Source organism: Lygodium microphyllum, chromosome 4 (genome assembly GCF_053477565.2).
Source record: "Lygodium microphyllum isolate KBCC chromosome 4, Lygodium_microphyllum_v1.1.10, whole genome shotgun sequence".
In the NCBI taxonomy this organism is placed as follows: Eukaryota; Viridiplantae; Streptophyta; class Polypodiopsida; order Schizaeales; family Lygodiaceae; genus Lygodium; species Lygodium microphyllum.
Window position 1 is genome coordinate 41,474,564 of NC_141138.1, and position 72,089 is coordinate 41,546,652.

General features: G+C 42.0%; 1 protein-coding gene across 1 annotated transcript; it reads left to right on the forward strand.

The window, feature by feature from the left end:
- The first annotated feature begins 2,117 nt into the window (after positions 1-2,117).
- LOC148036969 (uncharacterized) lies at positions 2,118-57,229 on the forward strand. The gene is made up of 14 exons (XM_087675923.1): positions 2,118-2,840; positions 3,195-3,273; positions 3,585-3,688; positions 39,206-39,332; positions 39,452-39,546; positions 39,670-39,793; positions 40,298-40,378; positions 40,487-40,585; positions 40,714-40,899; positions 41,412-41,475; positions 42,491-42,573; positions 42,646-42,756; positions 42,966-43,139; positions 56,771-57,229. The coding sequence occupies exons 1-14, from the start codon at positions 2,803-2,805 to the stop codon at positions 56,954-56,956; spliced, it is 1,551 nt and encodes a 516-aa protein (XP_087532049.1). The 5' UTR covers positions 2,118-2,802; the 3' UTR covers positions 56,957-57,229.
- The last annotated feature ends 14,860 nt before the right edge of the window (positions 57,230-72,089 follow it).

The following is a 72,089-nucleotide window of genomic DNA, read 5'->3' on the forward strand; positions in this document are numbered from 1 at the left end:
CATAGATTGTTTAAAGATGGAACACTGCAACTAATGACCTTGATACGGTAACTTTTAGGAGTTCATGTATCTCCCTTTTATGCTCTATTCATCAAGGTTTTTATGTACATCTTTTTGGAAGAACAATATCTTCTAGAGTTGAGGGGCAAATAAAGTTGCACCCCTTGATAATGTTGCAATAGTTTATTGTTGAGTGCCTTCTTGGTTAATGAGTTGCAAGATTTTGGCTAGCCCATGATAATTGAATGCTTGCATTAACATTGACCCTCGTGCGGTCTTTCTTGAACAAACCCATATGTGTCACTATGTGTTTGTTCAGTGACCCACAAAAATCAATTAATCACTTTGCAAGCACGATTTGTCACTGAGAAGTGCCTCATGGTAAAATTTATTGCCTATGACATGAAATTAAAGATACAAGTTGTGTGCTACATGGCGTTGGCTCCTTCTATCCTCTTTGTTGAGATGAGTTGCAACTATAGGAATACAACATTTGAGCCAAAACTAGAAAGGGGAAAAGGAAGATCACATACATAATTTGAATAGGACTATTGCATTTCATATAAAGAACACTTTTTGCTCCCCAAAACAAGTGTTGGATTTGCATGTTGATTCTGTTGGGATGCTTTGTATTTCTACATGTTAATATGTGCGTTTATATGCTTGTACGAAATGCTATTATATCAAATTAGATGAAAGGTGTTTTAGAAAAATTTCTATCATTTGGAAAATCAAGCAACTTGTCAAAATTATGCCTTACTTGGTCACTAAGGGGTTGAGGGGTAGCATTAGGGTAGTGTCCTTCTTATAGTCTTGGCTAGACTTTCAAAGTATATGTAATCATAATTTTAAACATGTCACATCATGCTCACTTTACTACTAGGATTTCCACAATGTTAAGGGCCTCGTTGCACATGGGGCTAGTGGGGGTTGCACTCTTGGTCTAGGGAGAGAGGGTTATCTTAAAACCCACCTACCCCTACTTGTACCCCTTGAAAAGGGGGTGTTGCGAGGGGGGTGAGGGGTGCTAATGCACTATAGTGGTGTTAAGTAACTCATTGGCTTCTTGTTGGTGTCGGCAAGATGGACATGCTTCAAGTTTGACATGAAAATGATGTCCATCAATCTCTCTATGCTAATGACAATGCATCTCATGACCGCCCCCTACTAGTGCTTGGAGTGTGATTGTGCTTTTTTTGAAAGGAGGCTTACAACAATTTCACATGGGCATAAATATATGGGACTAGCTCTAGTGAGGGCTATTGCAAATGTTTAGGCCTGTAATTGAATTTCTGCTTTATATGTTATTGATAAGGCATGTTTCTCGTAGTCTAAAAGTCCTTTACAAATTATGGAGTAGTTGTTGTTGGTTTTATAACATCGAATGGAGATATTAAACGGGTGGTGTGGAAGGAATTTCTATGTAAGATGCATTTGATTTTGCAAGGAATTTCTATGGAAGAAATATTTTGAAACACCCACCTTGCAAACCTCATGTGAAGCTGGTCTTATCCCTAGAGACAATCATGTAGGTGTCAAAGCCCTCGGGCTTAATGAGGCCCTTAGGGTTTAGTCACACCCAGGACTAGTGGGAGTAAGTAAATGCTGCTCCCCCAACTAGCCATGGGGTCGCACTCTTTTCTTGTGGGGGGGTGAGGGGGGGAGCAGGGTTAATATTACCCCCATTTACCCTTGCTAGCACCCTCAAAAAAGGGGTGGTAGCGGAGTGCTTACAAGGTTAAGTGACTTTGGTGCCTCCCATTGGCTACTTGCACTTCAATTGTGACAAGACGATGAGCTCCAAGCAATCAATGCAGGCCTCTTAAACATCTACCCTTGCTAACGCTCCCTATGCGACCATGATATTTATGGGGGGAGCCTCATCCTTGTTAATGGCCCCTTTAGCCCCGTAGCCCTTGGAGGCTGGCACGATGGGGGCTCTAAGAGGTGGCGCGGCGCCATCCGGGACTCCGGAGGCCAAGAGCGGAGAGGCGTTGGGTTGGGGGTTCACGTGAGTGGGCACGTGGGCGGTGGGCCAAGACGAGGAACCGGCGGCCGGATTGTCTACGGCCCGGATACAAAACATGAGGTCCGGGACGCAGCGCGCGCGCTTTTAACGGAAGAAAGAAAGCAGAGGGGAGACCGCACACGCGCACGCAGCAGCATCAGCAGCAAGAGCAACGCCAGCAGGAAGGAATACACACGCGCAGGAAAACAAACAATAAAAACAAAAACACCGAGAGAACAGAATTTAAAGGAAAAGGAAGCAAAGCAGGGAGGAGAGGAGGAGGAGAAGGAGAAGGAGATCCCCCAAAAAAGGAAAGGAAACGCTTAAATTCACAACAATAAATAGGTATTTAAAAAACGGCTCAACCTGGAGAAGCAGCAGCTGGAGAGAGAGAGAGAGAGAGAGAGAGACAGATTTCAGACACAGAGAGAGAGAGAGAGAGAGAGAGAGAGAGAGAGAGAGAGAGCACTTCCCAATACAGTTTCTTCCCTCCTCACATGCTTCCTTCTTACCTTCTCACGCCTCCCCAAGCACCCCTCCACCACCTCCATCATCATCACCATCATCACTACCACCATCATCGCTGCCATCATTTTGCTTCCTTGCTGCTCCCTCTCTCCTGCTCTCTTCCCATGCCCTCTCCTCTCCTCCTCCTCCCCCTCCCCTGTTTCGCTGCCACCCCCTGGCGCTTGGATCCGGCCTCCCCTTGAGCCTCCCCTGCCGCCATCACCACTGCCTCCTCCACCCGTACCTCCGCTGCCGCTGCCTGCCCCTTCCCTTGGTTCCGCCTCACCATGGAGCCTTTCGTCAACTTCGTAATTCGGCCTCCTCGGTGAGCTCTGTTCTGGCTTGTACGCAAAAATTTGTAGTATCTTCGGTGAGCTCTGTTCTGCTTGTGCACAGAAAGTTTGTAGTATATGCGAATTTCTGTTCAAGTTCGGCTTCTCGAGCTCCCATTTAACACTATATGCTCATGGCATCTACCGGATTGCAACACATGAACCCTTTATTCTATTTAATAGAAGAGACAGGGTTCACTTCTAATCTGCAAAATTAAGCTGTCTGCCAATCTTAATCTGCAAAATTAGACCGTCTGGCTGGCTGGCTTTTTCTGCAATGAAGCAAAGTATACTTCCCTGCAGATCTTTTTGGAAGCTTACCAAAGGGCGTTGATTCTAATTTACAGAGCGGACTACAGTATCGAGGATCTTTTGGAGCCTGAGTTTACTGTCAAGGGCCGCAAATACAGGAGGAAAGACGTTGAGGCAAGTATTAATATCTTTTGTGTATGCATGCTAATGGGGTTGCACAGAAGACGAATGCTCTGTACCTGAATTTGTCCATGGGGCACACCTGCATGTATGGGCTGCTTCAGCCAAACACACACGTTTGTTATCCAGGTCACTTATCCGACGCTTAAGTAAGGTTTGCATGCTTGCATGCATCCCCTGTTTGGTGTTTAGACATAGCATTTGATAAGAAGCTCTAGAAGGACAAGCATAGAGATGCATTATTTGCTTTGCTCTTTTCTGCAAATGTGCCTGATTTTCACAGTTGTATGTCTATAACTATGCAGCTCAGAAATACCAGAGGCCATATCTTGCAGTGCAGTCATTACATTCCCCAATCTTTGCCTGAAGACACACAACTTCCTTGTGTTATTTATTGCCATGGAAATAGGTAAGTGTAATTAATACTCATTCTGTTAAACCTGACATATCCACATGATTAGTAAAGTGGGCTACATATATTACAATAACAATGAGTGGTTATGCCATTTTGATTGAAAATACAAACAAGGGCTGAAAATCAAGACGTGGAGTACCTGCAATACATGGTAATTCTACTGGACAGGTGCATGGATTTGATGATGATAGCCTACTTTTTCTATAAGACAATTTGATTTGTTGGGAACTAAGGTTTCTAGGGCAGCTCAACATGTGAGTTTGGAAGGGCTAAGGGATGCCCTAGGCGTGTGTTGGGCATAGGTTCTTTTAACCTTGGATAACTCTTTGTGTGTTTACCATACAAGTGCCTTTTGCCTAGCATAGATGACTCTGTACCTTTTTAAAAAGAAGTTTTAGAATGTTAAGGTTTGGATATCTAGCCCAAATGAAGTAGCTTCTTGCAACACTCTTTAGCTGCTTCATCTTGTTGTACGTTGGGTTGACCTTAGTTACCATTGAGTTTGAGGCTTTAATTTTTGTCTTATTCTCTCTCGCTCTCTCACACATGCGTATATGTGTGTATGTATACACTCTCTATACATGTCAAGTTGGGGGGAGGGTACTCTCCAAGAGGATGCAAGGATCATTGGGCACAATGATGGGCACAATTGAAGTCCTAATTGTAGACTCATGAAGATAGCAAAGATCCACCAAAACATGTGTCCTAATTTTGAAAAATTTGAACATGGAACACAACAAAATACATTCTCTAAGAGGAAAACCTTCTTCTCTAAGAGAAATGGCATAATAGGAGAGAAGGCTACTTAGATGAGAAACACATACTTGCCTAAGTGGTCCATAAGTAGTATATGCCATGGGTCCTTGAGGCAAGAAAGAAAGGGGAGGGGGACCAAGAGTGCCAGTTACCATGATGGTGTGTGGCTTATTAGGCTTTGAAATGTCTATATGGAATTGTAATGGATCACTATGGCTAGATGCATGGTATTTTGAAGACACATTTAAAGGGAGGGAGTTGGGACTGTTAGATATGATCAATGCCCCACTCTCATTAGGTGCTACCAATGATCCATGGTGCTCAAAGTTGTAAGGCCCCCATTATGAGGAGAAGCCAAGTGTGAGCCCGGACATTGGTGGAGTCCTGACTTGTATATCAGATGAGATCTATGTGACCGGATGGCAAAAAGGTGACCATTGTGGGTCTAATCTTTGGGTTAGACGGAGTGGTTAAGCTGGTAGCAACTCGAGGCGCATTGCATTAAGTTGCGGTGTAAGGGAGTTAAAAGGGGCCCCTATTGTGGGGTACAGGGGCCGCGGAAGCGGCCCCCCTGGCGGGGGTCTAGGGGCAGCGCCCCCGGCCCGATGGTAAAGGGAATATTCCTTGGCCGACTAGTGGAGGCTCATATGGTAGGTCGGTCAGCAGGCCGACCTAACGACCTTCGCGGGCTATAAAAGCTAAACCCCTTCGCAGCCATCACTCACTCATCTTTCACCAGTCAGAGTTGTTGTTCCAGCTAGCCTTAAGCTCTTCACCTATCTTTTGTCTAGATCGCCATCTAAGCTTCACACAGTGGAAGTGCACGGGTGGATAGAGCCATCTTTGTATCAGTTGTTTGGAGTTAAAGAATTTACTGATTCTCCTCTTATCTGTTGTGTACTCTCTATCTCTTTCTCAGATTCTGTTCGCTGCGCCGTGTAATATTTTACATGGTATCAGAGCCCAGGGGGCTCTAGAGATCGGAGAGCGTGCAAGAGGCAAAGGCTTCAACAGCAAAGAGAAACTATGTCGACTCCGGGAAGCGGTTCTGGCGCATTAGGAAGCGGTGCAGGAGGTGGTGCTGTTGTACCGGCTATTCAAACACTGAGGATTCGTCCACCAACCTTTAGCGAAGGCAAGTTAGATGGTACAAACTACACCTTGTGGAAGTTCAAAATTACAACTATCCTTGATTCTTATGAGCTTTTGGAGACAGTGCTGGGGATTGACGCAGAACCACAGCCTACCCCCGACCCATCAAATCCTAGTGTGATGATTCCTTCGAATGCAGATTTTGTACGAGCTTGGAAACGAAGGAATGCAGATGCATTGTGTGCCTTAGTTACAAGCTGTTCTGATAGTGTTTTGACTTTGATTCAGTATACAACCAAAGCGTCAGAGGCTTGGAATGTACTAAGGAGTCAGTATGAAACACGAAACCAAACAAGGATTCAAAACTTGGAGAATCAACTAGCAGCGGAGAAGTTTGCTGAAGGAGAGACGGTTGAAGCATTCATCACTCGGATTAAGAATCTGCGCGACCAGATGGTTGGTGCTAGGATACAAAAGACTAACAAAGAGCTAGCTCGGAGGTGTCTTCGGATTTGTCCACAAAAGTTTGATGGACTAGTAATTGCCCTTAATACTCAGGTGAGACCTCAAGCTTTGACTTTTGAGGAGTTTTGTGCATTATTAATGGAGGAGTTGAGGCTGAAAGCCCGAGAAGGAAGCAACAATGGAGATGTTGCATTCTCTGCCAATGCAAAAGGCAAAGGTGTTTCCTCCACCAAAAATGATAGTGACAAAAAGAAGAAGGGCGGCAAGAAGAAGTTTCAAGGAGAGTGCTTCTACTGTAAGAAGAAATGACATGCAATTGCAGATTGTCGTGTCAAGAAGGCAGATGAAAAGAATGGTACCCTTAAAAGTAAAGGGAAAGAGACAGCCAATACGGCTGAAGCAGAGTTGGAATTATTCATGGCGACCATTGAGGAAGTGTGCTTCTCGGCGCAAGAAGAATCTACCACTGACTCTTGGGTGTTGGATAGTGGGGCCTCCCGTCACATGACCAACAAGAAAGGTCTATACAGTTCTATACAGCCTCTACAAGAATCCATCACTGTGACGGTTGGAAATGATGCTAAATGCCCTGCTGCGGGCACATGTACTATTTCTTTTGTTGCTGCAAATGGTGAAGTCAAAAAGCTTTCAAATGTGTTGTATGTTCCCGAAATCAGGAGAAATCTCTTATCAATTGTGCTGCCATAACTGATCTTGGTCATGAAGTGAGGTTCAAGAAGACAGGTGCAGAAATTATTGATAGTGCTGACACAATTGTTGGCAAAGGAGAAAGAAGGAACAACCTGTATGAGCTAAGTGCTCTTACAGCCACCGCTGGAGTGGGCACAAGTAAGCTTTGGCATGAAAGGTTTGGACACATTGGATTTGCAGTATTGAAGGAGATGCAAAAGCAAGGTATGGTTGCTCACCTACCTACAAGAACTGAATTGAAGGAACCATGTGAAGCTTGTATGATGGGCAAGCAACAAAGAAAGGCATTTCCACAAGAAAGCAAGAATAGAGCACAGGCTCCTCTAGAGTTGGTGCATGCTGACTTGTGTGGTAAGATGCCTATACAGGCCTTGGGGAGATCTTCTTATTTTATGTTGATTGTCGACGACTACAGTAGGAAGATGTGGGTGTACTTCCTTCGTGATAAGGCTCAAGCTTTTGGTAAGTTTAAAGAATGGCTAATACTTGTTGAGAATGAAACAGGAAAAAGTGTGAAGAAATTTAGAACAGATGGTGGTGGTGAGTTCAACTCAAAGGAGTTTGAAGGCTTTTGCAACAGTCAAGGGATCAAGCGTCAATTGACGACGCCTCACACACCTCAGCAGAACGGTGTTGTGGAACGCAGGAATCTCACCATTGTGGAGATGGCAAGATGCATGCTAAAGGGCAAGGGATTGCCTAACCATTTTTGGGCTGAAGCTGTTAATACTGCAGTCTACATTCTAAATCGGAGCTATACAAAGGCTCTCAAGGGAAAAACACCTCATGAGGCTTACACTGGTAAGAAACCATCTGTCTCACATTTCAGAATTTTTGGATGTGAATGTTATGGACATGTTCCAGATGAGAAGAGAAACAAATTACAACCAAAAAGCAGAAAATGTATCTTCTTGGGTTATAGTGATGAGCAGAAGGCTTACAAGTTATATGACCAAGAGGCAAAGAAGATCATCGCGAGCCGTGATGTGGTGTTCAAGGAGGAGCCGCATACAGTGGAGGAGGAGAAGGCAAGTTCTTCCACTTTATCATCAAGCGAAGAAGTAGTCCACTATGAACCTGTCTCGAGAGCTATCCCTATCCTTAAGGATGAGGAAGCATCATCTTCAGATGATGAGGAAAAAGTTCACCAACCTGACATCACCCCACCGGAAAAGCCATTGCCAGGCTGGGTGAAGCAGCTCTATGACCACAATAATCCTATGCCTGTATCTATTGAGGAGAAGGCAGACGGACCAAGGAGGTCTCAGAGAATAGAGGAGCAAAGGAGGGCTTCTGCTCACATAGTCAATATGGCCTTGATGGTTGAGATTATGAGAGAAGTAAAGGAGCCAACTAACTTAGAAGAAGCACTTGCAGATCCATCATGGAAGGCTGCTATGCAGGTGGAGTATGACAGCATAATGAAGAATGACACTTGGAAGCTAGTGGATCGACCAGCAAAGCGGAAGGTTATTGGCACCAAGTGGATCTGGAAGGTAAAGTACAAGGCTGATGGTACCTTAGAAAAGTACAAAGCTAGACTGGTTGCCCAAGGATTTTCACAAGTTGAAGGGTTTGATTTTTAAGAGTCATTTGCCCCAACTGCCAGAATGACCACTATTCGCACGGTACTTGCAGTGGCTGTCCATGAGAAGTGGCCAGTGTACCAAATGGATGTTAAGTCAGCGTTCTTAAATGGTGACCTCAAGAAGGAGGTGTACGTGGCTCAGCCACCAGGGTTTGAGGCTCCCCATTTTGAGAACAAAGTGTGTAAACTGAAGAAGGCATTGTATGGGCTGAAACAAGCCCCCAAAGCATGGTACCAGCGGATAGATAGGTTCTTTTTAAACCTAAACTTCAAAATATGTGCCTCAGATGCTAACTTGTATGTTTACAGGGATGGTAAAAAGTCTGTAGTGATTGTCCTATATGTGGACGACCTTCTTATTACAGGTGACTATGAAGATATGATCAACCAAACTCGAAAGGCTTTGAGTTCTGAGTTTGAAATGACAGACTTGGGCTTGCTGCACTATTGTTTGGGGATTGAAGTCTGGCAAGAGCCAGGAAAGATCTTCATCTCTCAGAAGAAGTATGCATGGGAGATCTTGAAGGCATTTGGCATGACCGAGTGCAAGGAGATAGCTATACCTATGGAAGTGAATGCAAAGTTATCCGTCGAGGATACATCAGCACTAGCAGACATTGGGAGGTATAGGAGGTTGGTCGGCAGTCTGATCTACTTGTGTAACACCAGATCAGATATCAGTTTTGCTGTTGGTGTTTTGAGCAGGTTCTCAAACAAACCTCATGAGAGTCATTGGAAGGCTGGGATGCGGGTGCTCAGATACTTGAAGAAAACTCTTGACTATGGTATCACATACAGTTTCGGAACTTCTCTTGTGGGGAACTGTGACTCAGATTGGGTAGGAGACATTGATTCCAGGAAGTCAGTTTCTGGTTATTGTTTCTTTTTAGGTTCAGGAATTTTCTCTTGGATTAGTAAGAAGCAACCAACAGTGGCATTGTTTTCTACCAAAGCAGAGTACAAGGTAGCTTGTTTTGTTGCATGTGAGGCCGTATGGTTGAGAAGGATTCTATGGCATATGGGAGTGCAGGATGAAGAACCAACTGTGCTGAGCCGTGACAATCAGAGTTGCATCGCCATTGCCAAAAATCTAGTGTTTCATGCACGCACCAAACATATAGAGATCCAGTATCACTATATGCGTGATTTGATGGAGGATGGGATAGTGGAATTGGTCTACTGTCCAACAGAGGAGAATGGAGCAGATATCTTCACCAAAGCACTTACGAAGGATCTGCTTCAAGTTCATCTTTAGAGACTCGGCATTGGGCCGAGGAGATAGTTCACCTATGGGTGGACATTGAGGGGGGGTGTTAGATATGATCAATGCCCCACCCTCATTAGGTGCTATCAATGATCCATGGTGCTCAAAGTTGTAAGGCCCCCATTATGAGGAGAAGCCAAGTGTGAGCCCGGACATTGGTGGAGTCCTGACTTGTATATCAGATGAGTTCTATGTGACCGGATGGCAAAAAGGTGACCATTGTGGGTCTAATCTTTGGGTTAGACGGAGTGGTTAAGCTGGTAGCAACTCGAGGCGCATTGCATCGAGTTGCGGTGTAAGGGAGTTAAAAGGGGCCCCTATTGTGGGGTCCGGGGGCTCATATGGCCGACTAGTGGAGGCTCATATGGTAGGTCGGTCAGCAGGCCGACCTAACGACCTTCGCGGGCTATAAAAGCTAAACCCCTTCGCAGCCATCACTCACTCATCTTTCACCCAGTCAGAGTTGTTGTTCCAGCTAGCCTTAAGCTCTTCACCTATCTTCTGTCTAGATCGCCATCTAAGCTTCACACAGTGGAAGCGCATGGGTGGACAGAGCCATCTTTGTATCAGTTGTTTGGAGTTAAAGAATTTACTGATTCTCCTCTTATCTGTTGTGTACTCTCTATCTCTTTCTCAGATTCTGTTCGCTGCGCCGTGTTATATTTTATAGAGACACTGTTTTGCATATAGAGACATACCAATGTATAGGGACTTGATTACCCTAGTGTAGGGCTATAGATGGGAGTTAGTGTGTTACAATGAATTGCATATAGTTGGTGGTTATAAGAAATTAGAGACATGATAGTTGATGGTTACAGGGAATTAGGGACGTGAAAATCTTTTTGTCATGAAGACTTGAAATTTTATTGCTTTACTTGGCATTTGATTAAAAGTTGATTAAATGTGTTAATGCGACTTACACATGTGAGGTACAAGTTAATTATTTCACAATGTGGACCCTAGGATCCCAAGATTAGTTGATGCCAAAGGCAAAAGTTGTAATAAGTTATTCTGATAGGTAATAGGTGGTATTTGATGTTAGATTTTAGCCTGGACTAATTTATTGGCCACTAATATGAATGGTGACATAAGAGACTAGGCATTAATTAATTAATTAATGTTGGTTGAAGGGCTATTATCTTAGGGGTACTTTGAAGATAAATTGGCCTAGCCAATTTAATTATTGGCTAGTAAAATTAAAATTTTGAGCACTACAATAATTAAATTCATTTTTAAAATTAATAATTCAAAAATTAGTTTTATAAGCTAGTTAATGCTGAAAAATGGGACTAGAAGGTTGCCACCTAGTAAATCTTGTCTATGCAAGTGGAAAAAATGTTTTTAGGGGTTGGTGGAAGTCTATTCCAACCACATTGTGAGAGAGAAAGAGGTTGTTAGAGAGTAAGAAGAGGTTGTTGATGTGATTTCAGCCACCACTAGGGATCAATCCTACAACATGTGACAGCAATTTGGAGTCTTCTAGGAGCAGGTGACAGTAGCCCAAGGTACTTCTAGTGCAGATGATAGCATAGAGGATAGGGCAGCGGTCTTTTTGGTGGTCCTAAGCTGTAGGTGACAGTTACCATGGCTGTTTGAGCGGGGTAGCAGTAGCTTTTTAGCGTTCCTCACTATGAAACTCTAAAGTTTCTCTCTCATTTCCCAACCATCTCTCAAGTTATCATAGCATTTTTTAGCAGTCTGAGCAATCAGAGGAAGAGATTTTAGTCAATTTCTATTGTAAACCCTTATTTATAATAGAAATTAGGGTTTGATAATCACTTGGGGATGCATGCTTAGAATTGAGGGCTCTAGGACTTGAAATTTCAACAGTTGAAATTGAGGAATTGCAGGGAGATTCAAGAGGCTAGTCAGCCAATATCAGATTTGGGGCTGAATTTGTCTTCCAAGGAGCAGGGTGAAGGCCAATCCCTTAGCAAACCAAGGGGTAAATTTGTTTGGAGGCTTGTTGGTTAGTTTTGATAGTAAGAGACACTTGGATTAGTGGAGGAGATTAGAGGATCTTAGTTGTACTCCTTCCATTTGTAATATAAGATAAAGAAATACCGTAAGGGACGCCAGTTTTGGGGCCAATAGGATGTCTAATGTCCAAGATTAAAGTGGTAAAGTGTGCATTTTTAATTTACGTGAATTTTTGCTTGCTATAATTAGTGCTTAATCAGGTTATTCACCACCCTATCCAAGGAGGAAGGTTGGGTTCATCTATATGGAGAGAACCTTTAAGATATAGTCTAGTGGTATATAATAATGCAAATGCAAGACATATGTGGGTTAGAATGAGCACTCGTAAGCCTCAAGATATGTATGGTGTAATATGCTTTTTCTTGCTCCGCATACTTTAGGTATGCCTCCCAAGGTGCCTCGTCTTGTATGAGGATATCTTAATAAGGGGCAATATAATGTACTAGCAGCCCTCAGTACTCCGGTTGAATTCTAAACAATGTGTCACCTGATTTCCAGGTTTAGAGGCTTGTTTGTGACAGGAGAGTAGAAGAATTGCCCTCTTAAGCATTAGGTAATACTCTAGATCTCACCTTTGATGCACTTGATTGAGCCCTTTTATTGGTCGGCTCTAACCTAAAGATTTTGAGGTAAAATTACAAAACCTCATATCAATGTGTCACCTTTTTCCATCCACTTTGCATCCATTGGGAAATAAGACTTGCACTTCAGGAGATAGCAATGGAAAGCTTTACTTGGATCTTTCTTTCCTTATGTGCCAAGATGTGCTTGAAATTTTGAGAGCATATTGTTCTCCCACCTTTACTTGTTGCTTATTTGAAATAGTTTCAAGCAACTCACATTTCTAAGGCTATGGAACGCACACAGGAAAAGCATTGTGAATCCTCCAATGACTTCCTAGCTTTAACTTATAAGCTACATCATTAATCTTTTTTAGAATTTGTAAAAGATCCATAATATCTCAAGTTGAGCCTAGGGTACAAGGGCTTTTTTCCCTCATCTTCTTAAGGCATGCCTTCTCAAATCTCAAAAGAATTGAATCCCCAAGTTCAAAAGCAAATGCATGCTTGTGATGATCTACAAACTCATTTCTCCTTTTTCTAAGTCCATTCAGGAGTATACTTCACTTTTTGATAAGCTTCATCCCAATTTTCCACAAGCGTGTCCAATCCCAAAATTATTGTCATCGGTATAAAATAATGGGTGGTATCTTCTTCCCCCTTCCACAACCTCGAAAGGTGCCTTACCAATTGAGGTGTAAACAATGGAATATATTGTTTTCATTTTTGTTTATGATATAAAACATAGCACTTAAAAAGGTTCAATATGGCTGAATTGGCAATCTCCGGTTGCCCATTTGTATGTGGATGAAAATTACATGAGAACTTTAGGGCAATATTCATATTCTTGAACAAAGCTCTCTAAAACAGATTGTATCTTGGAATCTCAATTTACTCATAGTAAATGAAGGCATTCCATGATATTTGAAGATGTTTGATATGAACAAGCTTAGTGTATGCTTTCTGATGATCTTCTTTTCAACAAGAATGAAACGAGCCTGCTTACCAAGTCTATGAAATGGGCTTGCTTATGGAATCTATTAATAATTTGATCATTTCTCATAGGAATCCTTGAAAGATCAAAGATAAAGTCCATGGCAAGGCGCTCTAATGGTTGATTAGGATTTGATGATGGTTGAAATAGCCGTTTGCAATTCTTTCACCTTGAAATAGGTGATCCACTCTTGAACAAAAGTCTTAGCATCTAGCCGTAAAATGGGCCAATAAAAACCTTTACAATAGCTTCATATTTGTTATGTCCTACATACGGTAATGTGACATTAAAGTGACATTTAATGTGACATTAAGGTCACAGACATTAAATGCCTGTGATCTTAATGTCACATTAAATGTCTGTGACATTAAAGTGACTTTAATGTCACAAGTAGAGATGACTTTTTGTGATAACTTTTTACCTCAAGGGCTTGGTAACATAGAGTTTTCCATGCATCATGAGAAAGTCATCTTTAAGTACATAATTGGAATGTCAATGATCATTAGAAACCTAATCAAAGGTTTTTTCGAAATCCTCAGCTTAAGCATATCGATCTTTCATCTCATCAAGTTCACAATCAAAGATGATAGACATGGTTGGATCCGGTGGTTTTGTGACATTGTATTAGCAACTATATTTTTTTGCCATCCACATGAACAATTTGGAAGTAAAACATGGACAAGAAATTAGCCATCTCATGTGTTTCTCAAAGAATTGAGTCTTAAGAAAATATATGAGAGTCTATGCATTGTCTAAGTCATCACTGAGAAGATAGTGTTTCCAAGTGGGTAGCGCATGAATCATTGCCAATGATTCTTTTTCATAGAGTTGATAGTTCTTTTCAGCTCCATGTAGGATTTAACTTTCGTTCAATCCAAGAGAAGAAATCGAGTAGAGTAACCAAGTAATTGTGAAAGTCATTCAAAATATAGTGGGTATTGGTGGATTAGAAAATGAAGAAAGGAAGAGCAATGTGAAAGACATTGTCCAAAAGAAAATGTTGATTGCAGAACTTTTGCAAGTGTACCAAGACTGCTTGAAGAAGTATGTCATTCACAATTTTGTATTTAGGTGGCGCGCACAATTCATTTCTTTGTTTATAGATGAGGTAGTAGTCTTTGTTATAGGCTTTTTAGAGAACTACTAGTTCAAGGAGCAAAATAAGATCTAGTCAATGTATTGGTACATTAAGCAGGTTATTATCCTTGTCATGATTACTCATTTTGCATCGCATTGGGTGTAATAAAGAAGACCGTGCACTATACACAGTGAATGATGTAGAACTCTCAGATGAAAAGAGCTCTGAGAGAATGAAAATGAACGAACAAACACACTATGCTAATGTGAATACAATGAACCTCACGCTGTGTTTTGGCTGGGCCAGGGCAGAGATGTGTCCTCCAAGAGTGTGTCGTATCTCGATTGGATTCTGAAATGCACTAGGCAGCCATTGAGAGTAATCAGCTGCTGTAAATGCAGATTGTGATGTCCGAACTGGCTGATATGGGCAGTAGGCAGCAGGGCAGCCTGCAAATAGATGAAAAAACAGTGGTGCTGATAAAAAATGCTGGTCTGCTAAAAAATGCAGCTGTCCTAGGCAGGGGACAGCTCTTGGATGACATTGATGGGCTGGGCGGCAGCTATAGGCTGCAAACACAGCAGTATACTGTCATGGTAGCTGGCTGTACACTCCAGATAGGCTGGTGGTGACTGCACATGCCATGAGGTCATGTATTTTTGAAACCTCACTTAACATGTGGATTAATTTTTAATCATATGGTTAAATAAATGTTGTACATGTGAGGTGTAATTGGGGTTGGAGAAAATTTACGAGCTTGGGAGCCAAGGAAATCATGGGATGGCAAAGCAAAAGTCGTTATAAGTTATGGTGCACAGGTACTTGGTAGTATCTGGTGCTAGTTGTTGGCTTAGGTCATTCATTTGGCCAAGTGTCAGTTGGGTGACACTAGAGAATTGGCGTTTAATGGTACCTAACATCAATCTGATGGTCAAAGATTTTTAATCACATGGTTAAGTAAATGTTGTACATGTGAGGTGTAATTGGGGTTAGAGCAAATTTACGAGCTTGAGACCCAAGGAAATCATGGGATGGCAAAGCAAAAGTTGTTTTAAGTTATGGTGCACAGGTATTTGGTAGTTTCTGGTGCTAGTTGTTGGCTTAGGTCATTCATTTGGCCATAAGTGTTGGTTGGGTGACACTAGAGAAGTGGCGTTTAATGGTACCTAACACTAATCTGATGGTCAAAGATGTCATAGAGACACTCAGGAATGGAAGTTGCCTAGCCAATTTAATCATTGGCGAGTTAGATTATTTTTCTGGACATTGAAGTAATTATTACATTAATTTTCAGTATTTAAAGATTGAAAATTAATATTTAATTATGGATAATGCTGGAAAAACCATTTGGAAAGGTTGTCACTTGTCAAAAATGCCTATGCAAGACTCAAAAACGTCTTTAAAGGCTACAGAGGCATTTTAGTGCATTCCGCTTGCAAGAGAGAGGGAAGGGGATGTTGTAGGTTTGATTTGCAGCCATTTGGAGGACCTTTTGAGGCAGCCAGGGACAGGAGAAGACCAATCTGCAGCAGTTGACAGTATCTACAAGCTGTTGAGATAGAGCAGTAGCCGTAAATGACTAATTTTCTTTAGTTCTTCATGAAGAAAGTCTGAATTTTCTCTCTCCTCAGCATTCTCTCTTATCTCCCAGCCTTTCTACAACCTCGTTCCTAAGATTACAGCATTGAGATCACTGGAGATAGAGAAATCTAAAAGAGAAATTTTAGATTTCTCTGGTGTAAACTCTAATTTGGAGCTGAAATTAGGGTTTAGTAGCAGCCTTGAAAAGTGTGTTAGAAATTGGAAGTTCCAAGACTTGGATTCAATAGGGCTGAAGCTGTTTTCAGTCAAACTCAATTGAAGGGACTAGCAAATCAATGAATTTGGGGCATTTTCCATCTCCATCAAAGTGGGTGAAGGCCAATTGACTATACAAATCAAGGGGCAAATCAGATTGAAGACTTCCTGGTCATTTTGAATAGCAAGGGGAGTTGGAATACCGAAAGGGATTGGGAAAATCCCTTTGTACATCAACTTTTTCTTTAATTAAGTTGAAGAAATACCAAAAAGGGTGCTAGTTTTGGGGCTAACAGGTTGTCCATTGTCCAAGATTGTGAGTTAATTTACTTTTCTCAGTTTTATAATAAATGTTGCTGTTGTAACTAAGTTGTAATCAGGGAACTACCACCCATCCAAGAAGGAAAGGCTAGTTATATGGTTCCATTGCTGGGATACCATCAAATCCTTTGAATTGGTAGGCCCGTGGCACTTGATTGTAGCTTGGGACTATTGCATTAGTTCTGAAATTGCTCTCAGCAGTGAATTACAATAAGCTTGCCTTCACCTGGTGATATGGGATCAAGTGGAGAGGATGCATCACTCCTTGTTCAGGCATGTGGCGATGGGGGAAATGCAATGACCGATGCAGCAGTGAGTTACAATAAGCTTACCTTCACATGGTGATATGGGATCAAGTGGAGAGGATGCATCATTCCTTGTTCAGGCACGTGGTGATGGGGGATATGCAATGATCGTTGTGGGGCATGGTTCTCAGTATGGACAGCAAGCTGAAAATGTGGAAAATGACCCAAATGTTGGCACTTCAATGCATAAAAAGGTTGATGACCAGCAAGGGGCTTAAGATTTCAATGATGGCTTCAAGGATTTAATGCATATAGCAGCAAATCTTTTTGTTGAATTGGCAAGGATCCTAGTTTTCTCGATTCATGAATGCCCCAAGGAAGGATAGCAAAGGCAAAGAGAAGAGGACACCTTCTACAGCTTTGGGACAACCACAAGAACCGAAGGAAAATCCTAAGCTTTCTTTGGAAGAGCCAAAAATGCTTGATGAGCACAAATAGTTGGTACCCGTGGAACAAGTGCAAACGCCTGGCTAACTTGGTAGTGCCAATCCATGGGAACATGGGTAGCAAGGTAATTATGCACATGCAAGCATGGGACATCAAGGGTACTTTGGTGGTGGTACCATTTTTCATGCTATGATTGATAGGCACTGCATACGAGAATGTATGGCTCAAATCCCTATGGTATGTAGTAGCCAATGCATGGCTCACAACACCCAATGTATCTGGGTAATGCAAGTGGAATGCCTAATCCCATGTATGGTAGCATAGGCATGATGCGTGGGGCACAAAGTGGGCCATATGGATATGTATTTGCACCCCTAGGGACAACAGAAGATAAAAGGAATGTTGTTGATGCATTGTCTAGAAAACCACAAGTTTCAACCATAGTAATAGGAGATGCCCATTTTCTAGCTTTTCGTTCCCGTACTATCCCATCACCATAATGTCTCACTCCCGTCCCCATGTTAGAGCCCCCTCTTATAGTGGTAAGGGATGACAATTCCTGTCCCCGCCCTAGTCCACTTTCTCATCCTTGTTCCAAAAGCTCGTCTCTTGTTACTATGGTTTCAACAACGTCCATTGTCTATCATCATGAGTTGGATGAGATAAGGACATACAAGGTAGAGAATGAGGACTTTATTAGAGTGTATGACCAGTTGTTTGATGGTTAGCGTAATGAGCACCCTCATCCATGTTCTCGTCCCTGTTTCCAAAGCTCGTCCCTTGTTACTATGGTTTCAATAGGGTCCATTGTCTATCATCATGAGTTGGATGAGATAAGGACACACAACGTAGAGAATGAGGATTTTATTAGAGTGTATGATCAGTTGTTTGATGGCTAGCGTCATGAGCATTGCGGTAACATAGATAGTTTTGTTGATGATGCATGGATGCTTACGTATCACAAACTAGCCTAGGGTTAAAGTTTTGATTTGAGAGCCATGCTCCACCACATGCAAGGCATAGGGCATTGATGCTAATGTTAAGGCAATTGGGCATTTCTTTTATTGACTAGCTTTGATATATATATATATATATATGACTGATTTTATTACTAAAAAAACAGATTACAACAAAGTGCTCATGCTCAACAGACTAGCTGGAGCTGATGCAAAGTCACCAATACATCATGTATACAAGCCTCTCAAGACGGTCTAGGGGGGATGGGGGCAAGAAGCCATGGCGGGGGGGTATATCGCCAATTGGGGCTGCTTGCTTTCATCACGAAGAACAGAACCTGGCCGTCCCAAGTATGCATGAAGTGACCGGGGAGCTCTTGACGAGCCTTGGACTTCCCCCGTACTTAATCCCATCGGCCGCGGAGGGAGTGGATGATGGAGGTCTAGAGCTCTACTAAGGTCGCATGTGCTGAAAGTCTCTCTTTGCCAAAAGCCTCCTGACATTGCGTCTTCCATATATGCCATCTAGTAAGACTCCCTATGATCTCCCATATCTCTGAGCCGTCTGTTGTGGGGTCCAGTACCTGGTAGATGGGTAGAACCTCCAGACCGACCACTGCGCACGACCTTCCCTCGATCATGAATATCGTGTCCTGCATCCCGACCTCATATAAAAGGTGACGGCCCTGGTTGACTGTTTGCCAACAGAAAGCTCCCCATGAGATACACCCAAGGCTGGGTGCTATACGGCGAAGGATGTGGCATGCTCCTCTCCATACGAGCTGTGCCTCCTCACATGACCAAAGGCAGTGCTTTGGGCCAAAGGCTGTTGTGTGCAGGGCTTACAACCTCCCTCCTTTTGCATTTGGGCAAGCCAACTTCCCACCGCCAAGCCTTTATGTGCCACTAGCCATAAAAAGTACGACACCCTCCTCGGCTTCCAACTATCTGATAGGCGGTGCCAAAAGGTCTGCTGGAAGGGCTTTGTGATGCTGTGCTCCGCCTAGTGCCTGCTGCATGACGACGTCCAGTCCATATCCTCTTGCATCAGTACATGTTTGCCAATCCTGGCAGTGTCCTCTAGGAACCTGGGTGGCTTCTTGGCGTCAGCAAAGGCCGGCCATAGCCACTCTCCTTGATCCCACTCCAACTCATCAAGTGGTTTGCCCTCCCAGATCCAAAGGCACCACTCCCTGAGCTCCTTCTAGAAAACATAGGGTCTAGTTGCCGTGTCTTCCCCTGAAGGCCCACCGCCCGAATCCTCCTCTGCGAAAGGGTGGCAATCCCCTCATGCTACCCTCTATCAAGGGCTAGACGTCCCCTCTCCTGAACGGTGAAGAAAGTCTCCTGCGGGGTGCCACCCACTCTACCTGCCACCTAAAGGGGAATGCTTGCTGGTGAAAACCTAGCTGCCCATACCTCCTCGGGCTCTATTAGCTCTCGTATCGGGGGAGCAAGCCACTTCGGAGGTATTGCTGCGTCTATCTCTCTTCTCCTCAACCCCACTCCTCTTTGGCAGCCTGATACTCATTGCAACACCTCCACATCCGCCATCCTATACACCTCTTACCATGTCTTGATGGTACGAGCCGGGCCAGCCTCCCACCCAGCCCACTAGATGTGGGGGTGCTTCCCTATCTATGCCCCTTCTCGATCTTTGACCTGGGGATTCCAGATCACTGGTTGACGGTCTATTTCCTTCTGGTAGCTTGGGGGGCTTTGGATTAGGACCTTATGGAGGCCCTGCCACATGCGGAGTAAGCTGTGAAGGAAAGGTGATCTGGGGGGGTGATTTGGGCTGACATGAAGATCTATCTGAGGGACGGCCTCCACTCACCGCCAAGCCTCGGTCTACAATCTTGAAGGCTCTCCTAAAATAAGACCTTCCAGGTCTGCCCGCCTGGTGTGAGACCATGGACAACTAGCTTGCCCAAGATGGCCATACTCTGATACTTTGGGTCTATGATCCCAAGCCCTCCCTCTGACCTATGTCGTATGATGGTCGCCCACCCCACCTTGGCCTTGGAATCCCTAGAATCATCAAACCCTGACCAAAGAAAATTCCGCACTAGGCGGCGAAGTTGCACTACTCATGATGAGGTGAAGCACCAACACGAGGCGATGTACCAGGCCGTCGCTAGAAGGACCTGGTTAACCACCAGGGCTTGTCTGCGGCTAGTGAGAGGTGAACTGTGCTCCAGTAGGTCAATTTCCTTCTTCCTTCGAATAGAATCAAGGATAGGAAGAAATTGCTGGGAAGGAGTGATGTCGAGTCCCACTTGGAACCCTAGATATCGGACGGTCTACCCTCTGCTCACCCATCTAAATTCCAGGTGGACGTCCCACTCCGTGTTGGAGTCCGGGTCTATGAGGAAACCAACCGACTTTCGCCAGTTGATTTTCGCTCCCGTTGCGAAGCAGGACACATCAAGAGCCAGCCTCACTCTCTCCAGCATCAACTCATCGTCCTTTATGTAGAGGGCTGTATCATTTGCGTACTTTGAGTCTAACAACTCAGTCTCCTCTCTCACTGGAAGTCGCTCTCACTGGAAGTCGGAGGTCATGTAATCCGCTCACACGTGACGTGAGGAAGTGAGACATCGCCTCTGCGAAGAGTAGGAACATGTATGGGGCCAGGGGGCAGCCTTGTCGAACCAATCTCTCCATCCGAAACTCCTCCCCTCGCCTTCCTCCTATGAGAACCTTGTTGGTGGCCGATCTGTAGCTAGAGACCCCATGAATTCAAGCTTGGGGGAATCCCAACCTCTTCATGGTGCCCTCTAGGAAATCCTAGTCCACCCTATCATAAGCTTTCTCGAAATCTAAGAGTAGTACTGTCAGTCTCTGCCCACTTTGCTGAACCCACTTTGTCGCCTGAAAGAAGGTAAATACATTGTCTAGGATGCTCCTATCGTGGACAAAGCCTGTCTGTGTGTCATGGATGATATTTGGAAGCACGGGGCGTAGTTGCCTACCAATCATCTTTGCCAGTGCCTTATAGGCCATTGACAATAAGGTGATCGGTCTCCACTGGGAGAGCTCCAACTCGTCTCTCCCTTTGGGGAGAAGACTGATAAGGCCAGCCGAGAGACTCTCTGGCATTTGTCCTGAAGTGAAAATCTCCTGGAAAGCCATCAGTAGGGGATCCTTCACCACTTCCCAGTAGGTAGTGAAGAAGGCCTTAGAGAGGCCATCCTTCCCCGGGCATTTTTGCCCATCTTGTGTATGGAAAGCCTCCTCTAGTTCCTTCTTTGTGAAGGGGGTTAGGAGGGAGCGTCCCATCTCTGTGACGAGGGACGGGATGTGATCCCATATAGGCTCTCTACATCTCTGTCCTCTAGTTGAACCTGTCTCCTGCCGGAAAAGGCGCGTGTAATAGTCGGTGGCAATCTCCATCACGTCATCTGGGCTAGAATGGGTCCTCCCATATTGGTCCCGAAGGTTGCGTATCTACTCTCGTGCAATGCGGGGCTAGTGCACCTGGAAGAACTCCCTGCACATCGTGTCCCCCTTTCGTGCCCAAAAGGGTGTTGAGGTGTGGAAAGAGAACTCCGAGCGCCTGTCCTCTAGGCTAGCAATGGCTGCTCGCGCGCGCACCTCCTGTGCGTGGAGGGTGGGATCCCCTAGTGCCTCTTGCAATAATCTCTGCGTGGCTGCAAGGTCTTGCCGGAGTGCTCTCTTCTCCTCCCAACACTGCTGCCTGGCCTGTATGTTTGCCTCTTGGCAGATCCTGCTCGACTCGGCTAGGACCTTTGCAACCTCCTCTGCTATCCGGTCCCTCTTGTCTCATTCTCTGGTCCAAATCTGTTCTATCTGCTCCTCACCTCCTCCCTCCTATAGATCGAGTTAGGGATCTGACAGTATCGTGTGTCTAGGGCAGATGTTGGGGGGTTAAGTGTTAGGAGAACCGGGTGCCTGCCAACTGCTCAATCTGGCCTGCACGAGAGCCTCCCTACTCTCCCACATAAAACTTGTCCAACTGCTCCAGTAGGACTCCACCTGGCCGCTTGTATCCCCAAGAGAAGTCCAACAACCTCTCCCTCCTGTGGAAGGCAGGGTCTTTCCAGGCATCATGTGCTTCGATTGCAAGCAAAAGACCTCCCATGCCTCTCCTACTCCTCCCCAGCCATGTCTTGGTAGTTTCTGCCTCTGCTCTGTTGGTCCTCCAAGGCCTCTAGGTTGTTGAAATCTCCTCTAATAATCCAGGAGTCCACCTCTGGGAGTCCATCTACGATCTCCATCCAGAACCTGCTGCGTGCCCTAACCTCCGTAGGGGCATAGACATTGAGGACTCCAACACACGAGTCCCCAATATCCAATCTGATCCATAGAACCCTTCCTGCCACTATTGTCCCATGGTCTCGTACACAGGCAATGAGATTTGGGCCAATAGAGGTGCATACGCCTCCACTCGTGCCGTGGGCACCTATGGCATGTTCTCAGTAAGTGTGCGAGTTGCCCGGAAGTACCTTCCCAACCTACTGGGCTTGGGTGGGGGTGAGCTTGTGCTCCTGTAGAAGCAAGATGTCGATCCGTCCGGCAAGGGCAGGTTGCAACTCCTATCCAACAATCAACTTCTTGGAACCACGTACCCCACTGTAGTGTAGACTATTCAAATTTCAGGATGCAAGGTGTAAGCTCATGGGAAAACTTATGACTGACCGAACAGGCATCTGTTCGGTGTGGATGCTGCTGATGAGGAGGAGAAACTGTGAGACATGCAAGTGCGCTTTGCGGTCGGTCTAGATGGTGAACACCAATCCCCCATGGTGGCTCTCGGCCGGAACATAGGAATGATAGATACTCCAGGCAGTACTATCAATGCATCTATCAGCCATGCTGAGAATCACAACTCTGTACACTAGTAAAAATGGGCCGCCTGTGCCGGGGGCCACTCGATCACGTCCCTCGAAGCTCTCCACTGTGGAGGGGCTCGAAAGATAATGCTCAAGTGTGGGACTTCGGTACCAAGCCACCAATTAATGTCCATCATGCAACCTGGCCACTGTTGTGCAAACAGTGCTAATTCTTCATTTCCCATCCACTGGGAGATGTGATCCGCCACCCGACTCTTAAACTCATTCTCAATCTGTGTAGTCGTCCACTCCCCTGAGTAAGAGGACTGAAGGAAAAAGGCGTAGTTTGGTCCATCCGGTGGTGCTAATAGATGGACCTTGCTCCTCCTTGACTTACGAACTACGAAGATCCCCATCTCTCGAGGTACTGGGAACTCTCCGCACTCTGCAACTCGCAGGTAGGACCATGGGTCACTGCGGAAAAACTCCTGTAGCAACAACTGTGCCTGTCTTGGGAAGGCGTGGTAGGTGGCAGGGGAGGATGAGTTGGTGGTTGTGTGGGAGGGGGGAGATTGCTGGTGTGCAGAGGAGGTAGGTGTGTGTGGCTCATTACCTCCCGTGGGAGAAGGGGGGGTGGATCTAGGGGGCTCACCTGACTTGGGTGCGGATGAGGGGGGGTGGTGGGGGGGGGAAGAGGATTGAGGGATGGCGGGATGGATGGAGATGCATGGCGGGTGTTTGGGGGGGGGGGGGAGTGGTGGCCCTGGCAAGCGGGGGCTGTGGGCCAAGGTTAGTGGGGGGGGGGGGGGGGTGGGTGAGGGGACTGTGGGAACTCAAGCGAGGCAGTTTGTGGCGTGGGTGGAGAATGTGGGGGACTGCGGTCTTGTCGGGTGGGATGGACAGGGGGGGCTGTGGAGTGCTTTGCCGAGGGGGGCTCGCTCGCCCGCATGCACCCTTTTGACGAGGCTGGGTCTGAGGGGCTGACTGCCCCCCTCTCCCCCCTCTTGCCGTTTCCCTCTCTGTCATCTCTTGACCTGTGTGAAGTCGTTAGCATGCACCTGCGGACCCGTGGGGGGAGCCGCCTTGGCTCCGAAATGGGTACAAATTGCTGTCTGATACTTAAAGTTGTGGCAGCGCAGACACTGCCCTGGTTGCTCAGTCACAATGATGCGCTGCCTAAAGGAGTGCCCGGCTGCCCCAATCTCTAGGAACTGTGGGATATTCTTGACCTCTTTCACTGCCACACGTACCTTTGGGACTCCTGCTGCTGTCACTGCATCCGCGAAAGACGCAGGAAGGATAGTGCCGAAGAGCCATCCAAAGTCTTCCACCAACTGGCGATACTCAATCGCTAGGCCGGGGAAAAGAAGGGTGATCGGGTGCTGAAGAAACCTGTTGTGGAGTGTAAACATCTCCATAGTAAAGCCATTGTACCAAGGGATCATGTGTATGATCCCCTTCGTGGACGCATATGGTGAACCGGCGAGTAATTCGCGAGCTGCGTCTTCCGAGCTGAGCCGGACTATGAAGATCCCTTGGCCGAATAGGACCGCCTCCACGATCTGTGCTGTGTTGATGCGCAGCATGGAGTAAAGCTAGTCCCGAAGCTAGGCCCTGGCTAGGGAATGTTCTACTACTTGACCATAAATCGCTGTTTCCATTAGCTCTAGCTCCTTAGCTCGGACGGCTAAGAGTTGCTCCTCCGAGAGGACTACGCACAAGGTGTTTGACTGGGGGGGCACTCACTGAGTGCGTCGGCGTCTGACCATATGTCACAACTCTATAGAAATAGAATTTGTATCCTTTTTCATTAATTTGTCTATATAATGATTTATTAAATTTGTTTCCTTTGCACTAATTATTAGATATAAAGAAAAGTGCATTAGAGCTGGCCACTGATGAGTGGTCACAGGTTATGGTGGACCCACGCGGTGGGTTAGAGAAAAGATAGATCACACTTCCACCTATATGGCCCGATTGGGCGCCTGTGACTAGAACTCGTGCATATCAAGGTTAGACTCGCACACAGAAAGGATTGATGCCTTGAAGTGTGGGCTAGATCCGCCAGAACAGACAGTTACAATCAACAAGATGGCATCATCATGAAATGCTTGTACAAAGTGCATGTGTGGGCTGAAAGCTTGAAATGCACATTTCTTTACATAGGAAAGCCACATGAAGATTCTGATACCGTTTTTGCGATGTACACGGAAAAAGCTTTCATATGACACCCATATTGGGGGGTCCCTAAATTTTAGGAGCCTCGAATTAACCTAAAAATGCTAGTCCTAAAAAATAGGGATGTCATTCTAAAAATAGTAAATTGTGTACTCTGACTATGCTTATTAAATTTGGTTGTTTCTATTCTTGATAGTATTCAGCCCAAAAAGGAAAAGGCCATATAGAAGAGACAAGTGTCAAGTTACATCTCATGACATGTGGCTGGGACACTTGTCTTGTGCTACTCCACTTTTCCCTTTTGTACTAGCTCTTTCCTTCCCTATAAATAAGAGCTCGTTTTTCTTCATTCAGCATCATTTTTCTTTGCTGTAAACTCATGTACAGCACTAATAGATAGCCAGAAACTGGCCCCATCCTCGCATCATCATCCCCCACTTCTCCATTATCAAATTCCTCTATATTCCCTCTTCTATCACTGTTGTTTTACAGGACAGCAAGCGTGTAAATTCATTACAGCACCTCCTTCTTGAGCTCTTTCTTCCATTTTAGCAACGAGAAGTAAGCCCTATCCATGTACTATTGATCAACGATGCAGAAAGGCTGTTTTCCCCTCTTTCTTCTCTCATACTGTAAAGAAATCAGTTCTTATCATTGCATAATAGATAATGCATGTGTGTTTGTACATCTTTGCATGATCTTGTGAGAGTAAGAATTACTTCTCACTCTCAGGTGGATTGTAACTGAGCTCTTCCCGAAGGGACTTGGGTTGAGCAAAAATACATTCCTTCGGGGGGGGGGGGGGAGGGGGGGTTTGCCCATCTTCAACCCTCAATCTTGTCTCCATTACTTTTACATTTTCATTGCTGAAATTTTGTGAGTAATTTTCATTTTCAGCTTTAAGTGTTCATTCTCTTTTATATTAAGTCTTGAAAACAAGCGAATTTCATAATTGTTAAGCATACTACGTTGTTCGGTGCGTTTACAGTGGTATCAGAGCTTTGGCTCGGTCCTCACCCCAACATTGGTAGTGCTTACGATTATCAGTTTGTTTGTTTTCAGCCCTTGCATTGAGTGCTTGAGCATATTTTTCTTAGAGTCTCAATGGATCAGTCGAGTGCTATCCTTCAAGCCATTCAAAGTCTTAGAGAGGAGAATCAGCAATTTCGTGAGCAACTTCTCAAACTAGAAAAAGTTAAGAATCCTAAAGAATTCAAGGAAAGAAGCCCATCTGCTTCAAGGAGACAAAGCCATACCAATGAAAGGAGCCGATCAAGAAGTCCAACTACTTCTGAGAGGCAGTCCCATTCTACTTCAAGACAAAGAAAGAGATCGCGTTGAAGCTCATCCTCTTCTTCAAAGTCATCTGGTGCCGCCTACTCTAATGGACCCTCTTCTAGTGACGAAGAGTCACACCCTTCTCATGAAAGACCTCATCATCGTCAAAGGCGTCGATATTCTTCACCCTCGTCTCCATCTTCATCCCGATCAAGCACTTCATCATCTTCAACCTCAAGATCTGGGCATGCACGAAGGCATAAGAAGAAGAAGAAGACTAAGTCACTATCTCAACTTGAAAAGAAGATCAAGTTCAGTATGTATGATGGTTTCCGAAATCCTGATCTTCTTTTGAAGTTTATTCGTCAATTTCAAATTTTGTATGGTCGTGACAAGTATAAAGAAAAAGAAAAGATTAAGTTTGTAGCTTTACATTTGACTGACTTAGCCCATACTTGGTGGATGGGGTTGGAATATGATCATGCTGCCCCAAAATCATGGCGGTCCTTTGTTCGCATGATATAAAGCTAATTTCTTCTTGTTCATTTCAAAAGAGATGTAAAAATGGAATGGGATCGGCTTTGGCAAAGGAAAAATAAGTCACTTGGTAACTATACCAAGAGATTTTGGGAGCTACTTTTGAAGGTCCAACATTTCAAGAAGATCAGCAGTTCGGAAAAGCTTAGGAAGTTTCAAGGAGATTTGTATTTTAAACTTCATACTGCTCTTAATCATTATCATTGTTCTAGTCTCAGAGAACTCATTGACTATGCTGAGACATGGGAAATGGAGCACAATGGCAACAAATCATTCCAAAAGAATGATAAGAAGAGAGTAGCTGATGATGAGAAGTATTCAGCCCCAAATGAAGGACAACAAAAACAGCAGCAAAAGCAGCCATCAAATCAAAAGAAGATGAAGCCCTATGCACCTCCTAATGCTCCTCAATTTCGCTCCAATCTATATCCACAAGCAAAGCAACTTTCCGAAGAAGAAAAGCAGCGCTTCATGAAAGAAGGGAAGTGCTTTAAATGTGGACAAACAGGCCACATAGCGAAGCAATGTCCAAACAAAGGACAAAGCAAGGTTTCTGACAACAAGCCTAAGTCGCCAGTGAAAATCAATGCTATCAGTGATGTAGTTGCAAACAAAACTCACACTCCAGAGATGCGCAAATTATTAAAAGCTTAGGGACAGTTGCAAGGTAAGCAAGCACTATTCTTGGTAGATCTTGGGGCGAATGAAAATGTCATTTCCTTGCAATTAGCTAAAGAGCTTGGATTAAAGAATGAAGAGATGGATACTTCGGCAGAAGTTTGCTAAGCTTTAAATGCCGATGAAAGTGACACAGTGAAGACTGTGATACCCTACATTGGCAAGCTCAGTTTCAAATTCAAGGCTACAGGGACGAAGATACTTTTTGTATCAGAGACCTTGATAGTTGCGATGTGATTCTTGGCATGCCTTGGAATCATAGAGTAGATTCAACCATCTTCTCTCAGAAAAAGAAGGTAGAACTCACCAACAAAGGCAAGAAGTACAAGATCCAAGCTGGAGTTTCTGGAGACACCATACCTATGGTAAGCCATATGCAAGTCTCTAGAGCAATTAAGGATCGTGTTCAATATTGTTTGCTTTATGTCACTGATGTAAAAGATAATATGAATGCTGAAAACCAAGAGTGACTTCAGCTCTTGAAAAAGTATAAAGATTGTTTTTCGGAAGATCTTTCTTATCAGCTTCCCCCAGAAAGGCCAGAAGACCATCATATTGATATTATTCCGGGTAGTTCTCCTCCTAATATAGCACCATATTGTGTGAGCCGTCCTCAACAAGAAAAAATCAGAAAGCAAGTCGAAGACCTACTCAACCGTGGGCTAATTAGGCCAAGTAGCTCACCATTTTGTTCATCGGTTCTTCTTGTTCAAAAGAAAGATGGCACATTCAGGATGTGCATTGATTATCGAGTCCTCAACAAAATCACTGTGAAGAATCGGTTTCCTATTCCTAGAATTGACGACATTTTGGATCGTCTAGGAGGCTCAAAGGTTTTCAGCCGCATTGATCTAAAGAGTGGCTATCATCAAATTAGGGTAATACCACAAGATGTACACAAAACTGCTTTCCGCACTTCATACGGTCTTTATGAATTCTTGGTGGTTCCTTTCGGATTAACCAATGTACTAGCCACCTTTAATCGAATGATGGAGCGCACTTTTAGAGAGCATCGACAATATGTCGATACTTTCTTTGATGATATTCTTGTCTTTAGCAAGAATGAAGAGGAGCATCATCAGCACTTGGAGATTGTTCTACAATTACTTCAACAAAATCAACTCTTGGTAAATGGTAAAAAGAGTGAATTTTTCATGCATAAAATAAATTACCTTGGGCATGTTATCTCTTGTGAAGGGATTCAGATGGATCATGAAAAGATCAAGATAATCCAAGAATAGCCTCATCTTCATGATGTACATGAGGTGCGATCGTTTCTTGGCTTATGCTCTTATTACCGCCGCTTCATCAAGCATTTTGCACAAATGGCTTCTCCACTTCATGACCTTACAAAGAAGAAGACCTCTTTTCAATGGAAGGAAAAAGAGAAGGCAGCCTTCACAAGGCTGAAAATAGCTCTTACTTCTGGACCTGTTCTTATCATTCCAGATTTGGTAAAACCATTTGTGGTGGAAGCAGATGCTTGCGGTGATTGTATTGGTGCAGTGCTAAATCAAGAAGGCTATGCCGTAGCCTTTGAAAGCCGCCGTCTAAATGATGTGGAGAAAAGGTATGACATTTATAAAAAGGAGCTCTTTAGCAGTGGTTCATGCTTTGAAGATATGGAAACATTAGCTTTTAGGCAATGAATTCCTTATTAAAACTGATCATCAGAGCTTGAAGTATTTCAAGACTCAAAAGCATTTGCAGGAGAAACATGCAAGATGGGAAAATTTCTTGTCTATGTTTCATTTTCAAATTATGTACACTCCAAGGAAACAAAATGTAGTTGCTGATGCACTTTCTAGAGTGCCTTGCATTGCAACTATTACAGTTGCTCATCATGAAGACTTTCAAACGATGAAGAATACTTATAATGAAGATACGATATTGCAGCAATTTGGTCAAATTTACAGCAAGCAGGTTCTCATCTTGATTATTTCATCAAAGACGGTTACCTTCCCATAAACAATCGCCTTTGTGTCACTCTTCCTGTTCGACAAAAAGTGCTTAAAGAAAGTCATGAACCCCCTTATGCAGGGCATAGAGGGAGGACAACCACTCTAAGTGCAATTGAACACTACTTTTATTGGCCAACATTACGAAGAGATACACATAACTTCATTGAGGCTTGTCTAGTATGCCAAAAATCCAAGTATTTTAGGCAGAAGACTCTAGGATTGTTGCAACCTCTTCCAGTACCCAAAGATCCATGGGAATCTATCACAATGGATTTCATCTCAGGTATTTCAAGAACACCTCAAGGTCATGATATGATTTGGGTCATAATTGATCGATTCAGCAAGCAATCACATTTTATTCCATGTCATAAAACATTGAAATCCGCACAAGCTGCAAGACTTTTCATTCAACATATCTTCAGATTACATGGTATGCCTTTTGAGATCATTTCAGATAGAGACTCCAAATTCACAAGTAACTTTTGGCGTGCTTTATTTGAGAATTTGGGAACCACTTTAAAGTTCTCCTCAGCTTTTCATCCTCAAACTGACGGCCAAACAGAGGTGATGAATCTCACTCTTTTGGATATGTTGAAAGCTTATGTTAGTGAACATAAGTCACAATGGGAGAAATATCTTCCATTATTGGAGTTTGCTTACAACAATACAGTGCACTCATCCACAGGGAAAGCTCCAAATGAAATAGTACAGGGTAAAGTGATTCCTCCTCCAATTATTCGCACTAAAGATAAGATTTTTGTTGCTGATGAGTTTGCTTCAGATTTAAAAACAGCAATGGATCAAGTTCGAGCCACTATCAAAGTTGCCCAAGAGCGACAAAAGAAGCAAGCAGATAAACGAAGAAGACCTTTGGCTTTTGAAAAAGGTCAATATGTCTTGCTAAAGTTTGATAAAAGCAGGCTCAAACAAGGTTCCGGTCAAAATTCATCTTTTCCAAAGCTCTCCAGTAGATACTTTGGACCCTTCAAAGTGATTGAGAAAATAAATGAAGTTTCTTATCGACTTGAGTTTCCTGCTCATTGGAAAATACACAATGCTTTTCATGTAAGTTTGCTAAAACCTTACATAGCACCAGAACCAAAGGAACCTATTACTGAAGATCCCCCAGAAGTTGAAGAAACAGAGAAACTCTTGGAACCTGAACAAATTTTGTTTCACAAGGATCGAACCACGAGAAGTGGCCTTGTGACACGAAAATTCTTACTAAAATTCAAGAATCTATCCACAACAGATGCATAGTGGGTAGATGAAAAATTCATGAAGGATTACCCATACATTCTTCAGCCATATCAAGAAGATTTTCAGCTGAGGACAGCTGAATAAAAGCCAGAGGGCTGTCACAACTCTATAGAAACAGAATTTGTATCCTTTTTCATTAATTTGTCTATATAATGATTTATTAAATTTGTTTCCTTTGCATTAATTATTAGATATAAAGAAAAGTGCATTGGAGCTGGCCACTGATGAGTGGTCACAGGTTATGGTGGACCCACGCGGTGGGTTAGAGAAAAGATAGATCACACTTCCACCTATATGGCCCGATTGGGCGCCTGTGACCAGAACTCGCGCAGATCAGGGTTAGACTCGCACACAGAAAGGATTGATACCTTGAAGTGTGGGCTAGATCCGCCAGAACAGACAGTTACAATCAACAAGATGGCATGATCTTGAAATGCTTGTACAAAGTACATGTGTGGGCTGAAAGCTTGAAATGCACATTTCTTTGCATAGGAAAGTCACATGAAGATTCTGATACTGTTTTTGTGATGTACACGGAAAAAGCTTTCATATGATACCCATATTGGGGGGTCCCTAAATTTTAAGAGCTTCGAATTAGCCTGAAAATGCTAGTCCTAAAAAATAGGGGTGTCATTCTAAAAATAGTAAATTTTGTACTCTGACTATGCTTACTAAATTTGGTTGTTTCTATTCTTGATAGTATTCAGCCCAAAAAGGAAGGCCATAGAGAAGAGACGAGTGTCAAGACACTTGTCACACAAGTTTCCAAGTGTCCCACCACTTGTCACATCTCATGACATGTGGCTGGGACACGTGTCTTGTGCTACTCCACTTTCCCCTTTTGTACTAGCTCTTCCCTTCCCTATAAATAAGAGCTCGTTTTTCTTCATTCAGCATCATTTTTCTTTGCTGTAAACTCATATACAGCACCCATAGATAGCCAGAAACTGGCCCCATCCATCCCCATCATCATCCCCCACTTCTCCATTATCAAATTCCTCCATATTCCCTCTTCTATCACTGCTGTTTTACAGGACAACAATCCTGTAAATTCATTACATCACCTCCTTCTCGAGCTCTTTCTTCCATTTTAGCAACAAGAAGTAAGCCCTATCCATGTACTGTTGATCAACGATGGAGAAAGGCTGTTTTCCCCTCTTTCTTCTCTCGTACTGTAAAGAAATCAGTTCTTATCATTGCATAATAGATAATGCATATGTGTTTGTACATCTTTGCATGATCTTGTGAGAGTGAGAATTACTTCTCGTCACTCTCAGGTTGATTGTAACTGAGCTCTTCCCTAAGGGACTTGGGTTGAGCAAAAATACATTCCTTCGGGGGGGCCGGGGGGTTTTGCTCATCTTCAACCCTCAATCTTGTCTCCATTACTTTTACATTTTCATGGCTGAAATTTTGTGAGTAATTTTCATTTTCAGCTTTAAGTGTTCATTCTCTTTTATATTAAGTCTTGAAAACAAGCGAATTTCATAATTGTTAAGCATACTACGTTGTTCGGGGCGTTTACACTATATGTTTCCATTGCGCGTCCCTTCTGGGAGAACCTACCTATCACGCTGTTGTGCTATTGGAGGGGGAAGTTGCTACAGGGGAAGGGAGCAACTGGAGGGGGGGGGGGGTGTCGATAGTGAAGGGGGCAGCAGACTGTTAAAAAAAAAAAAAAGGTGGAAGTGACGGGTAGGGGGCGGGGTCCGAAGATCTCAGCATTTGGACCCTTGGAGGCTGAGAAATTGCAAATTTCTTTGCTATAAAACCTTATTTATAGCAGAAATTAGGATTTACTAGCAGCCTTGGGAAGCGTACAAAAAATTGGAAGCTCCAAGACTTGGATTCAACAAGGTTGAAGGTGAATTTTAGCTGAATTCAGGTGGAGGACTAGCCAGCCATTGAATTTGGGGCATTTCCATCGTCTATGAAGTGGGTGAAGGCCAATTGAGTACTTGAAAGGGGCAAAATAGATTGAAGACTTGCTGGTCACTTTGGATAGCAAGGGGAATTGAAATACCGAAAGGGATTAGGAAAATCCCATTGTAAGTCAACTTTTTCTTCAATAAAGCTAAAGAAATACCAAAAGGGGCGCCAATTTTGGGGCCAATCAAGTGTGCATTGTCCAAGATCAGTAGGTAAATTTGTATTTTCAGATTTGTATTTATTGTTTACTGCTGTAATTAAGTTGTAATCAGGGATTTACCACCCTATCCGAGGAGGAAGGTTGGTGTCAGTCTTTGGGTGCTCGAAAGGACTTAGTGTGCATCGGTTGCGGATTATTGCCTTGAGCATAATACTCCGATAGCCGATGTTGAACGATCTCTGTGGCCTAGAAAGGAGAGGTGGCATAGGAAGTGCCAAGTGGAGATGCATATACTCTGGGGGGGGTGGGAAACAAAGGACGAAGTTGGCAATCTTCGGTGGAATGACTGTTCGTGCTGCAGTAGTAGCACCCAATAGAAGGGCAATCTGTCGATGGATACGCCATGGCATCGGGGTGGCAAACTGGAGAAGGGAGGGTGGGAGGGAGAAAAAGGATATCTCCCAATGTGCAGTTGAAATGATAGAGAAATCAAATGTTGATGCCGAACCCGCCATTGGTCTTTGTCTTCTCAGATGAGAGGAGGATCTTTGTGGCTCTCCGAGAGAAGAGGAGAGAAGAAACTCTGATGAATGGAATGATGAAGATCTAAATCATGGAGTGAATGTGATGCAAGGGAACAAGGGTGCCGTAGCACAAGGAAGATGATGAAGACAACCATGAACCACAAACTGTAATGTCGTCTTGAAGGGGTGTGAGGGCAGCGTGGAAAGGTTGGAGAGAAGAGGTGATGGACTGAATGAATTAGCTGGAAGGAATGAATGAGAGAGTGGCCTATAAGTTAGTCAGTCTAGGGTGGTGCCCCTTTTTGGGGCTGCAAACCCTAAGCGCAAAACGCAGAAACGCAAATTGCGGGTGAAGGGTTTCTCAACAGGGCTTGGTAGGCCCTCCTTCCACATTCTGGTGTAGGTGATATGGTCATCCCTCTCGACTCTCAAGTGCCAGAGAGGGGGAGAGAGATTGGTGAGGTGGGGCAGGTGAGTCTCATCTATATAGGTATATAGGTGCAAGGTTTTAGAGAGGGACTTCCTTGATGCATTGACTGAAGTCTGGCATGTTTTAAAATCTTGGAGCTAGAATTGACTTTCAGGTCCATGATGGGTTGTTACTTGACACGAGTTGGATTGGCTCCTAGTTCGAGCTCACATGAGGGAACACTTTGGCGGTCTTGGCCAAAGGTGGGGAATCTATGTTCACATATACTTAGAGGCATTTTTGATAAGATGCTCATGTATGCTACTACGAGGCATTGATGTGACAGACATATAGAGGTGCTATAATTTTTCTCTATTTTTAGGTTCTGGTATGATCAACATTGATATTAGGTTCTCTTTGAGGCACCTAAGGCACCTTGGTGGTGGCTTGATCATCCATTGCTTGGGTATCCTTAGTCCTATTCCAGTGATCTTTGTTATATAGACTATGATGAGTCATTATCATTGTATCATTGTATTGTAGCAGATCATCCATGATTTGAGAAAGGGTGTTAGCAGTCTAGTCAGCTCATTAGTGAATCTGGCCTATGCCAAGTATTATTGAGTTTATTAGGTATTTTTTGGTGGTCACTAGTGCGATTATTTTGGCATTTTATATTGACTTGATACCATTTATGGCATTCTTTTGGCCTATCTATTCAGGTTCCTCCTTCACACTCATGGACCTATGTAGACAAAATCATTGGGTGGATGTTATTATTTTGTCACCTTCATTGATGACTTTACTCGCTTTTGTTGGGTCTATTCATTGGTGAAAAAGTCAGAAGCGTATGATGCATTCTTGGCTTTTATTGCACTCATGGAAAATCACTCTAGCTATCGAATTAAGACTCTTCATTTGGACCGAGGGGGGGAATACATGTCTTCTTTGCTGAATAATGTTTTAAAGCAAACGGACATTGCACATCAGTATACTATTGCATACACTCCACAACAGAATGGGGTTGTAGAAAGGAAGAATCGGTCACTCATGGAGATGGCTAGATGTATGTTTGCTGAATAATGTTTTAAAGCAAACAGACATTGCACATCAGTATACTATTGCATACACTCCACAACAGAATGGGGTTGTAGAAAGGAAGAATCGGTCACTCATGGAGATGGCCAGATGTATGTTGAAAGCTAAAAACTTGCCACATGGTTTTCGGATGGAAGCAGTTATGTGTGCTTGTCATGTTTTGAATAGGTGCCCTACTAAGGCATTGAAAAATGTCACGCCTTTTGAGGCTTGGAACAACTGTAAACCTTCAATTGGTCACTTTCATACTTTTGGGTGTCTTTGCATATGCTTTGCATTCTGGGTGTTGTGAAAAAGGAGATGGCAGCTATTAGCTCAACACACACTGTAGACAGTAGAGAGAGTCAGAGTGTAGACACAGCTCGACACACAATTAGATTCAAAAGTGTGTAATTCAAGTACAAAGTACAACCCTTAGACCTTCGGGTTGTGTAAGTGCCTTAAGGTGAGTCAAACCTAACATTGTGTAGCAGGCGTGAGTGTGCAAACTGCCAAAGCATGGTGAGATCTCCTCCCATATGCATCCAACAAAAAAAGGCATTTATACAAAGTGCCTCACAAGCGAAGAGCATATTCAAGTTCTGTGTCTCTTACAATGCACTTGTTATTCTCAAAGTTGACCTGAAAACCTTGTTTATTGAATGCTGTAATAGACGAGATTTTTTGTAATCCTAGGCTCAAACAATACATTCAAAAGCATAGAGTTTGATCCATTCGCAAAAATATTCAGCATTGAACCAATGCGATACATCATAGCTAGGGCACATGTAACTCTCTCCCTTCTAGGGGTTGAATGCATAGATGTAAATAGACTCTTCTATTTAGTGATGTGCTTGGATGCCTCACTGTCAAAGTACCATGTATGTTGCATTTCAGCATCATTAAATGCAATTAAGCATAGAACTGTCATAACTACATGTCAAAAAATACATAGTCCTCCTCAACAAAGTTAGATGCAGCATTGCCATTTGAAGATTGAGTGGTGAATGTCTCTTAGACAGCCAAACGAGAGTCCTTTTACTTCTTCTTGCCCAATCTTTTTTTGCATTCTTCGATGTAATGACTAGGCTTTTTATAGTAGTGGCGTTTTCTTTTCTTCTTGCCTTTATCTGCATCATGGACAGCCTTACTAGATGGTTAACCTACATCAGCCATTGGCTGATTTCTTACTGGCTTCTTTGCTTTCCCTTTGCCTTTGTATTTGGAAAGCATGGTTACATCACCTAAACACATAGCAACATTATTCCTAGTCAGTTCCTCCTACTGCAACAAGAGGCTTGTTAACTCCACGAATGTAAGGGGTCGCTATGCCCCCCCCTCAAAGACAAATTTAGTGAAGTGTGAAATCCAAGTAAGACTCTGGAAGAGAGTTTATGGTGATGTTTATCATCTCATCATCTATTAGCACTCATCAATATTCAACAATTGCGCTCTCAAATCTTGAATGTAGGTGAGGTGATTTGTCATAGCATCACCCTCATCCATATGTTCATTAGCCAATTCTCTTCTCAAGTAAGAGATTTTGGCTTCATTGCATGCTATAAACATTTGGTTCAAGATATCCCAAGCTGCCTTTGAGGTCTTGCATGACCGGATATGAGGGATAATTGCCCTCTTCATTGAAAGAGCAATCAAAGATAAAGCGTGTGCATCCTTGGAATCCCATTTCTTCTATTCTTGCGTAGGAGGAACATGGGCAGCAGCAAAGGCAGCTTGCTGTCCTGTAGGCCCTCTTTGAGGCATCTAAGGTGCAAACCCTCCTGGTTGGGCTGAATCGCTAGTAACAAGATCCCAAAGAACCTTTGCAACAAGCAGATTGCACACTATAAAACTCCACAAGGGGTAGTGGGTGCCATCCAATTGCGCATTGTCATATAGTATCATCGCCTAAGTGAAGATGCAGAGGCTCTAAACAGAGAAGATCCTGTTGTTGAAATTACAAAATTTCAGCCTGCTGTTTGCTGCAGAAAACAAGGCTTTGATGACTTAGATGAGGAGTCTATTCATGCTCCCTCTGTTAGGCATCATGAACATCGTGAAGATCGGAGGTTAGACCCCGGTTATGAACGGGGACCATTGCCTAATAGGTATCAAAGATTAGAGCCCTTTCTTCAATGGAGATAGACTAGTGTGCTCTTCCATCCAAGATGCAGTTTGGCGTCAGAGGATGCTAGTAGATATTCGTTATGAGGGACCTACTCATCGGTGTGACAACCAAAGTGCTCTTGCCATTGCGACAAATTGAGTGTTTTCTACTTGCATGAAACACATTGAGGTTTAGTATTACCATGTTCACGAGGGTATTTTTGATAGAAATATGGAGCTGGTATACTATCCTACAAAGGAGAATGCTGCAGACATCTTCACAAAGTCCCTTCCCTTGTATTTGCTGCTTCATCAATTGCTCTGTCTAAGCTTTGCAGCCATTCCCAAGATTAGTGAGGGGCTGTTAATGTGCATGCATTTCTGCCCTTGTTAGAGTTTGATAGGGACATTAGGAGCTTTGAATGGCTCTTCCATTATGGATTTTTAGCCCAGTTTATTTCCTGCACTGCAGTTGTCATTTCCAGCATTTTAGGTGCACTTTATGAGGGCACCAGCACATGTGGCAGCTGTCGGGCTGGTGGGCACATTTTTATGCAGTTGGCACCAACTTGGCCAGATAATGATGCATATGTCTATTTATAGGCAGCTGCCCAGCTTTGGGTTCATCATCCTTATCATTGCTCTGTTCTTCTTTGTCATGATCTCCTCATTGCATGCTCACTCCTCTCGCCTTGCCGTGGTCTGGCACCCTCGTTAATGTATGTTCATCCTTCCTTCTCTCTCTCTCTCTCTCTCTCTCTGGCATGCATGCATAACCGTCTTGCCAAAGGGGTCCCCATGAACCAACTAGGAGCAAAGCCAGCTTGAAGTTGATGAGCACTGCCATCATTGACCTGAAGGCACACCAACTCCTGTGAAGAAAAGTTTTGTGCTTCCTTAGAAGCGGCTATTTGTGAAGAAGAGATACCGACTAATGAAATAGACCATTGTACAGATCCCTCAATGAAGACCATATATATGCTAACAGTAACCTTGTTGGCATTTGGGTTTTTCAACTTATATTCTAGGGTATGCTAATCACTACTTACCCCTCTCAATCTTTGCATATGCACAAAGGCATCTCATCTGAGGACCCTGAAATGAGCAACATGCAGTTTATGACCAAATAGGCTTCGAATGGTGTCATACTTGGAACAATCACAGTCAGAGAATGGTTATGTATATGTATGGCATTCTAGCCCAGAGCATCTGAGGTAGCCCCCAATGCTCAACTATAAAGCAGGCCATCTCTAATGTGGCAATCTTCTGCTGCTGCACCACATACTTCTCTGATTGTGTGCTGGCATTGGCTTATTCTACGAGAGCTTGTGATGCCCATGTAAGTAGAGTCTAAACCTTGTAAGTAGTTCCTCTCTCTAGTATACTTCACTTGCAGAAGCTCTAAATTGCATGTGATTTGAACTTCATGTAGTAAGCCTGAATATTCATAGAGAAGCTATCAACAATCAACACGAGGTGCATTGCTGAATGATGGAGTGCACATGGGCCTCAAATCCATGTGGAAAAGTTAAAGAGTAGTAGTAATTCTAAAAGTAAATTTTTTCGGATAAGGCACTCTGTGCCACTTGCTTTGTATGCTACCAATACCTTTTTTGTCCTGGTGTTGCTCCACTAGTTTATCCACTTATGGCACATTGACGGACCTCAACTGTCCTACCATTTGACGAAAACATATTGCTCAGTTCTTTCACAGAGACAGTTAGCTGTATGCAGTTTACATAGTGTGCATTCTACACAAATGAGTTTGGTGTGAGTTCCTGTTTCAGTTTCTTTATGCTTGATAATACTCTGGGTTCATCTCTGCATGGTTTTTCTGTACTGCTGATAGCTTGTAATCCAAATGAACTATTACAAGTCTTGATTGTTATTGTGAATGACTCATCATGGAACCCTTGCTGGTGGTCAAGCTCCATATGGGCTGATCCATGCTTTTTCATGTTGTTTTCAAAGCACATCTATGTCTTACATTTTCTGATATCAAGATGTTTCACATAAGTAATGTCACATGTCACTTTCCACGACTTGCAATAATGGTACAGGGTCAATATTTTATAAAGTCTTAGTTACAACTGGTTCTATTTGATTATTTTGTGGTCAAAATACTCTCTATTTTATAACTGGCTGATCTGTGGATACAATGAGGCTATACTTGAATGACAATAATAGAACACTGGCTTATTGGGGAAGAAACTGTTTGATAACATATTGCAGGAAGTCGTAGGTGAATGGAAGTAAGAGAGTAGTTAAAAGGTTCTCAAAGAATGTTGCAAGGCAGGAGGTTCAAGGTGTGGTAGTAAATCCAGTGGTAATACTGACTAATTTATGCCTTTTTCTTAACTTCAGTGGATGTCGAGCAGATGGTAATGAAGCAGCAGTTGTACTTCTACCTTTGAACATCACGGTGTTTACACTTGATTTTTCTGGTTCGGGTCTCTCTGATGGGGAATATGTGAGCTTGGGATGGAATGAGGTCTGCAATAGTTCCTCAGTTTTATTCATCTCTTGCTTGAAATCTATTGAAAAGAGGAAATTTGGAGTCCTGTATGAATTTCAATGATAGTTTTTCTGTTATATTTTTGTAATATATAGAGAGAAGATTTAAAGGTGGTGGTTTCATACCTGAGATCGTTGAAGCAAACATCATATATCGGTCTTTGGGGTCGATCCATGGGGGCAGTTACCAGGTGTGAGTCCTTACCGGTTCCAGCTTCTGTTGTTACTTTCTTAATCTTGTGCTGTGAGAGAGAGATGTTTTAAAGACCTCTGCAAATGTTTCATGTTTTCCTGCTTGGGGTACTTTCATGCAGCCTGTTATATGGTGCTGAGGATCCTTCAATCGCAGGCATGGTTCTTGATAGCCCGTTTTCCAATCTTTTTGACTTAATGATGGAGCTAGTTGATGTTTACAAGATTCGTCTTCCAAAGTTCACTGTGAGTTGCTACTTGATGCCCTATGTTCATTCACACGTGATTCAATGCATGTCTCAATCTCTATGTAGACCAAGCTAGACAGGGACTGACATATACTGTGCACACCTTCCTCTGCTCTGCATGTAGCCTTGTGTGGGGAAGGGAAGCTGACTAGAGTTAGAGAAAAAAGTGCAGATATTATATGTCCTTGTTTCCTAGGATATTAAATAAACTGGGTAAGAAATAAATCAGACGAGACGTATGCTGGATATGAATGAAATCGAGGCATGACATTGATTAGATGTCATTAACAGGGGGGTAAAATAACCAGCAGATGGATCTGGTATCATGCTGCTGCTTGATCATTCAGAAAACATACATGGTGACAGGCTGCATGTCTTTCGGAAAGGAAACTGCAGAATCTCAACCATTGTTACTGTTTGATTACTGCAGCTTTGAATGGCAATACAGTTGCTGTGAAACTATCTGTGAGCAATAATGTAATTCAGGAGTGATATTTGGCAGATAAGGGTGGCATTGCAAATCATGCGCCGGATAATTCAAAAGCGGGCCCAGTTTGATATAATGGACTTGAACATCACCCAGGTGACGGATCTATTTTTCTATAGTCATAGTCAGGTATCTTAGATTTAGCAATTGGGCTGCAGCATTTCTTCTGCCTTAGTGCTCTTACATAGCTAAAGCTTTTTGCAGCTTGCGTCAAAAACATTTATACCAGCACTATTTGGGCATGCTAGTGAAGACATATTTATACCTCCACATCATTCTGATCTAATCCATCAAGAATATGCTGTATGTCTTTTATAACTGTCCTCACTTTGGTTTATTTTTAGCAGGCTATTTTTTGTTTCTTTCTTCTGATAAAGATAATTAAAGATTAGAGAAGCATTGCTAACTTGTCTTTATTGAAAATTGTCCAGGGGGATAAAAACATAATCAGGTTTGATGGAGACCATAATTCCCCTCGCCCACAGTTCTACTATGACTCCGTTACAATTTTCTTTCATAATGTTCTGTGCCCCCCTGCACTGTCACGTGCTCAAGAGTCATGTGATACCTTGAGTTATGGGCTTGATGCATTACAAATCCATCAAGACCTCCTGGAGGTATGCTTGTATTTGAAATTCATAACTGCTCAACCTTAATGTACATCATCCAAACAATAGTCCAATTTGCCTCAGAGGACAAGTGCTTTTCTTATCTAAATTGTAGCATTCTGTTCTGAAGTTGATTAGGTTGACTTATATGCCCCCTAAACAATGCTAACTTTCAAAGCAATAGAACTAGAAAGAGCAACATCTTACACAAAATAAAACTGTGAATTTCGGAAGTAGAGGAAATGATGGTCATGAGGCAAACAACTAACTCTACCACAGAACATAGATAGGCTGGTGGTTAGAGATTTGGTAACTCTGAGAATGGTCTTTCTTCATATTGTAGTTGGCATTTACTGCAGTGTAGCTTTCTGTGTCTTTGAATAACTGTTTAGCTTAACATAAGCTTATTGTATCAGCATGTAATGGAGAGGTGGAAAGAGATTTGCTTGAAATTTTCCATCAGTTTGTCTATTATAAGTCTAAATTGTGACCATTCTAATGTGATGATCTGCTGTATGCAGCATACAGTTTGTGAAGCTTTGAGTGATTCAGTATTTGCCAAACAAGAAACTCAGGATACAGAAGGTAAAACTGTTCACAAGTTCATTAGTCTGAATAGATTATTGAGATAATCTTGCAACTTTAAAGTCTATTGCTGTTTACACAACAGGCAACAGATACTTAGTTTATTCCACTGTATCTGAGATTGTGTTCATAGGCATCTGATCTGGAATACCAGTTGCTTAGCTTTACTACTGTAGTACAGTCTTGTGTAGCATTTGAACTCTTTAGGATCAGATTCATGAAAGAAATATCTGGCTAATATTTGAGGTTTTCAGTAAATTCATGTCATGTCTTACCATTACCTCATACTTGAATTCGGATCATGCAGCTCGGTGTGCTGGGTATGCAGGCTGCAGCATTAAAGTGTATTCTGATAGGGCTATTCCAAGGACATTGCTATGAGGTTTTTAGTGGATTTGTGTCATGTCTTAGCATTAGCTCACTCTGGCATTCAGACCGTGCGACTTAGTTTGCTGGGTGTGCAAAGGATGTTGCTCTGATTGCATAGGCGTGAGAAAATTGTTTGACAATATCTTTGGCCTCATTGGGAACTTGTCTTCAATGAGAGAAGTTGTGGTGGATGCTAACCCAGGTTAGCTATTAGCCTTAAAATTAAATGCACAATTACTTTGCCAGGTTGGGGGAAGCAAAGTGAAATTTTGTTTGGACAGCTTGCTATTCTATGAGCAGCTTCTGTGTACTATTCTTTGAGCATTTACTTGCAAAGAGCTGTTGTTAGACTTATACTGACCAAGGGTTCTGTCAATCCCTCATCAATCTCCTGTTGTTGATTACTTCTTGGGCTTGTTGTTGGATTATTACTAGAGACCAGGTAGAGCTTAGGCAAATTTGAGATTTTCTATTCAAATGCTGTCATGAGGAGCCAATTCTCTATAACTACTCTGTTGTTAATGAAGCTTTGACGAGATTGAAGTGCAGGGAATAGAATGAAAGTCTAAAAGTTTGTTGTGTATAATGTTGTGCTTTGTATTTTATGAGTCGAACTTAGTATAAAGGTTATTCATGAAATTTTCAGGTTTAAGTCTGGTTTCTCAGAAGGATGCTTTGAAAGAAAGTGGTCCCCAACCAGTGGCTTACTGTAAACTCAGTGGGACTGAGGTAAATAGAAACACTTATAGTAAAATCAACCTGTCTTTTACTATAGAGTGACTGATATTCCTTTCTGTGCAGGCATCCAGCAAAGATACCTTAGAGCATCCGATACAAGTTCTTGAGCTGCTCAGAAGAGTAAAATACAGTGGGGAAAACTCAGAACTTTCGTCTTTGGATCCATTGTCAGAGGTGCCACCCCCTTCCCTCCTCTTAAGTCACATGGATAGCTGTATGATTGGAAGATCACTGTAAATGTGTCCAGCAGGTGGTTATGCTGCCATAGTGTATGCTAAGTTTTGGAAGTAGCAATCCACATGAATTTTTATTCACTTTCTTCCAAATCTTAACTTGGAGTAATTAGTTGCCTTACAAAATGTGCTCACATCTGGTCTTAACAGACAAGAGGGAGGGAACAATGTGTGGACTGTTATTCGTATCCAAGCTCCAATGGTGCTTCAACTAAAAGCTGGGGACGGTGCTCCTCTCAAGGGATAAGTGAGAATTCAGTAGAGGAGTCTCCATTACGGCAGAACATTCATGAGCCCACGACGAATATTGATGAAGAAGAAAAGGTAGTTATACTCAACTTCTTCTGCAAGTTTAGTGTTTACTACAGTTTTCTGTTGCAGTCTGCAGCCTTGGCATGCTTTGCATTTTAAGGTCAAGATTATGCCCTCTGTAAGAAAATTTAGAGAGTACTTTCAAGTGGTCTTCCTACTATTTTGAGATCGGAGATTAGACCACTAGAGCTGCCTACTAGTATAACTTTGATTCATACTTGGTTTGGTTTACTTTCAAGTGTTTTATTACAATAGGAAACCTCCTACAACTACCTTGCAAATACCTCATTGCGAGAATAATAGCTTGTAACAGCATGAGGTAATGCAAAGGGCAATGCAAAATGTCATGCTCAAGCAAAATGCTATGTGATGAGGCCACTTGGACAATACCCTCACAAGGAAATTGTTTACTTGCCCAAGCACCGGTTTACAATCATGATCATGATGATACAAAAGGATGACGATACAATGGTGTGCAGAACCATGATCTTGTAAGCACCAAGAGAAGAATACCATCCCCTTTCACCATTGGATGATAGTAGTAGTAAGCACCCTCTCTCTTACGAAGATGCCAAAGTAAATGGGGGAAGAAGTATCCAAAGAAAAAGAGTGAGATGCATGTCGAGCTGAAAATGTATGAAATAAATGGCCTCCAAGGTGCCTCAAGGAAAGCAAGACCTCAGCCCTCAGGAGGGAAAATCTCCATTCAGATGCAAGGTCAAAGTGTTGGAGTTGAGACTGCAATTCATGCACAAGACCCTAAATCAACTCGACTATAGCCATGGCATTTCTACTCTTCCAAGAGCAAATTACCTCATATAAGAACTAGCAAGGTTCAAGCTGGGGTTCTTGTTTCTTAACAAGTTTCTATAAGCCTTGGGAATCCAAGACATGCCGCATCAAATTAGACCAAGTGGCAGAGTTAGACTTGCTAAAACGAGTTACCTGTAAATGCATGCTTGGCTTATGCAGATGGATGAATGGCTTGATGAGGAGGTGGGGGATAGATGGTAGGTGTAGGATAAAAGTAGGGGTAACTAGGTGGTACATGCAGTATCGAAGTGCTTGGTATGGTGACTCTAGAGGTGTGTCCCAAGGAGGGTTTTGATTGGTATGGTCTTGGTGCAAAAGGTGTAGATTGGCTCACATGATATTGATATGTTGACAAACTGTGTGGCCACTTGGGAGATGGGAGAGTAGGGTGGAGCTTGAGAGGTGTGGATGGGATACCTTGGCATATAGATTACCTTGGATGGGTTGATTGAGGATAAGTCCCCATCGCTAGTACACCTCCACCACTTGGATGTGGAAAAGTAGAGGACCTAAAAGTATAGGATGTGCCTATATTTGAAGATCCCTCCAGTGTGGTGTGTAGTTGGATAGATGGAATGGTAAATTGTGGTGTGGAAAAGGGTGTAAATGTGGATGTGGATGTTGTGAAAGAAAACGGTGGGATGGGTGGGATTTTAAATTATGGTGAAGATTTAGAGGCAATGAATGCCTTAAATTGATTTTGAGAATTTAATGATGAAAATTAAAATGTAGGTAATGATGAAAATGATGGTGAGACATTGATATTAAATTGACTATGAGAATCAAAACTCAAAGAGTTCTGAAAGCTAAAATAAAAGGTATCTAATTTTTTCTTATATTCACCTTACGTGTGCTTACATACAAATAATGATTCTCTTTGGGACTTAATCCATAGTCAACAAAATGGAATGTAGCTTCCTCACAACGTGTTGTAAAATCTTGTATTGATGTAGAAGTAAAAAAAGAAGAAGGTTCAGAAGTAGAAACTCATATACCTTGCACCAGAGTGGATGTATTAGGTTGGAAGAATGGAATATACTCTAGATCTTTGTTTCCAATAGGAGAGCCAATCCCTAATGTAGGCTATGATACTTTGGCAATGTCTACGGATTTATGTGCAACATCTAAAGGGAATGGGTCAATTTTACCTTCAATGGCTTATTGGGCTCTTTCTCGAGCCTATAGTATTATGTCCTTGTGCATGTGAGCAGGTTAAAGATGGCAGCAGAAGTGTGGACTAAGTTTTCTTTTCTCTACCATCAGAAGACTTTTACCCATGGCATCACGTTGGAGAAGAAGCTCCACATACTCTCGCTCTATGACTCTCCTTTGTTGAAGGAATAGATTAATAAAATGGAGGATATGAGAGATGAGGTTGCATCCCTTGGACGGCGATATTGTTGGAGGATATGGCCATTGTTCTCCTTATCCAACTACCATCTACTAAGTATAATGTTTTCTACACCGGTCTTCTTACATTGAGAGTGCGTGAGACTCTTCTTTGGGAGAAGCTAACCTTGCTTACTTGGAGCATAGCGAGCATCTCAAAGAGATTGGAGTTGGTGGATCTAGCTCTATCAAAGCTTTTACTGTAGGTGTAGGAGGGGCCAACAAGAAGGGAAATAAGAAGGCAAACAACAACAATAGGAAACATGATAATAAGAAAGATGAGAAGAAGTCTAAGCTGAAGTGTCCACAATGTGAGAAGGACACTTATCCAAAGGAAAAGTGTTGACAGAAGTATCTCCATTTGAAGTGAAGGGAAGGTTCAAAGGACTTGAAGACTATCCTTGCTACTATTGAGTTGGTTTTTATGTATCTGTTTGAGGTTGAGGATACGGCCTATACTTTCTCCCATTGAGAAGAAGCCATGGCATGTTGATAATGGGGCCACTTTTCATATGACCTGCCAACACGATTGACTTTAAGATCTTCATTCAAGAGGGGGTTTGGTCACCACTGGTGCCAATTCTTTCGTGCTAGTTCGTGGAGTGGGGAGTATTTCCCTTTTGCAAATCGATAGGCTTTGGTGGCCCAAGTTTTTTATATACTAGATTTGGGCTTTAACCATCTTTCTATCCATGGTTCGATACAACTAGGTACTTACCTAATCTTTATGAAACGTTTGCCAAGGAGCTAACTTGAACAGAGATACAACACAACTTATAAACCATATCCACAAATAAAAGGGACTAGACATTAGACTTTTGAAACCAGCCTTCCTCCTCGGATAGGGTGGTAAATGACCTGATTGAGTACTAATTACAGCAAGCTTAAAATTTACATAAATTGAAAATGCACACTTACCACTTTAATCTTGGACATTGGACGCCTTGTTGGCCTCAAAATTGACGTCCCTTGCTGTATTTCTTTATCATATTTTGCAAATGGAATAATTATAATTGAGATCTTTTGATCTCCTCTACTAATCCAAGTGCCTCTTGCTGTTAAAACTAACTAGCAAGCCTTCAAAACAATTTTCCCCTTGGTTTGCTTGGGGATTGGCCTTCACCTTGCCCCTTGAAAGACAAATTCAGCCCCAAATTGATATTGGTTGGTTGGCTGGCCTCTTGAATCTCCCTAAAATTCCTGAATTTTAGTCACTAGAATTCAAGTCTTAGGCTCTCAATTTTGAGCATGTATCTCGAGGTAGCTTTTAAAACCCTAACTTTTGCTGTAAATTAGGGTCTACAGTAGATATTGATTGAAATCTCTTCCTTTGATAGCTCAAACTGTTGGAAAATGTTAAGATAACTTGAGAGATGGTTGGGGGATGGAAGAGAATTCTGTAGAGAGAAATTTTAGAGTCTCATTGTGAGAAACGTTGAAAAGCTATTGCTGCCCAGCTCAAACAGCCACATGGAAGTTGCCACCTACAGCTTAGGACCACCAGAAAGACTGTTACCCCATCCTATATATTGTCATTTGTACTAGAAGGACCTTGGGCTGCTGTCACTTGCTCTTGGAGGGCTGCAAACTACTGTCACATGCTGTAGAACTGATCCTTGGTGGTTGCATATCACATCAGCAGACTCTTCTTGCTCACTAACAACCTTTTTCTCTCTCATAATGGGTGGAATAGACTTCCACTGGCCCCTAAAAACGTTTTTCCCACTATGTTGTAAAGAAAAAGCATACTGAACTGAAATTTCCATAAGGCATCACGGTCACAACATTAGCCACTGTTGTTTAACCATGCCACACATGCCCCAAACCTTACTGGAAATTTTCAGCGAGCATAAACATGATATAAGTCTGAAAAACAATCCAGAAGTGTTGCTAGAAACCCATTGGATACATCCATAACTCATATTTCTTAATTGTTCTGACTTCAGAACCATGGTATAGCATATTTTCAGCATAAACCATGGTTGAAATTGTCAATAGCATTTACTCACATGTTGCTTTCCATGGAGCCAATTGTAAACCATTGAAAACTGAGCATAATCTAATCACAAAATGATCACTTTTTGATGTAAGAACTGATCACGAATTGTTGCAAATGTAACCCCCAAATTGATCACTAACCGATTGCAAAATCTGATTAGAAATCGATGCAAAACTAATCCCAAAAATGACCATAAACGGCTCTCAAACTGATAAAAAACTGACTTGAAACTTATCACAATTTGATCTCAAAACTGAGTCAAACATTCATGTCCAATTGATCATGGATTTTTTCCAAACTGATGCAAAAGTATAGTCTGAAAGCCGCAGTAACAACCATACACATCTACGTACATTTCACAATGACTAGTATACTATCCTTCCATTTGCAGACATATGGTTAGTTTGAGGACACCGTTTTGAATCTTTTGAGGTGCTATATTTCATACATGTAAGACATAGTCGGAGTAGTATTTGGTTGAGTTTGTATACAACAATACAATGCATAGTTCCATTGGTAAAGCTCCATTTGAGGTGGTTGAGGGTGGCAATAATGTACAACCTATCTTACATAGAAAGGATAAGATTTTTAAGGTTGATCACTATATGGAAATTTTGGATGTAATCTATGCAAAGATAATGTATACACTTTAAAGATCACAAGAAAAGTAAAAGAAAACAATTGCTCGCCATAGACATGCTTTGCAATTTGTAGAGGGTGATTATCTATTTTTGCGTTTTGAAAAGGCAAGGCTGAAAAAGTTGAAAGGAAGAGAGAGGTTTTATTCGAAGTTAAGTATGAGATACTATGGGTCCTTCCATGTGTCGGAGAAGATCATCGATGTGGCATATTGGTTGAAATTACCTCCACGTTGGTAGATACACAATACCTTTTATGTCAATTTATTGAGACCTTTTCTTAGTGGTGTGCCAGAGGATGTATTTGTTGAAATGCAACTTGAGGTTGAGGAGTTGGATGAGATCTTGATATACAAGGAGGTTTTGGCACATAAGAAAAGAAAAGTTAGAGGTAAAGTTTCTAGGAGATATTTGGTGAAGTTTCAGAACTATTCACCAAATGGATGCCAAATGGATGGAAGAGGATGGATGACTTAGCAGACTATCCTTAATTGTTATAGCTTTACCCAGATGCCTGTTAGCTAGAGCCAACTTTAGATTGGGCTTAGTCAGGTTCAGTAGAGCAAGGGTCCAAAGCAATGCCTGATGGTCAAGGGGGAGGTAGCACTTTCACTCCACCGGTTTTGGACAACTCTCCTATATAGTGGATCTTGGATATGCTCAGCAGATATCCAAGGTATTGTGCTGACAATATGTATCACGTGGACGTAAAATTTTAAGATGCTTTAATCTTGTTGATACGAGTTGATTAAGTTATTAATTAAATGTGCAAGGTTGTCGAAGCACATGTGATACACATGGTAGATATTCCATAGTAACAAGCCAAGGATCTCGAGGATACAGCGGGTGTCAAAGGCAAAAGTTGTGATAAGTTATGCCGACTGGGTTTTGGTGGTTAGTTGATATTAGATGTGACCCTAGGATAATGGTTTAACCAATAAGTGTTAGTGGTGATACAAAGAACTAGCATTAATTAATTAATTAATCCTAGTCTAAGGGCTAACAGAGGTTGGGGATTACTTCAGGTTACAAATGGCCTAGCCAATTAAATCATGGATGGGCACATTTAATTTTGGGCAGAGCCAGAAGGGTTGAATTTGATTTTCAGAATTATTTACTTTTGAAAATTAATTAAATGGTTAGATAATGCTGAAAAATGGATTTAGAAGGCTGCCACTTGGTAAAAATGCCCATACAAACCGAGAAAACGTTTTTGGGAGAGCAGGTTTAGTCATTCAATGAGTTTACTGCTTGGGAGAGGGAGAGAGAGAGTATGTGTGTGTGTGTTGGTGGTTCATTTTGTGATAAAAAAACAGCAATTTGCTGCGGAAGATAGCCATTTGGGGTCCTCAATAGGTAGTGGACAGTAGGGAGTCACCTTGCAAGGGCTGGCAACAACATTGTTGATCAAGTGACAGCATTTTGGAGGTGCTTGGAAGTACGCGACTGCATTAAATGCAGGTTGGAGTAGGCAACATGCAGAATTTAGGGTTTTCTCGCAAAGAAAATCAGATTTCTCTCTCATCTTGGCTTTCTCTCACCTTCTTCAATCCATTCTCATGAGATCTCTGCATTTATTAGCCATTTTGAGCAAATCTTAGCCAAATTTGGTGGATAATAGAGATCTAAACCCTAAATTTCTACAAAAATTAGGGTTTGACAGCCACCTTAGGACCGGTGCCTATTGGTGAAGGCATCATACATTGAATTCAGCATCTGAAATTTGTCTAATTGTTAGGGAATTCGGATGCCAGCTCGTTCATTGTAATTTGGGGTAGTATTTGGCTAGTTGGTGGTTCCATTTGTGCAAGTCTTTGGTGGAAAATGAAGGGGCAGTTGACCTGAATTGATTGTTGATTGTTGCTACAGCAAGGAGGCTTTTTGAAATAGCAAAGGAGATTGTTAATCTCAACTTATACTCAATCCATTAGCAATCAAGTTAAGGAAATACCAAAAGGGATACCAACTTTGGAACCAATAGGGTTATCCGATTTCCAAGATTATTATGGTAATTTGTGTATTTCAAGTTATATTCATTTGTTGATTGTTGTAGTTAATTGCTTAATTATGGAATTACCACCCTTTCCAAGAAGGAAGGCTGGTCTCATGGTTCCATTGCCGAAATACCACTCAATTCCTTGATTTGGTGGGCTTGAGGCACCTGATTGCAAGCCAAAGCTTTGTGCTAGTGACGATTTTTGCTTTTAGCTGAGAAATTACAATAATATGTCTTTATATAGTGAGATGCAATCAAGCAATGATGATGCCTCTCAGTGTAAACATTCATGTGGGAAATGCAATACCTGTCCTTGGACAAAGGCTCAAACCATGGATAACAAGTTGAAAATATTGCTGTTGGGCAATATGGAAGGTCTTCAAGGCATAATGAGGCTAATGACCACCAAAGTGAAGAGGAATTTGATGACTAGTTTAAGAATTGGATGAGGAGAGCAACAAATCTCTTTGCTGAATTAGCAAAGGATCCTTAGTTTACCCAATTTTTGAATGCTGAGGAAGGACAACAAGGACAAGAAGAAAGTCATCTTGTATACCTTTAGGATAGCAAGGTGCATCGAAGGAAATACCAAAATCTTCACCTGAAGATTCCAAAGATGTTAATGAAGCAAAATAACTGGTACTTATGAGGCAAGGAATGCAAATGTAAGGCCATCATGGAAGTGCCAATCTAATGGATTTTGGCGAGCGGGGCATGCGTGCCATAATGGGGCAGTCAAGATACGTTGGTGGAGCTATGGTTGGACATGGACTTCATATAGGAATGTATGGCACAAATCCCTATGGTATGCAATAGCCAATGCATGGTGTGCAAGGCCCAATGGATTCAGATATGGTTGAAAATGTGAAAACCCTATTTATGGCAACATTGGCTTGATGGCTTGTCTACATGGCCTTTTGCTTCCAACGCTGGGGGCGGAGCTTGAGGCCGGTGAGGTGCATGAACTAGGAGTAGGAGTTTCAAAAGTATCCACATGTCAGGGGTTACCACCTCCTCTTGAGCCTTTGCTATGCTTGGTGACACATGATCGCTTTGATTGGAGAGGGGAGAGTATTACTCATGATTTCATTGGTCACAGATTTAGGGATTTGAGAACATGGGCCGCATTAACCACCTACCTTGGTCAAATGGATGGCTATCATAAATGACCAATACTTCTTGAGCACAAATTGCCTCTTGATTGTACAACAATCCAAGCTCAATTGGGTCTTCAATCACTTGCATGTGGGCCATAATAAATAGGGAATAGACTACCTCTTAGATTAGTTGCAAACTAATGTCTTCAACTGCTACACTAAGTACTTGGGTCTAGTAATTAAGCACAGATCCCAAGTTGGTTGTGGAAACCCTAATGTTTGCTGTAAATTAGGGTTTTAGTAGCAATTTCTGCAATTTCTGCAATTTCTCTTCACCCCAGGATGGAAATGGTTGAGAATTGCTAGGGATTGTTAGAGGATGAGAACAATCCCAAAAAGTCTTTCTAAGCACCTTCTGAGAGAGTTGGGGTGTCATATGAGAGACTTCAGTGGGCAACACTCTAGACTGTCTATGTCTATATGTACAACATTGACTCCATCAATTTATCCAATTCCACATTCATATCTTCCGATGTTTTGTCACTCTCTTTTACTGCACTACTGCTCACACCCTACGTAGAGGACATTGCAATTTGTAGTCTACATCTTCTACACCTTCTAGGTGGGGCTTTGGCTATAGATTCTCTTCCTCCAGCTGGCAACCATCTCCACAATTTGGTGTCAAATTGTACCTGCGTTTTTGGGTACAGATTCTCTTTCTCCACCTGGTGACTATCATCTACATTTGGCATTAGCAACAAGCACGTGTGTTTTTGTTGTGAGATCACCTCTCTCTATGTAGCAATAGTGCTCTGCACCTAGCATCAACCTCTTAGGGTGTGTTTCGTGATCTGGCACCTCCCTGGCAATGGCTCCACACCTTCTAGGTGAGGTTTTGGTTGTAGATTCTCTTCCTCCAGCTGGCGACCATCTCCACCATTTGGTGTCGAATTTTGGCATCAACAACAAGCATTTGTGTTTTTGTTGTAAGATCAGCTCTCTCAATGTAGCAACTGTGCTCTCTGCCTAGCATCAACCTCTGAGAGCGTGTTTTGTGATCTGGCGCCTCCCTGGCAATGGCTTCAGCTTTGGCAAGCACTTGGTACCTTAGACACTTGCATTTTGCAGATTCTACTCTGTCATAGTTGGATTTCCTCATTTGACAATTCATTGTGTTGATCCTCATCTTCCAAAGTGTCGGTGATCTTTTTTCTTGACTTCGACAGTATCAGAGGATTGCGTTTTGCTCCCTCGATAGTTATCCTTTATCTTTAGATTACTTCGACACCCCACTGTCCCCTGAGGATTGCATTTCGCTCCCTTCACTATGTAGATTCTCTACAGGTGTTGCTGCCTAATCTGACAAGATAGTGGAGTTATCTTTAGAGCTTTGCTATGTTGTATCAACTTTGTTCTTTTAGCACGATTCAATGTTTCATCATTTTTCTGCTTTTGTGTTTTCTAAGTTTCTCTTTTCTCTCAGTGTTTGCCATACACACTTTGTGTTTCTTTCCCTAAAACCTACTGTCTCTTTGGTTTGCTTTCACAACAGTCATTTCTTGACATAGTATCACATGATACTTGTTTTCATGACATGGTATCAAAACTAGAGGTGCTCAAAGAGCCTTGAAGATCCTTAAATTAGAGAAGGCAAAGACAAGTTATTGTTTTGGCATCATCTTTTGATTTTTCCCCTTTATTTCAATTGCATCATTGGGAGATACCCTTATCTTCTTCTTCCTCCTATCCTCCCTTTTACAGATTGACACTTTGGTGCTATGGCTTCTCTTGATGGATAGTCCACTAGGTGCTTCTACTGTGGCAAGTTCATACCATCGAAGACTATCGACTTTGACCTTTGCTCCCCATACCATCGGAGTATATGTGTCCATCATCTCCTTTTGGCGTTAGTTGGAACTTGTGTTTTTGCTGCCAGATCACCTCTCTCTACCTAGCAACAATGCTCTTCACTTGGTGTCAACCTCTTAGGCTATGTTTCACAATTTGACACCTTTGTAGCGACGACTCCAGCTTTGACTTTGGTAGACACTTGGTACCTTAGACACCTTCGTTTTTGCACTTCTTGTTCCATTAGGGCTGGATTTTCTCATTTGGCAAGCTGTCTTGTTGATCCTCATCTTTCGGAGCACATTTTTGTAGCCGGTGATCTTCCTCCTCGACTCCGACAACATCAAATTGCATTTCTCTCCCTTGATAGCTGTCCTTCATCTTTAGATTACTTTGATATCCCAATGCTTGGTGGACTACATTCACTCCCTTCACTTTGCAGGTTCCCCTACAACTGTTGCCGCATAATTAGACATGACAATGTAGTTATCATGAGAGCTTCTGCTCCATGGTATTAGCTTTGTTCATTTAGTATGATTGAATGCTTCATTATCTTCTTCTTTTGTGATTTCCAATTTTCTCCTCTCTCTCTCTCTGTCTGTGTTTGTGGCACACTATTTTTCTCCCCTCAAACCCTACTGTCTCTCTAGTTTTCTTTCACAGCAATCATTTCTTAACATGGTATCAAAGCATACTTGTTTTCATGATAGGCAGTTGCTATAGCAGCACTCTCTCTATTTCTCTCGGCCTTCACATGACTCAGAATGGCTGCACTAACCCTCGACCGACCCCCAAACGCCTATCTTCCTGTTTGCACAAGTAATTTTGACAAGTGGCAGTCTATTTTGCTGCTTGGAAGCCTTCTAATCTTAATATCCGGCATTTAAATTTTGAAAGTTAATTAATTATCTATTTGACCCTGCCCAAGAACTGGCTAGTGCCCATTCACAATCAATATGCTAATAGTGAAGTGATGCTAGTGTTTGCACCGAGAAAACACACAAGGCATGGGCACTATTAAAAGACAAGAACTCAGACAAGAATGCAATAAATGCGAAAACACACAATGCAAATAGAGGAGGAGGAGATCTCTTAGATGAATAAATAAAATGTCATTAATGAACGAGAGAATGTACAGATGCTCAAAGGTAGAGTAATGGGAGTAGTTGGGGAGAGAGATCTACTGGAGGTCTAAAGTTGAGATTATACTGAAATTTGAAGGGCAGTAGGCTAGAAACCAAAATGCAGTAGTATTTGAGGATGGAACTGGTCACTACAATAGTATACCACCCAAAGACGGAGGTAGCTGAGCATGAGAGGTTAAAAAAAGCTAGATGACAGCAGTTCGAGTGTGGCTGATGCAGGGTGGCATGCAATGGCTGAAAAGGCAGGTAGCAATGTGCTAATAGTGAAGTGATGATGTCGGCAAATCTAGGGGGAACTTAGCCTGGTCAAGAGGCACCAGCTGGCTGGCAGCAGTTATGGCAAGGGTTGGACAGCTGGTAGAAGGGGAATTGATGTGCAGGAACAGCTAGGATAGCAAGCGGTTAATGTTGATTTGCAGGCTGAAATGCCAAGACAGCATGCTGAAAATGAAATTTTGCAGGAACAGCCAGCAAACAATGACCATTGGGTTAGGATATCGTCTAGGGCTACTAGACAACTTGATAGATTTGTTCCTGGAGCAATTAATGTGGCTGAGTATGTCATGTTGACAGACTGTGGTGAACCGTCTTGCTTCAAGGAAGCAATGGACAGATAGGACAGCAAGAAATGGTATAAAGCCATGCTGTCAGAGATGGAATCTCTTGAAAAAATTGGCACTTGGGACTTGGTGCAGTTGCCTAAAGGGCAGAAAACCCTTCCATGCAAATGGGTTCACAAGATGGTCACTTCTGGTTCCTCACCAAAGTACAAAGCAAGATTGGTTGCAAAAGGGTACAAGCAGGCGCATGGAATTGACTTTGATGAGATTTTCTCTCCTGTAGTCAAGATGACTACATTGAGAACCATTTTGGGTTTGGTTGCAGTTGAAGATATGGAACTCATACAAATGGATGTAATGACTACGTTTTTACATGGTGATTTGCATGAAGAAATATATATGCAGTAGCCTGAATGGTTTGTTAAACAAGGGAAAGAAAAAATGGTATGTAAACTCAAAAGGAGTTTGTATGGGCTGAAACAAGCACCAAGAGAATGGTATCATAAATTTGATACATTCGTGCAGTCCCAAGGCTTTCATAGAAGTCAAGTGGATCACTGCTTGTACACCAAGAAGGCAGTAGATGGCAGCCCGATTATCTTGGTTTTGTATGTTGATGGCATGCTGATTGCTGGCAGGGATACTCATGCCTTGGATTCATTGAAGCAAAGTCTTTATGGCAGCTTTGACATGAAGGATATGGGTGATGCAAATCACATTCTTGGCATGCGAATACTCAGAGATAGATTGAAAGGCTTACTCTATCTATCTTAGCAGGAGTATATCTCCAAAGTTTTGTAGTGTTTCAATATGGAGGGGGGGAAACAATTGGGGTTCCATTGCCTCCATATGTGAAACTCAGTGCAGAGGACAGCCCTACATCTGATGATGAGAAGGCTGAAATGGACAAGATACCATATGTTTCAGCTGTTGGCAGTTTGATGTATGCTGACTAGAAGGTATGCTCTTGTCCAATAGTGGAGTGACACTTGCATGTTACTGGGCCAAAGAGGGACTGAGAGTGATTGTGGGGCATTCTTGCTTAAATAGTATATGATGTGGTGGATCATTGTGTGCAACTTTCTACCGGCATCACGTATTTGGTGGCTATGAAACTCTACAAGCTGGTTTTGACGATGGATGAGGTCTCTTGTCTTGTATCCACATGGAGGGACACTTTGGCAAGGAGGGGAATCCATGGTACACATAGAATGTCTGCAGGGCAATGCTCTGACAATCAACACCTTTCAGTTGAATATGTTAGGATCTATCAATGATAGGTGGCCAAATCTTAGTGGTTGTCTTCCTTATCAAGCTCACCATATGAACCCTGTATGGCTCAGTTAAATTTGCACGTGGGTAAGTATTACAAGTTACAACTCTAGGTCAGTGGCTCAAATTAAGTCTAGGCCTGGTGATTCATGGTTCTAGCTCAATTATGTCTAAGCTTTGTTACTGTTCTAAGAGAATTACCTGATATTCTGGGCTAGCTTCTAGCTCAATCACTCCTGAGGTCTTTGCATCTTCTAGTTTTTCAGCTTGAGTGTCAGCTTTTGATTCCATATACTTGCCATGGATTCATCACTTGCATGTAGATTAGAGTTACAGTTGCACCAGTGGCAAGGTGGCCAGGGTAGTATTAGTAATCTTTTACTGAAGTTCATAACCCCCAAAAAATAAAAGAAAATACCTACCTCCTCCCTCTTCCTCTTCCCTCCCAAGAAAGGGCAGCGTTGTAGTTTTGCAGATTGTTACATGGGATCATCAGGGCCTTGCTTGTAGTTTGCATATGATCACAGGGAAAGGCACTGAGTGCACCTGAAATGGACAGAAGGTTTGCAAAATACATAGGTAGATAGGTGGGCATTGTATGTCAGCACCATTTCTGAACGAGAAAGTGGCATTTCAGACTTGGAAGAAGTCTTCTCATGTCAACAGCAAATAAGCTGTGCAAATGTTTTTATAAATAAAATAACCATGTATGTGCACCTTTTAAATAGCCAATGGTTTTTCACATTGGAAGTTTTCAATGATCAGCTTACTCATTTGAGAAATCTTTATTTTTGTATGTGCCCCTTGAAAATAACCTTTTTTTTCACTTCAGAGAATTACAAGTTTCAGATGATCAGCTCACTTATTAAGAATTTTTTTTTTCAAGATGATAATGAAAGCCATCACAGCCTCTCTTGATGACGCGCATGCACCTGACGGAGAGAAGGTATCAAGAACACAGAGCTTTGCACTTGTCAACAGCCGCAGGAAGTGCAAATTTGAATGTCTGAGCCGAAAATTTAAGTTGAACTGTTTCAGAGGGATGGGTAGGAGGAGCAAAAAGACAGCTTGAATTCACCAGCTTTGTACTCCCGTCTTTGTAAATCAGGAATTAGCTTTTTGTGTAGCTCTTCCCTCATCCATGCTTCTTGTAAAATAGGGATATCAAAATTCCTCAAAGATCCCTCAAAAAATGCTCAAGGTCTTCCTTTGTACCATAGTTGTACGATGTATCAAATCTGCTTGAAAATATAACCAGGGCATGAGCAGGCCAATCATAGTGCCATTTTAGCATCTAACACTAGCAGAGCTTAAATACAACACGTATTTTGCATTCTCATGAAGATTTGATAGTTGACGTAGCATTTGAGATATTTAGCTCCTTCGCATACTGTGATTAATGTGTTTTATGGTGATGGTTGAATGGAATGTCGCCTGGCCTGATCGTTTTTGTGATATTCCAAGGCATATTTTGGGCCATGTTTGTAGGAGCATTTGGTGGTAAAAGCAACTGCAGTCACTTGTAGTGATGTGGTATATATAAAACCGAATTCCAGCATTAGGAAGATAAATAATTTTACTGGGTATCTTGAACTACAAACTCATGAAAGAAAGCCTCCAAATGTCTTTTGAAGTGGGACTCCAATACTTTTTAGTTTCCATTTCATAACAAGATTCATATGATTTTAAGATAAGAGGAACTAGAATAATTGAAAACCACTATTTACAAACTTGCCATATGATATGCATTCGGTAAGCACAATAGGGGGGTTGATTGAAGTACTCATTTGGTTGAAGAGATTTGGAGTTATATTGCACACTTCCACATCACAAGCATCAGCGCACGTTAACATACGTAAAGGTCTCAATAGGCTAACATAAAGGGCATTATGTATTTATCAACGCTGAGGCCATTTCAGCATGTAAGCCATGTCATTGAGATGTTTTCCAATACTTAAAGAATGAACCATAAATTTGCATATTCAACCTTGAATACAAATGCTCTTTACCTTTCATCTTTTTCAATCTTACATCCTCAAGGCATAGAAGTATCCAATCACACCACAAATTCCAAAGCTCATGTACGAAGATGAGTTGTCACCTTTTACTTTTTCTAGGATTGTAAATGCATGTTTAGCCTTTTGATTAGCAATATCCTTCAAAAGATATCTTCTTTAGTTTGTAAAATTGGTGGAACTTTCTTATCACTTTTCACAATCTCATTTTTTATGTCTTTAATTTGCAAAATTGGTGGAACTTTAAGATCTAGAACCTTTAGCAATCTTATACAAAGCCTCACTAGTAGAGACGTGCACTATATTCTTTTATGCAAATTCAACCAATGTCAAATATTGCTCCCCACTATGTAATATGCTTTAATACATAGCATCCCAAGAGATCTAAAATTGTGAAATTTTCGTTTTTTATTGTCCATGTGTAGATTGAAAGATGAAAATTTCAATGTACACTTTATATACTCCCAACAACCCTTTCAAAACAAACTTGTCATGTGGGGATCTCTATTAGTGAGTGTGGACTCTAGGATGGTATGATACTTCGATATTAACACTCCTATTATATGATCATCCTTCTTGCAAACAAGAAAGAAATGCACTTGTTTTTTAAACTTGCTAACGAGAGTCCAAATGTTGTTACCAAGGAGTGTCATCGTAGGACTAAAGATGAAGTCATAGCCATACTTTGCCAAGGCTATTAGGAATAGACAAAGGATATGATAGGCATGCAACCTTTTGCCAATCATATTTGACCTAACATAGGATTTCATGTGTGAACAAAACCCTTAAGATCATGCCCTAGAGCTGGTCAAAAGAAGGATGACCTTATCATAGCATCAATGCCTCTATGTCCTTCACAAGGAGGATAACTTTAAATGCACACTTTGGACTTGGTCGCTTTTAGATACATAACCACCCATGTATCATGGGAAAACTATAATACTTGAATGCAAAATGTTCATGCCTTGGGTCATTGTATAGCTGATCATATACTTTGTAAAGGATGAATCAATAGCATAATATTCCTTCATGACATCTCTTAATGATAGGCCATATTAACTCCTAAAATTTGTAGTTTCCTTGAAAGTACATCAGGCAAAACATTTTCCTTACCCTCAATGTGCATGATTTGAAAAATGAAACATAGGAGAGAAGTTTGCCCATCTTGAATGCTTCTCAAATAACTATTTGGGTAAGAAAATATCTCAAATAACTTCATTTGGCCTTCTTGTAAATGAATAGCTCCAATGTTGTTGCCACAAGCATCACATTGAACTACAACTGATTTTCTAAGATCTTTGCAATACAAACATAGGGTTAGAAGCTTAAACTTTGATTTTTGCTTCTCAATTTTGAAATTTTTATCTTTAACCATCTAAAGGGTACTCCCTTTTCCTTTGAAGCATGGAGTCATGCAATTTTAGCACAATGTATCCACATGGATCCTGTCAACAGATACATGACTTGAGAAATACAAAAATAGCTCACTTTTCTAGTCACTAATAACCATTCTATGCTTCTTGGGTTACCATGATGACGTATTGACCGTAGTTAATGTAGGATAGAACACTGGCTCATATCGTTTTAGGGGACCTATGGGTAGAGAGGTCGAGCGATGCATCCCTCTCGTTTTCCATTCTCTTTGAATCAAGTGCGATATAAGTTCACCTCGGTTTAGATACTCTGCGCAAACTAGAAAGATTCAGGTCGATCCTAACAAGGTTGGCCGATACGCTTTGTTGCAAAGTAGACTCGGGATTCACTATTCGACAAACCGTGCGACATTCCGTAGGAGTGCTAGGCAACATCTTTTAGATCACTCTCGATGGACTACTAAAATGTGTCGTGACCCAGGCATGTTACAGCTGAATCATTAGGGAGAAAACTGGGAATCGCCCACAACGCTTTGAGATATGGGCTGCACATCCAAGCACAAGTAGGGCCGGAGGAAGCAGGGCCACAAGAGCACAAGGGAGAGGAGATATAAAGGCCAATTGAAGAAGCAGGGTCAAGCCTGGAAATGGGGTAGCATGATGAAGAGTTAGTCCCACAACCCCCCTCTCCACGGCTTGAAGTACAGGAGGAGGTAGATACCACCACTAAAAGAAAAGCATAGATAAAAAGGAAGACAACCAACATGCTCGACCCGGCACACGAAGGAGGCTAAAAGCTCGAACATCAGTGACCCCAAAAGCACCCATCCCTCCAAGAGAAGACTTCTTCCCAATGGATTGCAATGCAAACCTTATAGTATGGGAGCAGAAGGAGAATGGTCGTGAGCCCTTCAATTATAATTTCCGATTCCCCACCACATTGAGCAAGGTCCTATAAACTCTATGGATTAGTTTGATCGTAGGAGGACGCTTGGATGCCATGAGGGGCTCTGGCTGTAAATTTCCTGCCTCCGGGTCCTACTCAAATGGTCTACGTGACTCAAGATGGATTCTCGAGGCCCTATTACTAGTGCAAATAAGGCATATCCTCACGGATTGTGGGAATCGTCCTTTGGAAGTATCTCAGCTAAAATGTTAATATAAAGTTTACTTTCAAGGAATTTGTCTGAATTGTTTTCGTGTCAGTGCATAAAAATACGTAAAGGAATATGCGGCTAATGGTTTAATTAAGGAAGCTACTCATATGTGTTACCACTAATGTGCCCTTAGGCAAGTAGAAAACTAAACTTCTAATTGGATTGATAGAATAGGATAAAGTTTTTTAGTGTCTTCTCATCTCGGATTAGAGTAGAAGAGGATGAGAGACCATTTGCGTATCCCCTTCCTTGGATTGAATGGAATGATGTCTCTTTGTCTCTCGCAGAATAGTCTCCTCCTTCTTGATCAAGTGTCTTGTCCTCGTCAAGATTGCTCTTGTTCCCCTTCCTGGTCATCCCCAAGCCTTGAATTTATAGTTTTGCAAGGGGGGTAAAAGAGAGGACGCTTGCTTTTTAGCGTTTTTTGATAACATCATTGCTGTCAAGAAGAGAACGCTTTCTTTTAGCACTTTTGATGACATCATTGATGACATCAAAGAGGGAGCTCCATTTTTGTAGTGTGAAGATAAAAATTTACGAATTTATGGGCGAGCATTGCATGTGAGTAGAGGTATGACTTCTAATCGGCTTGATAGAATATGATAAAGTTCTTCGGTGTCTTCTCTTCTCGGATTAGAGTAGAAGAGGATGAGAGACCTTCTATGTATCCCCTTCCTTGGGTTGAATGGAATGATGACTCTTAATCTTGCGGAATAGAGTTTCCTCCTTCTCGATCAGTATCTTGTCATTGTCAAGATTGCTCTTCTTCCCTTTCCTGGTAATCTCTAAGCCCTCAATTTATAGTTTTGCACCCTTGGGGGGGGGGGGGGGGGGGGCGGTAAAAGAGAGGATGCTTGCTTTTTAGCCTTTTTCAATAACAAAGAGAGAAAACTATCTTTTAGCGCTTCTGATGATATCATTGATGATGTCAGAGAGGAGCTCCATTTTTGTAGTGCGAAGATAAAAATTTACGAATCTATGGGAAAGCATCGCACGTGAGTAGAGGTATGACTTCTAACCGGATTGATAGAATAGGATAAAGTTCTTTAGTGTCTTCTCTTCTCGGATTAGAGTAGAAGAGGATGAGAGACCTTCTACGTATCCCCTTCCTTGGGTTGAATGGAATGATGTCTCTTCGTCTCGCGGAATAGAGTCTCCTCCTTCTCGATCAACGTCTCGTCATCATCAAGATTGCTCTTGTTTCCCTTCCTGGTCATCTCCAGGCCCTCAATTTATAGTTTTGCAAGGGGAGGTAAAAGAGATGACGCTTTCTTTTTAGCGTTTTTCAATCACATCATTGATGACAAAGAGAGAACACTTTCTTTTAGCGCTTCTGATGACATCATTGATGACGTCAGAGAGGGAGATTCATTTTTGTAGTATGAAGATGAAAATTTATGAATCTATGGGTGAGCATCGCGTGACATGCCGTCAAGCGGTGACCAAGGCATAGACCTTGGCATCTTGGCCTTGATATACTTGGCAGCGGGCTATGAAGGCTTCGTTCGTGTTGATGGCTGCGCGCGAGAAGCTCCCACTAGCTTGTAGGAAAATCTTCTCAGGAGGTCACCCATTCCGACAGTGTCGTCACCCAAGTGCACTTAACTACCAAGTGACTATCCACTAGGCTAGTTCTTTTTGTTGTTCTATACTACAAATATAGTTTTAATAAGCTAGATTTGGGAGGGTCTTCCAAGTCTTTCTTCCATGAATTGGCATAATAATGAGAGTCAATTTCATAATTAGAGCTATTTTTAAAAAAATGTGCAACATAAATCAATTTTCTTTGGAATGTATACGCACATTAAAATAAACTAAGTAATGGGGACATTACATTCTTCTCTTCTTAGAGAAATCGAGATGTCCTCATCTTGAGAGAAATTGGGGATATTCTTTCATAAGGGTTACCTCATCGACCCAAGTGACATCCTCTTAAGGATAATCCTTCCATTGGATGAGATATTCTTAAAGGGTCCTATTCCTAAGGATTCTTTCTTTTACATCCAAGATTCTATCAAGTTGAAGTTCAAGTAAACCTTGGCTCGGTATTACAACTTATTGATAATCAAGAATATGATCAGGATTAGGTACATAGGGCTTCAAGAGACTGACATGGAATACATAATGAACTTTTAGGGTTTTAGGAAGTTGCAACTTATAAGCATTAGGTCCAAGAGCCTTTATGACTTTGTAAGGTCAACGGTATCTTGGGCTTAGCTTCTTGAAATTTCCCAAGGATAAAGAACTTCTCTTTGGGCATACACAGATAAAAACCTTGTCCCCTTCTTGGATGATTCGCTCTTTTCTCCCTAGGTTAGCATAGACTTTTTGCCGACCCTTGGCAACTTGTATATCTTGCTTGATGGTTTTGACTTGTTCGTCCATCTCTTCAAGCATCTTCTTAGAAGCTTCAACCTTCAAGGTAGGGTCGGAGAAGTTTAGCGGAGTTAGGTATTCTTGCCCATATAGAGCTTGAAATGGGGTCATCTAAATGCTTTAATGATATGACACATTGTAAGAAAATTCCACCAAAGGTAGATATTGTATTCACTATCTAGGTTCTTTGCAACAATATGCCCTAGGTATGTCTTCAATGACATGATTTACATGCTCTATCTGCCCATTAGTTTGAGGGTGATAAGCTGCACTAAAACAAAGTTGTGTACCGAGAGCTCCAAATGATCCCTTCCAAAAATGAAAAGTGAATAGAGAATCATGATTGCTGATAATTCTTTTTGGCAGTCCATGAAGTCTAAAGATTTCTTTAACAAATAACTTGGCAATATCTGAGGCTTTGTAGCTGGTTTTGACCAGAATAAGGTGGGTAACCTTAGTCAACATGTCCACAATTACCATGATCGAGTTGTATCTCCTTGAATTGAGGGTAATCCAACTACAAAATCCTTACTAATGAATTTCCATTTAATTTGAGGAATATCAAGTGGTTGTAGCTTTCCTCACAGCTTAACTCATTCGGCTTTTATTTGTTGGCAACTCAAGCATTGGGTTACACATTTAAATGTCACTTTTGAGCTTTTTCCAATGATAGATTTCCTAATTGCATTGAGAGTTTTGGCATAGCCTAGATGTCTTGAAAATGGAGAATCATGAGCTTCCCATACTATATTCTTCTTAAGTTCTTAACTTGAAGGAATACATAATCTTGTCCTGAAGTAGACAAGCCCTTCATCAACATAGAAGTTAAGATACTTTGTCTTAAGCTTGGGATTTTGCTCTTTATTCTGAATTTCGTCCTTCAACATTTGTTGATATTTGGGATCATTATTCGCCTTCTTCTTGGCTAGCTCGATGATGGGATTGCTAGGCATTGATATCATTGTAGCTAGTGTTTGAGATCTAAGAGGTTCTTTTGAGATAAGTGCATTGAGAAATGATTTGCGGCTTAAAGCATCTGCAATTACATTCTCTTTGCTCGGTCTATATTTGATCTCAAAATCATACTCTTGCAAGACTTCAATCCACTGACGTTGCCTCATATTTAGATATGGTTGAGTGAAGATCCATTTAAGAATTTTATGGTCAGTTACTAGTGAGAATTTCTTCTCGAGTAAATAATGTCTTCATAACTTAAGAGCGTGGATAATTGCAAGTAATTCCAGGTCATGAGTAGCATAATTTCTCTCGTGAGTCTTCAATTTTCTGGAGGAAAATGCTATTAGATGTCATTCCTGCATGGGTACGCATCCCAAAGCAAGAGAGCTCGCATCGGTCACCACTTCGAATTCTTTACTAAGATCGGGTAGTTTGAGGATCGGGGTTGTGACTAAACTTAGCTTGAGCATGTCAAAGCTAGACTATTCAACTTGGGTCCATTTAATGGCAACTTGCTTCTTGAGTAGGTTGGTGAAGGGTGCATCAGTCAAGGCATAATTCTTGATAAAGACCCGATACCATCCTGTTAAATCCAAAAAGCTATGAACTTCGATTACAGTGGTTGGAGGCAACCAATCTTGTACATCCTTGACCTTGGTCGGATGTATTGATGATATTCCCTCTATTGAAACTATAAACCCTAAATACTCGATTTACTTCTTGAAGAACACACACTTCTTCTTCTTAGTATACAGCTTGTGAGTTTGCATTATCTCAAGAACTATCCGCAGTTGTGACTCATGACTTCCTTCATCCTTGGAATATGTTAAAAGAATACAAGGATGTAATCATCAAGGTAAGGTTTGAATATATCTTGCATTAATCTATTGAAGGTAGCAAGGACGTTTGTTAATCCAAATGACATTATGATAAACTCGTAATGACCGTACCTTGTGCTAAAAGCGGTTTTTGGGATATCTTCTTGCTTGATTGTGATCTGGTAATACCTTGATCTGAGATCAATCTTGGAGAAAATCTTCGCTCCTTATAGTTGATCAAGTAGTTCGCCGATCCTTGGAATCAAATACTTATTCTTGATTGTTACCTGATTTAGCCCTTGATAATCAATTCTGAGACGGAGAGTCCCATCCTTCATTTTTTGAAATAACACTGGAGCTCCCCAGGGTGAGTTACTAGGTCTAATGTATCCCTGATCTAAGAGCTATTTGAGTTGTTCCTTTAGTTCGATGGCTTCCGGAATGGACATTTGATATGGTTGCTTTTGCAACTGGTGTAGCTCTTGGTACTAGCTTGATTTCGTGGTCGACTTCTCTCTGTGGTGGAAGTTTAGTTAAATCTTCAGGAAATACATTAGCATATTCCCTAAGCCATGACAGTTCATCTTTGGCTTATTTATCCTATTCAGTCTTTTTTAATTTGATTAGTTATATAGGTGACCCTTTTCTTAAACCTTTAGTGATTCGAGAAGCTTTTGCTAATTGAATCTTTGGTTTCCTTGCTTCTCCCTGTGTGGTCGCTTGTTATCCTACAAGATTCAAGAATGTGACTTGGCCCTTTTCACAATGAATATGAGCGCCATTGGGATTTAACCAATCCATTCCTAATAACAGTCACTCATAGGTTCCCATGTTCATCACTCTGAATTGCATGTTGGTTTGATTGCCACCTAGATTAAACTCCAACTTACTTTTCTGTTGTGTTGAGGAAACTTCTTTTCCATTAGCTAACTCAACTATCAACCTAGGTGCATGCATTGTGTCTATGCCTAGTTTTCTAGTACACCTTGGTGATATGAATGAATGTGTGCTTCCACAATCAATTAAAATTTTAAAGGGTTTATCGTTATAGGTGATGGCATTTGAATCACTGAGAATTGTCGAATTGGTGCCTTCTTGTTGAGAGGCGTGAATTCTTGCTCTCTCCATGTTGCTTTCCAAGGCGAGACCTTCATCATCTTCTACTTCCTTGAGGATTATGCCGGCAACTCTTCCTCTAGCTGTGGTTGTATCATTACGGAACTTGCTTTGGTGTTCATTCTGTCCGAGTTTTGGGCATTGCCTTTGGATGTGGCCAGGTTCATTTCAATAATAGCACATGAAAGTATCTTTATTACCACCCGTAAAGTTCTCCACTGCTGATGTCTTAGCCTTCTTGTTATTAGTAGATTGGAATTGACCTTGGGCTCTTTTTGCATAGCCCCTAGTTATATATATGTTTTGGAACTTATTATTCCAAGGCTTATTGTTTCTTGGTTTGGATTGGAGTTCCTATACAATCAGTCTTGCTCTTATCAATGCGTCAAACTCTAACAACAATAGTAGCCATTTGGCAATTTACACTATTGCACATGGTTTGTTTACAAGGTAAAGCAATGCCTAATGATCTACAAAGAAGGTGAATGGTGTTGCCAAAATGTAATGCCTAAATTTCTTAACCACAAAACCATAGCTAGTCCTTCTCACTCTATTGTTGAGTAATTGATTTTTGCATTTGTGAGTTTCTTGCTTCAAAGCTCATTGGGAAATCCATGTTATGTTCACTAGGTTGGCATAGGATTGCTCCCATGGTAAAATTCGAAGCATGAATGTGCACATGGAAGGTGACCAACAAATTAGAGGGTCTTCAAATTGGTGCTAGAATCTAGCTGTTTCCATAGGGGGGATATCCTAAGCTTGCAAAATAGTGTGGCTAAGGATACTCACTCCCACCCTTGTATCCACGATTCCTTTTTGAGTTGCGTCCCCAGCACCATGGTTGGAAGGATAACATGCATCTCAATTCCTCCCTAGAAGGAATTAATTTGTCAGGAATTGGCACATCCATCATCTTCCTAAACATCTTGCGTTTGTATCACGTCTCGTAGTCCAACTCTAATCCAATTAACACTCCTCAGAGGGAGTCCCTACACATTGCCAAATAGCAAGAAGTACAACCATAGGAGGTCCTCCGACGGCTGACTGCCGCTACCTCACTGCAACTCTCCTACACCTTGGGGATTGGCCCCTCGATGCGTCGCTAAACATATATAACATACAAACACAAACTTCTCTCTTTTATGATCCACGTATTTCCAGGAGATATACCATGCTTCCTCACTTTACTTTCCGCTAGACCCAATGCCTAGCCTACAGCTTGGGACAACCTTACTCACTCAACGTTGGTCATGTCTCTAGAAAGCAATTGCCATGCATCTAGGAGGTATTGTCTGACACCTTTTAAATTTCATGCTTCATGAAAATTGTGAATGTCCACGTGCTCAAATAATTAAGAAAATTAGCATTGGTGCACATGTGGAATGGATTTGACTATCGCTCGTATGCGGCGTTGCATGAACCTAGCACCGAGAAACCCTCGTGCCACTGGTCCTTAATCTTTAATAATCGATCAACCTAAATGGTATGCAAAAAAACCAGCAAGATTTTCATCATTTCATTCAGCATTTAAACACCTTTTATACACTCTACCCCCTCACCCGTTTAGATTGTGCATTATTGATCGGTTTAGGGTTTATTTTCATGTTTTTATTGTATAAAAAGCCATAAAAACTCACTAAAACACAAAGTTAGGACTGAACTAAGGCTAAACCTCATACTTCAGACCCCCCATACATCCACAGACATGAATCTTATTTTTCCTTCATTTTTGGCACTCAAAATCCATTTTTCCCCTATTTTTCTCTTATTTTTCCTATTTTTATTGTATTTTTTGCAATATTAAATGACTGAAAATTTAAAATGAGTTGTGGGCTGTGGCGCTTAGGTTCATTTGTAGAAAAAACACAAGTTTAGTTGGTGTGTCTTATTATATTTTCCATTTATATCTCAAAAACACCCAATTTTTCCATATTTCGTGTATTTTACGGGTTTTACACTATTAATTTCATCCACAACACTTATGATTTTCTGATTTTCTGATCATAAACAATTGGAAGACATTGCAAACAACATTATAATGCATAATCATCCCATGGGAATAAATGTTCATGAAGCAAATTGCATAAAAACACCATTTTCCTTTGTAAAAATGAGATTACTGTTCTTTGCGGGTTGCGGGTTTTTATTTGCCATACCTCGGGACTGATTTCCAGCCACCATTAATGCTCATGACAGTTTACAATTAGCAATCTTCCTTTCTCTTACACCACGGAGCAATTCGGTCTTCATTGGACAAGCATCCATCAGCCATTCTTCTTCTTCCTCTTCACCACATGAATCTGCCTTCAGGGGAGAGAGAGGGAGGAGAGAGAAAGACTGAAATTAGAATTCTTCACAGAGACCACCATTTCTCGGGCGAGAGGCGGCGATAGAGTCAGTATCCAGGAGGGAAGCAAGGGCAATGATCAGTTATAGTGGTTGTTTGCAGCAGGCAAGTTGCCCCTCTCCATCCCATGGCGTGATTTTCGACGCCATCTGTTCCTCACGTTTCTTCATCTCTCTCTCTCCACGATTCCTCATTTGCATGCCTTTTGGTTGGGGGGTTAAAATTCCCCCAAAGGGCACCCCCCCTTTGGTCCATGTTGTGCCCACCCTTTCAAATCTTGACCAATTCTTGGCCCCTTCCCCGTCCGGACTCGGAATTGAGCTCTGAAAAATCCTGGGCATCCGTCTTGGCATCCTGCATTGACTGGTAACTCATGTCAATCCGCACGACTGTCTGAAAAATTATGAAAAATCAACAGGTGTCGCTCAGGTGCCTTTAAAGCACTTTGACGCTTAAAATCGTCTAGATAGAGCCGCCGCCTTCGACGTTGAATATTTTTCCCTTGATATTCATAATTTTTAGCTATTTTTAAGCACTTCTCGGCACCAAAATCTCGCTCTCATTGGCGACCACGGGATAGGGCGACTCAGCCCGTCGAATCCACGAACATATCTGCACATAAACAACTAAGGGAAGCAACAAGTTGATACAAAATAAATACATACTAAACACATCACAATGCTCACCCTACCCCCTGACAAAACCAAGGCATGACATCCACAAGGAGTCGGCCTAGTATAATTTGATAAAAGTCCGAAGCTAGTCACTAACCAACTGCTCCACCACAGCCAAACTGAAAAGAACTATCAAAGAGGTTGCCCTAAGTGGTGGTCTGAACTACCTACCTAACTAAGGACAACACATCCAAGAACTCCTACTAGGCGAGGACTCCTACAGCCTGATCAATAAGTATTTTCTTGTAGCACATTTCTTCTTTTAGAGTTTTTATTTTATTGACATACTCGGGTATGTAAAAAGGAGGGAGCTGAGCGTAGTGACCCAGGGAGAACAGGGCATCGGCCTGAGGACCTATCTCAGTATCCAAGAACCTACCAAGCCCTCGCAAGGCGACACTTAATCCTTTTTTAACGCTCACTTTTATTTTCGCTTCAACCTTCCTTATTTTTTTTATAGCAAGATGCCACACCTAGGAAGACAAGGCATCGGCCCTGGGTCTGACTCGTCCCCAGGAACCTATTAAGCCTTTGCAAGGCAATGATCAATTGCGTATACATTTTTCTTTCTTTTCTTCTTTTGATAGGGGTTAGAACCCCTTTTTACACACCTTTGTAAATACTTATTTTCTTAAAGATATTCAAGATTTTATCTTTATTTTTCTTTCTGCAGGCTTCGCTAATTGCCTCACAACTAATAAGAACTCCTAGAACGGCTACCTAGCAGGCTTAGCAGAACAGGGTCACTAGGACTCCCCTCTAAAACAGGTCTTTTGATGTCTGACAATGCCCTTACAGGAGGCAATGACTACTCAGACCTCCCTCAAACATCCTAAATCAAAACCTCGGGATTTCATGCCTTGGACGCCAATGCATGTACTGTGGTGGAAACCACTTGCCAGTTGAGTGTCAGGATCCCAGGTCACAACCTTGTGCTAATTGCCGTAGGTTTGGTCACGACGTTGCACATTGTAGAGTGCCTAGAAGACTTCTGCACTCACAACCATACGGTCAACCTTACCTAGCAAATAGGCCACAAAATTCTTTGGAAGGGGAACCCCATTCTCCCTTCCTAGCCAAACAATGTTAAGCTAGTTGTTCCTAGAGTGAACATTCCATCCCACCTTCTTCATTGAACTCAACAGGGATACTCGTCAACAGGTGTAAACAGTGATGGCAGAAGACTTTAATCTCCCACACAAAGGTTCTGTCTTCTTGCTCAATCACCTTATATCCTTTGCTCCACCAAATGAGTTCCCCTTGATGGTATCTTTGCTCCAAATATGGGTGCTCCAAATAAGGGATTAACCGACCCATCAACCGTCTTTTAAGTTATTTTCCGTAGGTCTCAGATCATTCCTAGCATGGACCTGCAATGCATTTTCTTTGTATTAGCAGACTCAAAAATAGTAAGGTTTAATCTTATTAAGATTAACCTTATTCTTAAACTCTACTCCCTGTAGATTAGCTAATAGGGCTGTAGACCTGTTCTTCCCTAACCTAACAATCTTGTAGGGTCCATCCCATTTAGGTTCCAACTTTCCTGGGAACAGCTCCCTATGCGCATCATAATACAAAACCAATTGTCATTTCTTAAAGGTATACTTCTTCGCTTTCAGGTCATGCAACTGTTTCATGCGACGTTTAGCCACCTCTTGGTGTAATAGGCTTTGCAGCTTGAGTTCATCTAGGTGTGCTAAAGTCGTAAATCGCTCTAATAGGGCGTCTTCACTACCCAAAGAATGGTTTATTGTGAATCTAATAGTCGGTAACTCAATTTCTAAGGGTAAAACGCACTCTTCTCCATAAACTAGTTTGAACGGCGTGTGGCCAGTGGCTCGCTTGAACGTGGTATTATATGCCCATACTGCCACATATAGCTTCTTATCCCAGTCGCGTTTCTTTTCAGATACGACTTTCGATAGGATACCCACAAGCTGCTTGTTGGTACTTTCAACTTGCCCATTTGTCTGCGGATTATAAGGAGTCGTTTTGTTGTGCTTGATCTGCCAAGCCTCTGTCAAGCTTTTGATCACCTTATTCAAGAAATGGGTTCCATGGTCCAACACTAATTCTTTAGGTGGACCAAAATGGCATATTATCTGCTCTAAAAAGAAACTAGCAGTTTCTTTAGTATCATCTTTCCTTGTTGCACGTGCTTCTGACCATTTTGTGAAGTAGTCAGTTGCTACAATAATATACCTCTTTTGCGTAGTCGATGACGGAGTAATAGGACCCACAAAGTCTATTCCCCACTTCTCAAATGGGAGTATTGCCATAATAGGGGTGAGTGGTCTTTTCCTATTCTCTCGACTATCATGTCGTTGACAAATATCGCATCTCTTAACATACGTGAACGCATCCTGGAAAATGGCAGGCCACCAATAACCTGCTCTTAAAGCCTTTTGTGCTGTAAGCCGTCCAGCAAAATGACCTCCACAAGCGGAATCATGGCACTCTTCCAAAATGAATGGCACCTCGTCAGGCATCACACATCGGCGATAGATGTCATCAACCCCTTGCCGATATAATGTACCTGCGATCAAAGCAAACTTTAATGCTTGTTGCTTAATTTTCCTTCTCTCAGCTTTAGATAGTTCGGATCCAGCCTCTCCTGTAGATAAATAATGCGTTATTGCAGCATACTAGGAGGAAATAGACGCCGTATCTATTTTAAATAACAACTCCATGTCACTACCTTCAGCCATAGATTCTTTCGGCTCCCCAAAGTCCACAAGACATTCCACGATGCCTTGCAACCTTGGTGGCTTACTCCTAATTTCATAATCAAACTCCTTTAAAGGGATTAACCACTTTGCTAGACGATTAGGCGGCTGCAGCTTATTCATCAATAATCGAAGCCCCTCTGCCTTCGTATAAAGCACAACTTTCTCATAGAGGATATAATGCCTGAATTTCTTGGTCCCAAAGACCATTTGTCAGACACAACTTCTCCATGTAGGTATAATTGATCTCTGAAATGCCCAATTTTCGACTAGCAAAGGCTATCGGATGATACCACTTTTCTTTCCAAATTTATGCATGGTGGCTGCTGAAAATATATAAAATACCTCACCTCTTTTAGGTGTTTTTAAAACGGGAGCTTTGACTAGCTCCTGCTTCACATCCTTGAATGCTACTTTACAGGGGTCACCCCATACAAACAAACAGCTAAAGGACAATAGATTTGTAAGCGGCAACGTTCGTTCTGCCAAGGCGTTTATGAATCTACGGTAATAACCAACCGAAGACAGAAAGCTATGAACTTCTTTCGGAGTGCGTGGTGGACCCATGGAAACTATGACTTTGACCTTCTTGGGATCTGTCGCAATATCGACCGAATTGACCACATGGCCCAGCAAGAGCCCATAA

Bases quoted from the DNA above. Each gene is read 5' to 3' on its own strand.
- LOC148036969 (XM_087675923.1), top strand. From the start codon at position 2,803: ATGGAGCCTTTCGTCAACTTCGTAATTCGGCCTCCTCG. The intron at 3,274-3,584 runs GCAAGTATTAAT...ATAACTATGCAG, and splicing joins ACAGGAGGAAAGACGTTGAG to CTCAGAAATACCAGAGGCCA. The intron at 40,900-41,411 runs GTATGCTTGTAT...TGCTGTATGCAG, and splicing joins TCCATCAAGACCTCCTGGAG to CATACAGTTTGTGAAGCTTT.